Genomic DNA, 72,089 nt, shown 5'->3' with positions numbered 1-72,089 from the left:
ATAAATGAATATGAGAACATGGCTTGGTGGCTAAAGGGAGACTGATTATGGTAGCCATACATAACCAAGTAAGATTAGGCTATGACCTGACAAGTTTCAGCCCACCCCTCCTCGCCAGCCTGTATGTAGAACTTACAGTAGTACAGCTGCTCATGCATCGATATGTGGCATTTTTCATAGATGTTGTGTACCCAGGAAGTGTTAGACTAGGCCAAGATGTAAATATAGGCATGTCTTTATTTAGCTCAATCACATGTAAACTGAATGGGTTTCTGAAATCCACATGACTGGTCAGATGTCATTAACATTCAAATTAATTATTTTTGTCTTTTTCTAAGTAAGCAGTAGATCACATTACTGTCCCATTGTGAAATAAGCCAATGTTGATGAAATATCTTCCTACTCTCCAGTGAACCAATGCTCCTAGTCACCAGATTAGTAACAGTCACAATCCTATGTAAGGGTGTGAATAAAAGAAAACAGTCCTTTATTAGAAAAACACTGGACAAAAAGCCCATCAATTTGTACTGTGCACTTACTCCTAAGCTGTCATAAATTATGGGAAGGAGGTGCCTTGCTCCAAACCTACAGCTGGAGGGAGTGGATCACACCATTTATTTCAAAATTAGGCAAACACTCCAAGATATATATAGATATATACATATATATTATTGATCTTTATCAATAAAAATAAACTTTTATTGAGATTAAAAAGCAAGTTATTCGACTTAAATACTAATACTAAATACACCTATAAAATAGGGGTAAGCAATACCAATTTTAAACAGCATACGCACTTACACCATGCAGAACAATACTCACATTTTGCGCCTATGCACTCGCATTTTGTGAAGGGAATGTAGAAATGAGGCTTGGAACACATTGCTCTTATACACATCATTGGCTAAAGCAATCAGGGTACTGCTATCTCTAGTTAACCCATTCATTCTACAACTATAAGTGATTTAGGGAGCATCTATCAACACATATGTTTGTTCAAAATTGGCCACAAAAATCCTTGGAGAACATTTATCAACACTCAGGGGTAAGCAACTGAATCTGCAAACACAAACGCAAGTATTCTTCTGTACGGAGTAAAGCTGACCATAGACGTGGTCCGTGCCAATCTTCCGACCTGCAACTAACCATAAAATTAAAATAAAGTAGCTTATGTCCGACAAATAGTAGTGACAATCTCCCGTTGATATGTTAGGCAACACATGCAGAAATAATATCAGTAGCCGATATTAATATTTTAACCTGTCCAATCGACTGAACGACAGATTACCATGGTACGAAAAATGCATAAAAAAACGTTTTGAACGATGTTATCTTTGCGTCTATGGCCAGCTTAATTGCTTATGCTTTTAAAAATCGGGATTGCTTACTCCTGTTAGAGACCCTGGCCAGGAATATTGTTTTAATACAACTATTGCTGTTTTTAAATATTTGGAGATACATTATGTGGGGCTGTTTTTGGTAATGCTGTCCTGAAGAAATTTTAAAAGCCACAATGCATAGTTATTCCCTTAACTATCTGTATATCATTGTCCCATAAACTCTGTATGTTTTAGTACCTCGGTTGACCCGCTCCATTATTGTGTATTATACCTATGTAGTATTATGTGTGAAATATGAGTATTTTAGTATTTAAGTGGAATAAACATCTTTTTAATCTAAATAAAGTGTATTTTTATTGAGATCTGTTAGGACTTTTATAACAGATCGGTATTATCTAATATATTTATAGTTTGTATTGATACTCTTTTTCTAAGCCATTTTGTTTGCATAATTGGCAGGTAAGTAAGTAATCAATTCTTCACCTTCTATTCTATCTGTTCAGTAAGAATCTCATCACCTGCTATTTTATTTGCTTGTACATATTTATTTTTCAACCTTTGAGCTCATATTGGTGTGTGGTAAAGCACCCCAAGATCCTAACAATTATGGGTTAAAGAAAAATAAAAAGTTTATCTTTAGTAAGGTTAACATGTCCATAAAAAAGCCTTACACGCTCTTTGCTGCAAGGCACTTAATCATAGGCTGCCAGGGTCAGACTGGGTTGGCAGGACATCAGGAAAAAACCCAGTGGGCGCTGGCCCTTGTGGCCCTGCTTGCCCAAACCTGCTCACCACGGCTGCCTGACTCCTACTGACACAATGCGCTACTCACTGGGCGGAAGGGGGTTAAGCAGGGGCACAGGGTGGTGTGTGGGCCCTGATATGGTAACCCCAATGGGGGTTAACTGATCCAATACCTGTATACCACTACTAATCTTCTAACGTCACTGAGGCCTATTGTATGGAAATAAGAAGAATAAAAATAAGAAGGAATACAAAAACCGGGCTGTTTATTTAAATAGATCAGTATTCAGATACTAAAAACTTCACCAAGTATTCTTAAATATACATACCTCCCGTTTTTCACAGGACAGTCCCAGATTTTGACAGCTCAACCCACAGTCCTGGATTGTTAGTGAAATGTCCCAAATGACAGCCAAAAAAAAGATACAATGTTTCTGAAATGTCATTTAATAAAAGACGGAGTCCAGAATACTCAGCAGCTGCACTTAGATACATTTGTAACAATTTAAGATAAGCAATGATACAATTGTAAATATTTAAGATAAGCAGATCTCTTACTCAAACTGTAATGTGCAGCTTAAAAAACAATTTGCCTTCATGAGCAAAACTGTAACAACGCCTAAAACCTAATCCTAAAACCCCCAGAAATGTGTTCATACTTTCCATAACCTGACAAACTTTGTAAAATGGATGTGGTATTTAAGGGTGTGGCTATAAAATGGGTGTGCGGCAGATCATTTTGTTCCTCTGCCAGGTAATCAGTCTCCACAAGGGATGAAACACAATGTATATAACAGACTCTTAAAGAAGAACTAAACCCTAAAAATGAATATGGTTAAAAATGCCATATGTGACATACTGAACTTATTGTACCAACCTAAAATGTCAGGATCTCAAATGCAGGCATGATGCAGGACTTCAAACTTGTCACAGGGGTTCGCCTTCTTGGAAAGTGTCTGCGACACTCACGTGCTCAGTGGGCTCTGAGCAGCTGTTGAGAAGCTAAGCATAGGGGTTGTCGCAAATTATCAAGCAGAAAATTAGGTTGACCTGTAATAGAAGCTGATGCTACAAGGCTGATTATTAAATTATGATGCACTGGTCTCTGTGCTGATATTTAGTAATTATCTGTATTAAGTACTAATCAGCCTTATATTATGACATTTATATTCTATGTGTACAGTATATTTTGAGTGGGTCCCTAAACTCAGTAAGTGACAGCAGCACAGAGCATGTGCAGTGAATCGGCAGAAAAGAAGATGGGGAGATACTGGGGCATCTTTGGAGACACAGATCTTTACTTCTAAGGGCTGTGGTTGCCTAGGGTTGGTACAGAAGCCCAAATAATAATGTACAACATTTCTACCCTACTTCTTCAGTTACGCCCTTAAAGGAGAACAAAAAACCCCATGGTGATAAGTCCCCACTGCCCCCCTCTTCCGCTAGCCCCCCTCCCTGTCTTTCCCCCTGCACAGTCTTACACCAGAGTTCTGTCCTCTCTTGAAATAGTGACCACACATGCAGAGTGAGCGCAGTGGAGCTCACGAGCACCATCTTCTTCGGTTATCTTCATGTCTTCTTCCTCCCCTTCATCAATTTCTCTTTCATGTGCAGTTGTCGTGAACCAGAAGATTGCTCCAACTACATATGTGCCAATACGCCACTCACTTCATGAAGATTACTGAAGAGAAGAAGATGGCACCAGAGTGCTCTGCTAGGCTCACTCTGCATGTTCAGTTACTATTTCTAAAGGGGACAGAATTCAGGGAAAAGACTGTGCAGGGGAGAGGCAGGGAGGGGGCCAGTGGGGACTTATCACCATGGGGGGGTTTAGTTCTCCTTTAAAGGATAAGGACTTAAAACCCAATTTATTTGAATGCAGAGAAAAAAAGAACATTTGGGGTTTGCCTGTTACCTTACTCTGCCTAAGCTATACCCTGAACATTTCCCAACCATATAGATAATCTGAATTTAAATACAAGCCAGCATCTATGAATCTTTCTATTCAGATCATAAAAAAGCTCCACAATTGATAATATCTGGACATTTATAATTTAGGCCTTTAACTAATTCTGGGGAAATATTGTATTACTTCCATAGTGGGCTCTAAGAACTACTGTGATATTTTAAATCACTGTGGGCACGTGTTTGATTTCCTAATTTTCATACCTCATAACTAGTACATTTTTAAAAAACCTTTGAGAATGGATGTTTTGCAATTTTTTTCAAACCTTTCAAAAAAAAAAGAAATCTGCTAGTGAACACTTCAAAAACTAGGTTATCAAAATTGGTCATGGGGTTTTCACTACACTACCTTAATTTTCCTGAATCTTTAGAAACAGGGTTTGACTGGGTAAAATGTTAGTGATGCCCCTCTCTGCCCATAATCCACCAGTTTTAAGGAAAAAGACAATATCCTTTTTCCACCATCGTCATCCCTCTCCATGGAAACCCAAGGAGCCTTCCAAGTTGCCTGGATACCTGAAGCGAGTCTTTAAATTGCCTTTTAGAAAGATGGGAGCCATGAATCAGCTCAACAAGCTCCTTTGTCTGCTTCTCGTCTGTGCACAACCTATAAATTTTTATGTATTTCTTTTATGGTCAGCTAGCTAGCACTGTGCCAGCCAGAGTGAAGGCAGGGAGGAAAAAAGACTGCAAAGGAAAGCATCCTATGACCACAACAAACATTACTGACTGAAAAATTCACACAACATGACAAATTTCAAAGCAATTTTATGCCTCTACAATATATTAAAATGAACACAGGTAGAAAATATAGCAGTCTTATATTCATCATATTGAATGTACTGTAGAATAGGCTAATAATTATAGGACCTGTTTGTATTTATTTTATATCATTCTTATTTCCTACAGTTCTAAAATACATTGTAGTCAAAAAATGATGTTTAGAGACCCAATTTAATGTCATGAGACTCTTTCTAATAAGACCGAAGTATGTTGAAAACGTTCATTCTGCGGTTAGCAAAATTTAGGAAAAAACTCCCATTGAGTATGTAGCGTTAACATTGGTTTCAGTGGGAAACTAGAAGATGAATAGGAGGCACCTGAATAGAAAGATAAGTAATAAAAATTAACAATAACATTGTAGCCTCACAAGAGCAATATTGTTTTTTCGGTCAATAACCCCATTTGAGAGCTGGAAATAGGCAGAATGAAAAGGCAAATAAAAAAAAACTCTAAAAACAATAAAGACCAATTAAAAAATAGCTAAGAAAATGACATTCTATAACATACTAAAAGTTAAAACTTTAAATCTTCTTATTAAATCCGAATATTCCTTTTCAAGGAAACCCTTGAAAGTTGGAGCATATGTCAGTAGGGAAGAATCTAGTGAACATCTGTCAGCACAGTAGAGGTGATAAGCAACAGGGACCACTAGCAATGGCATAACTACTTCAACTTTTGTGCTGTAGAAGAAATAGAAAGCAAATACAGGGAAAATACAGTCTACCGTATACATTAATACTTTCTTGATCAGAATCAATCTAACCAAGCAGTCACTTATCTTTGAATGTTTCTTCAGCTATGCTTTTTATGCAGTTTCCTTACTTACTCATTCATGGAACTGTTAATGGGATGCAATATAGCCAGCTCAAAACCATGCCTAAACATTCCATTACAATTCATAATGCTCCTTGTTTATCTAGGAGCCATAATGGCATTGCAGCAGGGAACACTGGCTTCAAATTTTGGAGACAGGCTAGAGTCATATTTCAGATGGCTTGCCTCAAGCTATGAGATCCCCCAGGTTCCAGTATCTAGTGCTGCTTCACATGGAATCCATGTGGTTTTGTCAATGTAGCACTTTAAGTAATAGATCTTCTCGTCATTACATTAGGAGTGGGATTCCTCCATAGTCTTCCATTAGTCCCCCAGTGCAACTTATATTGATGGCAGGCAAATATGTCAAGTGGTTGGCCTGTGTTCATACTGGCCTTCATCATAACATTGACATCCTCCTATCAGTGACGCCTTCAACAGAAGTTAAACACTAGCAGTAGTCAATAAGCCAGCATGTAACATAACAGAAAATGAATGTGCACAGTTCAAACCTGTTTATATAATTTCAATACACTAATTTCGCTTCCTGACGAATATAAATAGCTTGCTATAAGTGATGTATTTATATTCATAAATATTTCTTAAAAGCACTCCATTAATATAAATATGTGTCACAAAGTGTATCAACACATATAATTTATAAATAATGGCCGTGCGTACGTGCAGAATATTTGTAGTTTTCTATTTCCAAATACCTTTGAGTGCTTGAAGACTTGGCACCTGAGCAAATGTACAGTTTCCTATTCCAGAAGCCTCTACCAACTCAGCAAGGAAATTACATAACATTGTACACACAAACCCCTCTTTCATAGAAAGGTGTGCACTCAGATCCAAAGCCGGAGATTAGTGGTCCCCTAGTAATGCAAAATTCTGGCACCCCAAAATGTCACAATGTATAATTTGTGGCTTCAAGCTCCCACCAACCCACATGACAGCTTTTGTCTGCTGGTGGGATGCTAGGGACTGCAGATCATTCCAAATATACTTGCACAATATAGTATGCCTTTTATAATTTTATCTATATTCTCTCATGGACAGTTACACTTTCTGCTCTACCCTTAAACCAACCCTGTCATTAGAGAGCTTTCTGTTCCTTGCATTAATGTGCAGCTAAAGAAACAAAAAGTAAAGAGAGAAACATAAAATTCAAATAATATGGAATAGAATATGATATGGTATAACACCTTGTTAAATTGTAATTTACAATGTTTTCATTGTATTTAAAAGCAGTGATAGCCTTAGAGCAGTGTTGGTGAGAAGGCCAATCTCAAGGTCAAAGTTTGTGCAAACAGTTAACTCTCTGTTCTGCATTCAGTTCAATCTCAGTTCCACTAACGCTTCCCTCTCAACTATGTTTGGTCAGATTTAACTAAATCTTGGTCTGGGCCTCAATACTTTTAGGCATTTTATTTATGCCTGGGACTGAAATTTTCAAACTGGCAGACCACTACTTTGCATGTTGGAATTCTGCTCAAGCATTTTAAAGTACATTGTGATGAAATAGAATGAAGGTGGGCATGAACCGAATCAACAGCTTATTGGCATGTGTATGGTGCCAGCCAACAGCCCTGCCCAACTGATATCAGGCTGAAAATGAGTAAGGTGTGAAAGATCCATTGGTTATGGCAGCCTTTTCAAAGGAGTGGCTATTCACACATATATAGCCATCTTAACTTTATCCCAAAAGAAAAAATGGGTTAGCTAACACTTTCCTCCCCTTTTCAGGTGTATGGGGCCACTCTTTAGAAGTAATTGGATTGCTTGGATAAGTGAAATGTAGCCATTGTGTGGCTGCCCAACTGGCTTCAGGCTGAAAAGTGATACAGCACAATATCTAAGTGGTCCACCTGCACAGTGTCGGGTTGACACCTGGCCGGTATTTTACCGGTAAAAACAATGGTTGATCCCAATGTTATTAATAGGGGAAAAAGATAAATATATAGGTATATAGGTATTTTTTTCCAGAAAAGGTGGCAACCCTAGCTGCCACATTGGGCCCTCCATCCCCTTCCCTCCTCACCTGCAAGTGCATACCTTCTCTTCTCAGTCAGGGTAGGGGGAGGTCAGAGAGTGCACATTCTAAGGCAACCTTGGGGATCAGGTCTGGCCCGTTGGGGTTCACTGACTTTTTTCCTGGTGTGCCAACCTTGCACCTGCAAGTCGATTGATCATGTATATATTTATTATGAATATACATATGTAAGCTTTGTTCTGTTTCTCTGATAAATCTCAGATAAATCTGTAAAACTGAGATAATCTCTAACTTTAAGATTGCCAGTACCTGTTTGTACAATTTATATGGAAACTTATCTCTGCCTATGAGACAGGCACAAGCCGGGACCCCGCAGAGATCCTTACCTCAGTATATCCTGGTATTATTCAACATCAAAGTACATCAAATATTTTTGTATCAGGCCACGTAACAAGTGTTGGGATAGAAAAATCAGGAAAACGCTGTTCTTTCTTTTATTTATAACCGCCCATCCTGTATTTATTTATTTATACGTGAACTTATTCCTGTCCTAAACACAAGTGATAAGGACTGAGAATGAGTTATGGTGCACAGACTGCTAGTGTTAACTGAAAATATCCCTGCAGGGTTGTTCAGCGTGAGGCATTTGATTGTTGAAGAACTATAAGTAACAGTATCCCCTTGAGATAGTTTGGCTGCCAAAAGGGAAATTTTTAATAGCCAGAAAGATCAAAAAAAGTTAGAAATATACAATGCACATACTTGTCCTGGAGAGTCTCTAAATGGAATCCAGAAGAGTACACTGAGTTTAATCATCATAGAAATGATTTAAAAACAAGTTAGGGAATATTTTTAATCTTTATTGCCTCCCCAAATGAGCCAAGCTACATCAACAAAGGGATACCTGGAGCATTGGACTTTATGGGATTTAATCTGCAGTGCAACCTATCATTACTTATTTGTGTAAGGTGGTGTCCCATAACTTGGTGGATTCACCTTATAACACGACAACCAATTCTTTATTTGTAGTGGAATATTGCTTGCACTCTCCCAGACATTTTCTAAGCAGCCAAACCAGAGTGACAGGGTGGTGTTATATATATAAGCCCCAAAATCTAATTATTAAATGTGAGAATAAACTATGTGGTGGAGACATAGGAATGTAAAGAGTTATACTAAAATAAAAGGGTTAAATGCCTCTAAAATGGAATAGAAGACACTATTGGACCAACTGTCTAAAAAGGGAGAGCAATACAATGTGATATACTACTGGAATGGGCCAAAATATTTATTTAATAATTTAAGCAGAATCAACTGACTAGCACCGTCTTTATAGATGCAGTTTACTATACAATTACTAGTTCATTTTTTGCATTCCAATGAGTCCAGCAATCCCCCGACTTAAGAAAGTGACACATAAAGCATAGTTAGATTAGTCCTGCCGATAATACTTCCATGCCCAGCAAGAGATTTATATCACTTCTATTCAGGAAAAGGGTGGCAGCATGAGTCACAAAACTCCATGGATGGACTTTTCCTGTGATGTGTCATCCAACAACTTTCCAAAAGCTTTGCACACAGAAAGACCACAACGACAAAAGCATCTACCCAGAGCCTGGTCACATGCATCATCCATTTAAATACAATTGTGGACATAGTGTTCCAGCAACATGATATAAATTTCCCTTGATAATGTAATGCAAAGGGATGAGCCATCATTAAAAGAGAGATAAGCACGGGAAGGAAAGTGAGAGAACAGCTTGTGGGAGATAAAGGAATTAGAGGGCAAATGAGTATTTCTTTAATGACATCACAGTGGTGAATGACTCAGTATAACTTCTATAAAGAAACACACATTTCTTAACTCTAGATAGTAAAGAGATGCTTTATATTAAGCCCATTTGGTTTAAATAAAAACCCATTGCCTCAATAGTGATAAAGCTTACCAACTTTATTCCAACTACATGGTTTTAATCATTAAACACTAACTAGGAACTAACAATAAATACAGCAAGAAAATACATCTTCAGCCATTGCCAACCTACAGTTCATCCCTGTACTAGAGACATAGAGAACTAAAGCTTTATCTTGAACTCGAATACAATGTAAGGTATAGGGTTGCGGTTGCAGGACCTCATATACTGTACAGGGCCATATTTCTATACAGGTACAGAAGGTCTGCGCCTAGGCCTGCAGCTTTAGGAAGATGGCCCCATGGGTGCCTGTACTGAAATTTAAAAGCTTCTTTAGAAAAATTAATGGATCTTGTATTATATATATATATTACATCGACCACTGTACCACATGCAGATGAATTGCATGCCCAAGCATGTGCACAACACAATATTCTATCCTCTAATCTATTCCTATATTGTTACTGTCACTTTTAATGTGAGTAAACTTAAATTCATTCTGGAGTGTTTCAGCTGATATTTTATGGCTATTAGTTAAATAGTGGAGTACCTGTAATATGCATCTTGCAATAACCACATAACTGTAATGTATGTCATTATGGCCTTTGTGAGTCCTTCGCCCATGCATATGACAAATCCAAAATGCAAAGAGGGCAGCCACTGCTTGTATGAAAGTGCTCTGTACATGGACACCATGAGCAGACCCAGACTGGCAACCTGTGGGTTCTGGCAAATGCCAGAGGGGTTGATGTAAGCTGCCATAGACACTCACTCTATAGCGGGCTAGTCGGGGGCAGTTTGGGCCTCTGTGTACTTGAATTCCAGTCCAGGCATGACTATGGGGTATAACTGGGTTCCCCACAGTGCTCTTTAATCTGCATCTGGGGCAATAGTACATAAGCCCTAATATCCTTCACATTTACCTTGGCTGTCCTGATGATACAGCTAAACGGCACAATGTTGTTATCATGTACATCAAACTTCAACAGGACTCTCCAGATATAACTGCATGTAAAGGTGATCAAAACCCCCAAAAGTAAATGTAAAAGTACTTTACTTTTGCGATTTACATTACTTTTCTGCTGTTATCAAATGTTAGCTATTAGTATTATAACATTTACAAATTTCAAATCTAGATGTGAGAGAGAGAGAATTATACTGATTGGCATTAGGAGATGTTGCCTCTTAAACTTTCTTGCTACTCACAGATGCTGTGGCAAAATCATAATATTTGCAGTGTAAAACTGCTAATATCTAAAATAAACACACACACAAAATAGAATATTCATGGTGCTCAGAAGAGCACTGAACAAAATTACATTATTTGGGGGTTTAAACATCTTTTTATTTTAAAGCTGTTTCTTCTTTAGCACTTCATATTTATTTTAGATTTTTTAAATAGGCCGTCATTAAAAGCATGAAGGGTATGAGCAGCGACCTGGAAATTTGGAATGAGACAGCACCCTCTTGGGTGCTTAATTAGACAGCCTAAACTCTCCACATCAAAACCAAAGGTAAGAATAGAGTTAGTTTACTCAGACACAGCTGAACAGCCACTCAAGGGTATAGAAGCTTCCTAGACCTTAGCTGTGCTGTCATAAACTATAATGAGAAACATCTTTTATCCAAGCAGAAACTGAGTTTCCTTAACCCTTTTCTCAAGAACCCAAATTAACTCAAGGAATCAGCTTTGTGACCCACAAATTGGTTTAGACTCAGCTATGCACTTTGTTTTACTTGCTGTTTTCTGTTGCAGTAGAATCACTGTATTCAGTAGGATCGTGTTGACCAGACTTGGTACCCAGTTTGGGCTCCTGACCATGGGAAAATTGGAAGTTATGAAGTGCAATACCTGGGCATGGGATACAAAGTAACAGGCAATGCCTGCCCTGTCCTTCAACAGGGTTATTAAACCAGAGAACCTGAAATTAGTGGCCAACTCACCAGTCATCTTCATGCATGAAACATAGTGTCAAACTGGGTCACAGTGTTTTAAGTCCCGGTGGGCCCAGATGGCAGAGGACAATCCTGCTTCTAATCATTTTATGGTCATTCCCTATTTTTTTATGGGTACAAAGAGGCTAAATAGATGGAAGAATTCAATATATTATATAATGAAAAAAGACACAGAGAATAAAGAGGTTGAGTGAGGATGTAGTACTGCATTTTGGATTGTACAGAGTGAGCTTACATGAATACAATGGGTTAACAGATATATTGCTTTACTGTTACATGGCAACTGTGATGGTGTGGACAATAGAGGTCCTGCCATAAAACTATACAACAATCCTTGCAGCTATAGTACAGTACCAAACAAAGAGATACATCTGGATCAACAATGGGATACTGAAAGATTGGACTTCATGGGATTTGATCTACCGTGCAACCTACCTTGATTTTTTGACCTTACTAGGCAAAAGCCTATGTATCCATTTAAGTTTAAGCTCAGTGTTATTGGTCAAGACAACTTCCTGCCACACTGCAATATAGTGTGTGTAAGGGGTGGCCTCTTCCTCTTTGGCTGCTGGATGCTGATCCAGCTGGGTGTGCCCAGCCTGGGTACAGCAAGGCCCAGAGAAGCAAGTGTTTTTGAGAGAAGTCGGGGACCAGGAAACCCTGTGAATGAGGTTTAGCTATAGTAGAGAAAGGTAGATAGGGTAAGGAGACTGTGTGTCATGTGCTAACACCTCATCTGTGTACATGAGTAAACCTGGGGATATTGTCTTCGGACTAATAAACAGTTTCTTTGTTTGCATCAAAAGAACCTCCTGGCGCCCAATCATTTTGTATATTTTGTATGCACAGTAGCCTGAGTGTAGTAGTTGCACGACACCTTAAAGGGATAGCTTCCACTTAGCGAAGACTCAGATCCTGAAGAGTCCAAATGTAACCAAGCTCTGCTCACTAGCTGGAAAGTGATAGCCCAGATTAGCATTACAAATGGTTTTCCTCATGTATAGAAAGAGCATTGTAAATACATTGAGAGCTAGGCACTTTCATCTACCTTCCATTGCACCCGAAAATCATTGCACTTATCCCTGTAAGGGCAGAGAGCCTGTGTCTGTGTGCTGTAAGCTGTTACCTAGCAACCAGCTATTCAGTGCAGTAGGAAGTGACACAGCAGCTAAGGAGTGGCAGGCAGGAAAAGGAAGTCACAGAGACTGGCAAAAGAAGAAAGCCAGTGGCGTAACTACCGGGGGGAGCAGGGGGTACGATTGGGCCAGGGCCTGCACCCCCTCAGGGCCCCCTGGCATCTCGCGCGCCACTCTGTTCTGCGGCCGTTTCCGGCCTTACGGAGGGGGGCGGGGCCCCGCTGCATGTCCCGCGCCAGGGCCCGCCCACCTCTAGTTACGTTGCTGAAGAAAGCCTGGCATAGAGAGCCACATGGTGGACAGATAAGGAAGCAAGAGAACTGCTGGTGGGCTCAGAGAGCTGAAAGGCTGCACCAAAAGGTTTCCTTTGGATCGGGCTGGCACAGGGAAGCCACATACTGTGCCTGGAAAAACAGAGAGTGTGAAAGGAATCCAGGCTGAAGGAACAAATAGCAGGAGATTCCTATCTGAGCATCCAAAGGGGCTGGTAATCGCACTGTATGCCTGAATGTGCTGGATTCACCTAGAGAGAGCTCTAAAGTATCCAAAGAGGATTTGTGAGTATCCTGTTTAAAGGGACAGTACCCTAAAGAGCGCTGAAGATAAACAGACTGTGTATTAAACGACATTAAAGGACTTTACCTTTTTTCTTAGTTAGCTAGACAGATTGCGCTAGCAAGTTAGTTAGTGAGGCCCTATTGCCACCGGTTAGGAGTGCTGCATGTATTAGGTGCCCATTTATTTTATATAAACCGTTATTTAGTTTAACCAATAGTGTGTGTGTGTTATTACTGTATTCCTAGTGGGGCCAGCCGTAGGTGCATTCCCGGATCCCACTAGGTGGAGGCACTGTGCTAGTAAGTACCAGGTACCCAGTCTCTCCCAATACCACTGCGGAGTGGCTCAGGTTTGTCCCGTGTTATCAGGTAAGCGCCACACGTGGAGTGTAACACAGACAAAGGGGTGTCGAAAGGGTTACATAAATATACCACATATTTAAAGATCAGGCTGCCTCAGTCAATAGCTAAGCACCCCAAAATGGAGCAAATTCTACAGAGGAGAAGAGAAAAAAATAGTTTGGAGAGTGGTTCTGTGGTCCAAGGTTTTTTCTGAGCCCCTGACATCCCTTTCCACACTGCAGGCACCTGTAAAACATATGGTACTAGTAAAACATATCATTTTGAATGTACACACACAAAACCAGTATTGTCATGTACCCATGGGTCTGTACACTGGTTTTTTTTTTAATCATCTACAAAAATACCCATCCTATAAACATTGCTTCGGTTTTTTTAAGTCATGTGGAAACTTCAGACGTCTTTGGAAAACCAAAGTGACGCTTATGCCATCCCACCGGCGATTCACATTCTTACTGGTGGGAAGGCATTTCGGAGACATTAGTCACCTGCAGTATTGAAGATTTATTGCAGACGACTTTATCTCCCCTTGTGACACCACCCTAAATAAGGGCAACATTTGCTTAGAGACAATATAAATAGCATTCAAAGATAATGTTATGGTAGATATAAAATAAGTTTATTTTCTGGTGTCAGTCTCTTTAAGAAACTATATGGTGCCCATTTACTGTACTTTGTTCACATTATTCCCAAACCCATGTTCTGACTGGCCTTCTGGAATACCTGAAAAAATCATGGTTGAGCCTAACCTTGGAGGGTCCTTCAACCTTTCTGGAGCACAGACCATTAACTCTTTATTAACTTTTCTAGGTTCTATTTAAGTTTTCATTTATTGCCAGAAGTATTCAACCCAAAGGAACCATTTACTCTGGGCTGTAGGCAGCACAGAGATAGAGCTTATACTAGCTAATGGAGACCTGTGTAACAAACAGAACACACAGGATACCACAGCTGCCCACTTAGAATTAGTCCTTTAACCGTCTTTGGAAGCAGTGTCGTTGTTTATTGTGTTATCTCTATTATAAAATATTTCCAACAGATTTCAATCAATTGCCACCCACCCTCTAGTTGAAAGGGCAAATTGTTTTGAAAAGCAGTGCCCTTGCCTGTAACACTGAAAACCTTTACTGCAAGTGAATGCTAGAAGCAAATTCTACAAAGCATTTATCAAAAACGGGTATTATTAAATATGCATTGTGTGTTATGAGGGAATGTACAATAGAAGAATGGCAGCAGGGTGATGTATGCCATATTTGCACAAAAATAGGAAATAAACTCACAGATCATTTGCAATTTATTCCAAGGAGCAGAATTTTACATTGCCCTTTATATATCTGGGGTCTCGCTTGGCTTTTTGTAGAAGTGGTGTAAGTTCCGCCTTTCAGGCCATTGTTATGGGCTTTCCTCTTCAAATTTATGTTTTCTTTAAGTCACTTTACCATGACCTCTAAATTTGCCTGATTGCACATTTTGTTCAGTAGGAAGCTGACAGACTTTATTTTGAGCTGTCTGATATCATTGGTCGTTACATTATTTAAAGGGGACCCGTCCCCGAAAAAATAATTCCAAATTCTATTTTATCATGTTAGTCAAGCATAATGAAATTTAATTATACTGTAAAAAAATGGTATCTTGTTTCCTTTAATAGCAAGCAGGCAGGAGCCATTTTGTGGACACTGTTATTAAAACAAGCCTGGCATCATCTCAGAATCTTATTTGTGCACCAGAATGGGGGACCCGATGTCCATCCCCATGTACTGGCTACACAATTAAATGGTGAAGAGAGAGGGGGAATGTGGGGAGAGCAGTGACATCTAGGAATTGCTTGCCCCGCCTCTATGTCTAAAGCAAAGAGGAGGGGCAGGCAATATTTGATTGACAGCTGAGATTTTAAATGCGTTTACAACAGCTATGAATGCTTAAATAAAGAAAACAATTTGGTTTCATGTAAAATTTGAAAAGCACATTTATTATACAGATTTTTATGTCTGGGTGACAGGTCCACTTCAACAGCTGTTTGCAATGATTAAGTGCTTACAGTGGGGTTTACAGCACTTTTGGCCATGTGACTATTATTTTAACAATCAGCGGCCAACCACATCTTGGCTAATGGCAAGACAATGACATGGGAAGGGGCTGGGATAACTTGCAAAAGTTGTGCAAGTTACTTCTAACTGGAGAAGTGAAAATGAAAATATGGCTGCTGCTGTCACATGGCTCTCAAGGCTGGGAAAGTTGGTTGCCTGTGGAGATTATACAATATAATAAATCTAATTCTGCTCAGGTGTACCCAGGATAGCCATATTTTGCTCTCAGAGTAAGTTTAGGATTATAGATATATTGTTAGTATTGGAGACCCTGGGGCTGCTAGTATAACATTGGAATATTATGTATAGTATATGGCAAACCAACAGGATAAGCTAATGGTTTATATGGACACATTTCATATATAGGCCCCAGACTTCTGCTTTAAAATTTTGGGAACCCTAAGTTTATGCATTTAACTGCATGTATCACAGGTAAGGGATCTGTTATCCAGAAACCCATTATCCAGAAAGCTGTCATCAGCTTATATCTGTCCATGTATGGGGGCCTTAAGGATAATGGCACATGTGTTGTTTTCTTTGCTGGCTAAAAAAACTCCTCCAAAGAAAAACCAATCACCTTGGCTGTGTCTTGCACCCGCTGGCACAGATTAACTTGGGTGTCTTAATGCCCACCCTTCATGAATACAGTATTGTATTTGTTGGGGAGGTGCAGAACGTTTCTCTTCATTCTGGAGCTCAAAGACCAGGGCATATGGGCAATGAGCAAACAGCAAGTTCATGGTGGGTTTGTGCAAAAAACATGGTGGGTTTGTTTTGTTAGACACCCTACCATGGTGTTGTAAATGAACACTCTTAACTACCAAGTAGTAAAAATGAGACTCAAGGCACACCACCTATAACATAATTGAGAAATGAAATAAGATGTAGTAAGAAAACAGTTATCCATATCTGTAATCTGAATAAAACATATAATAAACAACTGCATGTATAAAGCAGGAATGAAACCGGTACAAACAGAAAAAAAATACACAATATTTGATGTGAATCTAGTCTGCTTGGGGCCCTGGACAAATTCACTCTCTGCCCTGCTCTAAAACTGGCTCGAGTCTGTGCAAGTGAAAAGGTTCTACATATACATGTACATCATGCTTGTGATTTATTCATGCACAGGAGGGGAGGGGTGTCTGCTAGAGCTGCGGGAGGAAGGAGTGGGAGAAAGTTCCTTCTCTTCAATGCAGTCAGGTGTTTTTCCTTTACTGTGCTGGGCCATGTGATTTCACTGATTTTACTGATTTACTGATTACCTCGTATTTTATGGTATGTCTAGGCCAGTGGTTTTGTAATATTTTTGGTTGAAGTCCCCTTTAAGTTCTAATGATGAATTATTAATACTTTAATGATCAATTAATTCTCGCTTTTTTTATCATTTCTCTTCAGTTCAAAAATAAACGCCTGTGAGTTCTTCCTGGCAGCGATGGATGTAACTTATAGTGTGAGTTATGGGTAACACAAGTGAGCATTCTCCTTTTCAGGAAATCCAGAATTCCCAGCAGCCACAGTTCTTATGGGAAATGTCAAAAGGGAGGACATAGAAGATAAAGAAAGGGGAATGGCAGGGAAATTCCATTATAGTATGATAATTCCACAGAAGTCTGCAGCACCTCAGATAACGTACAAACCTAACCTGGGGGTCAAACAGTCCTACAGATTTTAAGGAGTAGTTCACCTTTAGGTTAACTTTTAGTATGTTATACTTTAGTATGGCCAATTCTAATCAACTTTTCAATTGGTCTTTTTTTAAAGTTTTTAAATTATTTCTTTTAAATAGAAGTCACTGACCCCACCTAAAAAACAAATGCTTTGTAAGGCTACATATTTATGTTATTGCTATTTTTTATTACTACTTGTTACTATTCAGGCCCTCCCCTATACACATTCCAGTCTCTTATTCAAATCAGTGCATTGTTACTAGGATAATTTGGACCCTAGCAACCAGATTGCTTAAATTGCAAACTGCTGCTGAACAAAAAGCTAAATAACTCAAACCCCACAAATAATAGAAAATGAAAACCAATTGTAAACTGTCTTAAATTAGCACACATTCCATCATACTAAAAGGTGAACAACCCCTTTAAGGTACTGTTGAAAGAGCAACTGCTTATAAGTAGTGATGACACCCATTGACTTCAATGCATTTGGCAAATTTTCCTCTGTTTTACGAATTTTGTCACAGTTAAATGGATCAGATTCTCCAATCACTACTTGTAAGGTGATTTTTTTGAGGGATGCTGTAGAAAATTATTCTGCCACTCAGATAAACTTAGACTTTAGGTATTAGGCTCTCTGTGGAAGTTATTTGTGTAATAAAATATGTTTTATTTGTATAACCAACTCACATATTCTACAATATTTCACTCTCCTTAACTAAAAGTTAGCGGGTCATACTACCCAAACACAACATCATCAAATGACATTTAATGGAAAATAAAAATGGCACACCTCTTCAGCTCTAAAAGTTTAAAATAATTTATTACCCAAGAAGGATTTGTAGGGACCCATAGGGTAAATGTGCCCCTATGGCTTTAAATCCCTACACTTCCTGATCTCCCTAGTTGCTGGGCAGATGTCATGTAGCTAGTTGTAATTTACATATCCCAGTTATTGGCAGGGACTGAGGCTAGTGAGTGAATGAGGCTAGTGAGTGGCAGGAATATAATTGTTATAGACTTTCTAGGAGAGTAAGACAATGATGGAAGAGAGAAAGAGCAGCTTTGTGCTCCAACAAGGAGGTGTAGCTGGTAGTAGCTTCCCAGGCTGTAAGATTTGCCTAGAGTGAAGGGACCACAGTGAATAGGGTGTCAGGTTTAGGTTCTCCTCCCTGACCACTCCACTGGGTGGGATCCAGAACATTTATGAGGTGTTACTGCCTGGAGGTGTTGTACTGTCTTGACTACATCCTCAGGGAATGCACCTGCCTCTGATACACTGTCTGAACTGTGTGCCTATATATTCTGCAAATGCCTCTGTACTGATTTAAGTAACCTGTGGATCATTTGTCTCTGACAAATAAAGTTATTATGTTCTGTTTGATTTGCAAGAACCTCCTGGTGCCAATTTCTTTATTGGTTAAAGCACAGTAGTCTGTGGGAGTTGCAGTTGTACTAGACCACACCTTCATTTCTTCCACTTTGCGAAGGCCCTGCCTTAAATGTTAAGAGTCCAGTGTAACCCATGCTCTAGTATACTAGCTGGTGATTAACCCTATTGGCCTGTATAGTCCAAAAACGTGTTACAGACTCATCTGATTCGTACAGGGTTTATTCTCAGGTATATAACTAAGGACATGAGGGTGAGGCGAGCTGCCCCTTCTTCCTTTTTGGCTGCCATTTTTGGAGATGAATGCTATGAAGAAGAAAGAGAGCATGAAATCAACTCAAAGGGGTGTTGGGGAGCTGGACCCAAGAAGCTCTGAAGGAGGAACCGTGGAGGGTTTTTGGGTACCGCTTAACATAAACAACCAGAATAAGAGAGTTGTAGTAAAGCAGGTCTACCTGCATCTGTTAGATCTATGATGAAATATGTTCAGCTTCCGAATGTTATGGCTGCAGTAGTTACAATTACAAGTGCCATAGTCTGGCTAAATTTCCAGTGCGTAATCCCCATTGCTCCAGTCCAGATGATGAAAGGACGAGTGGGCCTAGGGGCAACGAACGGCTTACGGCAGTGGGCCTACAGGCGCCCACTATGTAAATCCAGCCCTGAGTCCTACCTCTATAGAAGCCATGTTCCAATATCTTGCACTGATGAGATGTGAGGAGATAGAAACAAGCTATCTGAGGGGGCTGTATATTTGTGTTGCTGTTGCACATTAGAAATTCTGACAGGTTAAGGGACATTCAGGTGGGCAAAAAAAGGTGAAATTCATTGCTATTGCTTATTGATGCCATGGTTCTAATATGTCATTATGTTAAAGCCAGGTTGAAAGTGGTTATTAATTTAAGTAAAATCTGGGGGCACCTATAAAAGTCTGGCATTCAAAGTGCAGTGCTCACATTTTTGACCACTCCACAAGCGCACACACTGAAAGCCACAAAAAGCCACAGAGTCTGCTCTGTGATTAAGGGAAACAATTTTTTTTACAAAAACCTGCTTTACCTTCCAGAGCAATGCCACTCACAGCAGGAGGAAGCTTCTGGTGTGGGAAGCCATGTCAGACATTTGAGGCACAAATCCGCTGAATCCAGTTGAAAGCAAGTATTATGTTTTCCTGCACCTCTATTACTGTCTGGTTCAGGAGGAGTTTGAAACCCATTTGGGTTTGAAAGGAGAGTCAGAGCTTATCTGAACGATAAGGTGACCACGTTTAATAATAGATGAACGAAAGCACTGGGATCTGGCAAGTACAGAGAGCCCCAAACAGCCCCCCACCAGCCCAATTAATAGTGACTGTCTATGGCATCTTCCATCTGGCATTTGCCAGATGTAAGAGGCCTGAAGGAATGCAACTCCGTATGAATTAACAGTTGTGCTGATGCATGAAATATTGATTTAGGTTTGTTATTGGTTTATATTGGTAGATGTGATATTTAGCAATCCTTTTCTGGAAATGTACATTCATCCAGACACCACATTACTGACCTTGCATCACAAATGTAAACAGCACTGTCTGTAGCTGTCAGGGTGAATTTCTTCTGGATTAATGTCTGCCACTTACCCCTGGGTACACTGTAAGACTTTTAGCCAAATGAAAAGAATTCCAAACAGTGATTGCTGCACCAGCTCCACACAGATCAGTAGCACAAAGTCAGGTAAGATCATGCCACCCCTTGGGGCAGATTCACTAAAGGGCAAGTGTCTAACGCTAGTGAAGATTGATTAGCGTGACATCATTTAGTTACTTTGCCGATTTACTAACGGGTGCAGATGTAACTTTGCTAGCGAAGGAGATAGACTGTAGCGGTAATTCGCTCCCTTACGCCTGGCGAAGTTGTGCTTGGGGAAGGGACGTAACTACGCAAATTCACTAAGATGCGGATTTTACTGAATGTTACCTCTTGCGCCAGACTTGCCTTCGACCACCTCAGACGAGGCGAAGCACAATAGAGTAGATAGGACTTCCTCAAAAAATAGTTGAAAATTTTTCTAAGTCCCAAAAAGGCTCGTGACTTCATTTTTCAGGGTGCAAAAGATCCTAAATTTTTTTACCCAGCTTCCCCCTACATTTCCTAACATATGGCACATAAACTATACACTGGGCTCATGTGTAGGGCAATATAACAACTCTATTTTATTTTATTAAGGTTTCCTTGTGTAGTGTAATGTATTTGCTGCTACATATATACGCCCATTCAACTTTAACTTCCCGCCGTATGCAAATTAGCCAACGCTAGCGATTCTCTTGCCGCAGTAATGCTAGCTCTACTTCACCAGCGTTCGGCGCCCTGGACACAACTTCGGATTTTAGTGAATAAGCATTGTCCTGGCGAATCTACGACTAAGTGTTGCGATGTGAGTGAAGTGGACGATATCGCAAATTCGGCGCTTAGTGAATCTTCCCCCTTGTGTCCGACACAACTGCTTTGCCTTGGCCTGAATCACCTACAGAAACCACATGCCTAAAATCATTCTATGTCTAGTTATGTGACATTTCACATGACGTTTAATGTGACATTTAATTTGAATGTGTCATATTGTTTGAGTAAAAAAGGAAGTCTTGCCTAGATATAAGGAAGATATGAGGAAAAAGGGCCACCTAAGTTGTCTACTGGCGCCCCAATGTAGTCAGTTTATATAAGCTACAGTGTGTAGAGTAAGCTGAGTGGTTGTTTGAAGTGTGAAAAAGGTCAGCTAAATTTCATAACGGTGGATATTCCAACATCATCAATGTCCATTGCTCAAGACTGATCACAGGCTAGATATACTGTAAGCACATCCATAAATGTTAATGAATAAATATGTCAGCTGGCATGATCTTGTTTGCAAATATGTTCTATAGAATATATCAAAATGAAGCTCCAGCAGAGAAGTGGACTCACCATATAGTACAGGAGGTCCTGGTGCACACGGCCCAGACCATCAGTTTGATGGTGATTAGAATATGTTTTTTCACTAAGACTTGTAGGATGGCACAAACCAGACCATCACAGCTTCCAATATGCAGTTAAAAGTAGTATACTGATCCTAATATGTAAACCAGGCTTGTTTATATTAAAGGGAACCCGTCACCCAAAAAAAAAATATTCCAAATCCTATTTTACAATGTTAGTCAAGCAAAATGAACATTAATTACTGTAAAAATTATTTGAATCTTGTTTCCTTCTGTCTGGGAATTCATAATTACAGCAGACAGGAGCCATTTTGTGGACACTGTTATTAAGACAAGCCTTGTATCATCTCAAAATCTTGTTTGTGCACCAGAATAGGGGACCTGATGTCCATCCCCGGGGTATACACAATTAAACGGTTAAGAGAACAGGGGGAAATTGGGGAGTGTATCTAGAAAGTGCTGAATGGAAAGTGAAAGTAATTCCCTGCCCTGCCTCTATGTCTATGAATGATTAAATAAATAAAAAAAATTGGATTTCTTGCTTAATTTGAAAAGGACTTTTGTTATACAGATTTGTGTGTCCAGGTGACAGGTCCACTTTAATAAGATGGACTACAGAAATCATGGCCTTTATTATTAATCTTGGGGGCCCCATAATAAGTAAATTGGGCCCCAACGTTTAAAGAAATTGCCCAGATCTGCCTTGACCATGTCCCATGATGTCAAATCCCCACCCATTATCCATCTAAGCCCTGCCCCCTCATCATCCCCCCCACCCACAGGGCCTCTGGCTGAAGTAGCCCCTGATAGAATCCACAGAAGAGTTCATTAAACATATAGTATTCAAATAATAGGTTGCAAGACCATTTCTACGTGGAGCTCCTCTGTACATTTGCCTTTATAGTATTTTATAGTAATTTTAATAACCCTACTTTGGAATATGGGTAACCATCCTGCTATTAAATCTCCCTCCGTTTACCCATAAATTCTTAGCACTGGCATTACATTACTAAAATGTATGTGTGCCATGGCTCGAGTCTCTCAGTACTGCCATAGGACAAGCCTATGATCAGAGCAGCAGTGGAAAAAAGAGGTGAAGTCCATTGCTGTGGCTTTTCTCTGTCGTCTCTGGGGGACACAGGGACCTTAGGGGTTAAGCTCCATCCTCCAGGAGGCAGGACACTTATGAAAATTATTCAGGGGCGTGTCTGGACAGCCATCTTAACCCCACACACTTACATATTCCAATCAGTTTTTTAAGTGTCCTGCTACCTGGAGGATGGACTTATACTGATGGGGAAAAACTTTTCTTCATCAGGAACTACAGCAGCAGGTATTCTCAGGAGCAGGATTAACTCTTGCTCACTAGAGACTATGCCTCCTTCGAGGGATTCCACCGTGGGGTCAGCATCACAGCCCGAAAAAGGCTGAGCAGACCCCCCAGACATAACCTGTTCCCCCTCTACGGATCAGAAGGTCTGACCGGTGGAGAAGGCTGAGGAGTAAAAGGGACGTTGGGGTATGTATAATCTCCCTATCACCACAGGGAACCGCCACTGTCAAGGGGCAGACCTTCCCCTACACTTCCCTCAGCCCATATGCATAGCCGGCTCTCTCTCTCTCCCTTCACAGGGACCCGGTATAGAAAGCTGCGCCTCCCCTGCCCTCCTTCTACCCACCCGGTTACCTCAAGCCGGCATTGGCGCTCGGCTCAGAACTCCGCAACCCTGCGGCTGGCGCGGCGGCTCTCTCTCTCCCTCTGCCTACAGACGAAACCAGTGCAGATTCTGAGAGAGAGCAGCAGAGCCGCGCGGCCACAGGGAGACGCGCCGCCATTTTGTTAAAAGGGTTTGGCGGCATCAGAGAGGCTGTCGGCGCCATTTTGGTGAAGGGAATAGCGCATCCACTACCTGATGCGCGCGAAACGGCGCCATCTTAGTTTTCACTCGGCGCGATCAGGCATAACAGCTCCCTGTTGCTCCGTGCCTGATTAGCACACGCGGCTCCCAGTCCCAGCACCACTACACAGAGAAGGAGATTAACTCCTACATTACCACAGGGGTGGCAGTGGTGGACAGCGGCCTTATCCTACACGCCTACCTATTGCAATATCTTTACTGACAGGATGGCAGAAGGTAAGGCAGGGGGATTATTCCCTAGGGCGGGGGGGAAAACCCCAGCAGCGGCGCAGGTCTCTCATTTTGCCTGCACAAATTGTCAGACTAAATTCCTTGGGGGCCAGAGCGAACCGCTATGCAGAACTTGCTCAGGAGTGCAGAGGTCAACCTCCACTCAAGTGCTTACTTCACAACAGAGCCAATTGAACCTAGATATCCAGGGCACTTCTCAAGATACTGGTGAACCAGTCACCCAAGAGACTACTGCACCGCTCTGGGCAGTACAACTTTCACAATCTCTTGCCTCGCTGCAAGGTCTGCCTGCGATTGCTGATAATTTGGGAAAAGTATTATCTAAACTTAGCCACAAACACACCGCAAAGCGCAAGAGAGCGAATAGCCCTAAAAACCTCGCAATTTCACATAACATATCCGATGCTTCTTCAGCAGATCAGGACTCTTCCCAGTCGGAAGGGGAACTCCCTCCATCTGACGCATCCTCAGAAGATGAGGAGACACAAGGGGAAAGTAGAGAAAGAGATACTCAGCATGACATTGAGGGCATTATTAAGGGAGTAATCGAGATACTTAATATCACGCCAGCACAGGAGGAGAAAGGTTCGAACACGGGTCTATTCAAACGTAAACAGAAGTCAGTATCCTGCTTTCCTGCACACGATCAGCTAACCAACCTGATACAAGAAGAATGGAATTTTCCTGAACGAAAATTCCAAGCCTCTAAGAAATTTTCAAAGGCCTATCCATTTCCCAAAGAATTGGTTGATAAATGGTTTAATCCTCCAACTGTTGACGCACCAGTCTCACGGCTGTCAAAGTCCACGACTCTCCCGGTTACCGATGCGGCAGCATTTAAGGATCCTGCCGATCGACGAATGGAGGGTACCCTAAGAGCCATCTACTCGGCATCGGGGGCTGCACTTCAGCCCTTATTGGCTTCAGCATGGGTTTCCAGAGCCATACAAGCCTGGGCCGAGGCTCTTCTCAAAGATGTACAGGATGGAGTGCCTCGTTCAGAAATCGCAACATCCATTCTTCCTATTGTTGATGCATCTGCCTACCTCTGCGACGCCACTCTAGACGCTGCGCAGTCCACAGCCAGAACTTCCGCGCTCTCCATAGCCGCAAGACGGATTTTGTGGCTTAAAAATTGGTCGGCAGATGTCAGCTCCAAAAAGTCCCTCACATCACTACCGTTCAAAGGACAACGGTTGTTCGGGGAAGAATTGGAAAAGATAATTTCCCAGGCGACAGGGGGAAAGAGTACCTTCCTCCCGCAATCCAAAAGCAGAGCAACTACTACCCCCAGACGAGGTAGATTTTTTTCTGGGCCAAAGTGGTCGTTTTCACAGACGAAACCAGTCACCGCCTAGATCTCACTTTCGTTCAAAACCCAACGACAGGGGAAGACCAACCTGGAAGTCCAACAAAACCCACAACAAGCCAGCAAATGATAAATCAACAACTGCGTGACTGGCCATCCCCTCCGGAATCGAGGGAACTAATAGGGGGCAAGTTACTACGATTCCGGGAGGCTTGGATACTTCACTCTTCAGACGCCTGGGTCACAGAGATAGTGTCAGAAGGGTACCACATCGACTTCCTTGCCCCCCCGCCCAACAAATTCTTCATGTCCAGAGTCCCGTCCAACAATACCAAGGCACAAGCCTTTCTCAAATGCATAATAGATATGGAACGGGCGGGAGTCATAGTGCCAGTACCCTCTCAAGAACGATTCTTGGGGTTCTACTCCAATCTATTCATAGTTCCCAAGAAAGATGGAACATTCAGACCTGTCCTGGATCTCAAAATCCTCAACAAGTTCATCAGATCGACCCGCTTCAAAATGGAAACCTTGCGCTCAGTGATCAGGGGCATGGAGGAGGGTCAACTGATGATGTCCTTAGACATAAAGGACGCATATCTTCACGTGCCGATATGGCCACCACACCACCGCTTTCTACGCTTCGCCTTTGCCAACAACCATTATCAGTTTGTAGCCCTGCCTTTCGGGTTATCGACAGCCCCCCGAGTATTCACCAAGCTGATGACAGTATCGGCAGCAGCACTGCGTCTACAAGGGATCTCCATCACTCCCTACCTGGACGATCTACTTATAAAGGCCAGGACGACAACGAAAGCAAAGCAGGATCTCTCCCTAGCAGTAGCCATGCTTCAGAAATTCGGATGGACAGTGAACTGGTCGAAATCGAACTTACACCCCAGTCACCAAATGACATTCTTGGGACTGGAGTTCAACACGATCACCCAACTGGTCTGTCTTCCGCACGACAAACAGAAAAGACTCAGAGATCGCATAAAACTTCTGCTCCTACCTCAAAAGATCACAATACAAGCTGCAATGAGGGTGCTAGGGGTGATGGTCTCAGTCATAGAGGCAGTGCCGTTTGCACAGATACATCTTCGTCCCCTACAGTCGAACATTCTTGCCGTCTGGAAAGGGGGATCCCTCTCCCGAACATTTTCCCTCTCCCATCAGACCAGGCAGTCCCTTCTCTGGTGGTTAAAACCCGCCAATCTAAACACGGTTCAGTCATGGGCGACTCCGGAATGGACAGTCATATCCACGGATGCCAGTCTGCAGGGCTGGGGAGCGACCTGGAACAACCTATCAGCACAGGGGCTGTGGTCCACAGAAGACTCAAAACTTCCGATAAACATACTCGAACTACGAGCTGTAAGACTGGCACTCGAGGTATGGACACACCCTCTTCGAGCAAAACCGGTACGAGTACAAAGCGACAATGCCACAACAGTGGCATATATAAACTGCCAAGGAGGAACTCGCAGCAAAGCAGCTCTAGCAGAGGCGGAGAAAATATTACGCTGGGCGGAAACCAACAAAGTGAGGTTATCCGCCATCCACATTCCGGGGGTATCCAACACAAAGGCGGATTACCTCAGCCGGAATCAAATACAACCCGGAGAGTGGGAACTACACCCAGAAGCATTTGCCGACCTAGCACATCACTGGGGATATCCGCAAATAGACCTCATGGCCTCCAAAGCCAATCACAAAGTACCCAGGTACTTTGCTCGCTGTCGGGACCCGTCAGCAGCAGGGACAGATGCCATGACTCAAACCTGGCAATTCGATCTGGCGTACATATTTCCACCCCTGCCGATGCTACCCCGAGTACTGAAGAAGATCAGACAGTCACAACTCACCGTGATCGTCGTAGCCCCATACTGGCCACGACGGACATGGTTCTCAGACCTGCAGGACATGTCGGTCGACGAACCGATCCGGCTGAACCCCAGACCAGATCTGCTCCTGCAAGGGCCCATACCTCGTCACAACCCGGGTCTGTTCCTTTTGACGGGGTGGCTATTGAATCCGACATCTGGAGAAAACAAGGTCTGTCGGAAGACGTCATTGCTACCATGTTGAAGGCTCGCAAAGCAACCTCATCTAAATCTTACCACAGAATATGGCACTCCTATCACAGCTGGTGTACCGAAGAGGGCTTCCCATTCCTAGAACTTCACATCCCTAGGATCCTGTCCTTTCTTCAAAGGGGTCTCCAACTGAATCTCAAACTCAGCTCCCTTAAGGTACAGGTATCTGCTCTATCTGTACTCCTTCAGACAAGACTGGCACTAGACGATTCTATACGGACATTCTTGCAGGGGGTACAATGCCTAAAGCCTCCGTTCCGTTCGCCAGTCCCTGGTTGGAATTTAAACCTAGTTCTCGAAGCACTACTTGATCCACCGTTCGAGCCCATGGGATCTATTTCCGATTCTCTACTGACAAAGAAGGTGCTCTTCCTGATGGCAATATCCTCAACCAGACGAGTGTCCGAACTCAGCGCTCTGTCATCTGAAGAACCATATATAATTTTCCACAAGGACAAAGCCGTCCTTAGAACACTACCTTCCTTTCTGCCAAAAGTGGTATCTCATTTCCACATCAACCAGGAAATAGTAGTGCCAACCTTATGTCCTGATCCCAAGAACGATAAAGAGCGCAGACTACACAAACTAGATGTCGTCCGCGCGCTTCGTTGGTATATAGAGCGGTCAAAGCACTTTCGACGTTCTCAATCCTTGTTCATATTACCATTGGGGCCTAAAAAGGGCCAGGCAGCCTCTAAAGCAACACTGGCAAGATGGATAAAAGAGACGATAAGACAAGCCTACTCAGCCAAAGGGAAGATTCCTCCCCTGAATCTACGAGCTCACTCAACAAGAGCAGTCGGAGCATCCTGGGCATGGCGCAACTCTGCCTCAGTGGAGCAGCTCTGCAGAGCGGCCACCTGGTCCTCTGTTCACACATTCTCAAAATTTTACAATCTTGACACATACTCCTCAGCGGAGGCGGCGTTTGGACGAAAGGTACTGCACTCCGTAGTGCAGTAAAAAGTGTCAATCTATTGCCGCAGTTATTCCTCAATTCCCACCCGTTGTCGGGGGCTGCTTTGTTAAATCCCCTAAGGTCCCTGTGTCCCCCAGAGACGACAGAGAAAACAGGATTTTTGATACTCACCGTTAAATCCTTTTCTCTGTAGTCGATAGGGGGACACAGGGCTTCCCGCCCTATTGAGGAACGTTGACCATGTTGGTCTATTGGGAATATTCTTACTGTTTTTTCCTGTTCTGCCATTCGGCGATGAGTAATTACGTTTTTATAAGCAGTATCTTTGGTACAAACTGATTGGAATATGTAAGTGTGTGGGGTTAAGCTGGCTGTCCAGACACACCCCCTGAATAATTTTCATAAGTGTCCTGCCTCCTGGAGGATGGAGCTTAACCCCTAAGGTCCCTGTGTCCCCCTATCGACTACAGAGAAAAGGATTTAACGGTGAGTATCAAAAATCCTGTTTTATTGATGCTCTACAAATAGACTCCACTCCGAGTAGAGGAGCCAATTGCCAGTGTAGTACTTTCATGACTGTGAAAACAAGGCAGAGGAACACTGAAGGTTTAGAATCTTTATATGGTGCAATAAAGTTAAAGGGATACTGTCATGGGAAAACATGTTTTTCTCAAAACACATCAGTTAATAGTGCTGCTCCAGCAGAATTCTGCATTGAAATCGAATTCTCAAAAGAGTAAACAGATTTTTTTTACATTCAATTTTGAAATCTGACATGGGGCTAGACATATTGTTGAGTGTTGTTCTTAGATCTACCAGGGAGCTGTTATCTTGTTAGGGATCTGCTGTTTGGTTACCTTTCCATTATTTTGTTAGGCTGCTGGGGGGGGGGGGGAGGGGGTATCACTCCAACTTTCAGTACAGCAGTAAAGAGTGATTGAAGTTTATCAGAGCACAAGTTACATGACTGGGGGCAGCTGGGAACTGACAATATGTCTAGCCCCATGTCAAATTTCAAAATGGAATATAATAAAATCCGTTTGCTCTTTTTAAAAATGGATTTCTGTGCAGAATTCTGCTGTAGCAGCACTATTAACTGATGTGTTTTGAAAAAAAAAAAAAACATTTTCCCATGACAGTATCCCTTTAAACATTTTACCCTCTGATGTCAGATATAGATGTATGTTATGTCAGTTGAATTTATATATATTTTATCGAATCAGCAGTCTTTCTGTTCAGAGTTAATGGTAGTTTTCCGAATACAGGCATTACCCAGAATGCTGGAGATTTCATTGGGGGGGGGATTTCCAGATAAGGCATCTTTCCATAACTTGGAACCCCATTCCTTAAGTCTACTAATTTAAATATTAAACTCATCAGGATTGTTTTGCCTCCTATAATAATTCATTATATCTTAGTTGGGGTCAAGAACAAGGCATTGTTACAAAAAAAAAAAAAAAAGAAATGGGTTTTGAAATTTCAAATTTTTCGATTTAGAGTCTATGGAAGATGGCCTTCCCAGCATGGGTTCCCAGATAATGGATCCCATGGCTGTACCTGCTTGCAATAGAAATGTTGTATCATTGCCCTTGTATCTTTGTACAGGTATGGGACCTATTATCCAGAATGCTTGGAACCTGGGGCTTTCCGCATAACGGATCTTTCCGTAATTTGGATTTTCATATTGTAAGACTAGAAAATCATGTAAACTTTAAATAAACCCAATGGGCTGGTATTGCCTCCAATAATGATTAATTAATTATATCTTAGTTGGGATCAAGTACAAGGTACTGTTTTATTATTACAAAGAAAATTAGGAAATTATATTTAAAAATTATTTGGATAAACTGGAGTCAATGGGAGATGGCCTTTCTGTAATTTGGATCTTTCTGGATAATGGGTTTCAGGATAACGGATCCCATACCTGTAATGCATTAGTCACATGATTTTGGTAATACTTTTTATTGCACCAACGGTTCTAGGCTGATGCTGGGGAAGCTAAACAGACTTGCTCAAAAGCAGGCCAATCCTCATTGTTTTAGAAGAGTTTAAATGGCCTTAAGGCACACAGGCTGCCCTTTGCCAAGTACATCGGCTGGAATCCATTCACGCAGTTTAATTCGTTTGTTTTGATTAAGAACTCGAGCGTTATATTAGAAAAGAGGTGATGGTCACTGCTAAAATCACAGATATGACATTCCTTGGTTAGGATACTCAGTGCAGCTAGGAATTAAACATACTGGTTTTTTCAAAAGCTCGTTTCCTCCCTTAGCATTTAGTACTCTATTTATGTGGATGACATTCAAATGTACTTCCTTTGCCTTGAACATTTTTCCATCTATTACGTCTCAAGTGCCCATTTTCCTGTCTGCTATATCCTCCCAGCTGGTAGGTAGTGGGCTGCAATGAGAGTTGCACATAGGTAGATAATTCTGCAGTTCTAGGTGGGTCTATACAAGATGGACATTTTATGGCCAAAACGGGCAGATTCAGGGAGATTAGTCGCCAGACAACAAATCTTCTTCCCGGTTTCCTCGTGAGGCAATTATGGGTGACTTCGGAAAACTAACTGCTCCGTGTGCCTGCCCCCAGACGATTTACATTTTAGCTGGCAGAAGGCAGATCAGTCGTCGCAAAGAAGAGGAGATTTGTCGTCTGGCGACTAATCTCCCCAAATCTGCCCATGTGGTCAGACCCTTAGTTTTCTAAAATATGTTCTTGTGAAATCCTTTAATGTGTTGGCTGATGCAAGCAGACACACATGTTGTGATTACAGGTAGAGGTTGGGTGCAGATCCATGAAATCAGAACCATGCAATTCCCTGCCATAAAACGGACTTTCCTTGTCTTGCATGCTTTTAACAACATTAAATTGCTTTTATGTGTTCCAACCCCTGGATTATGTGCATCACGTGGGATGCTGATTTGGGGGGGGGGGGGATTTATTTGAATATGTACACAGTTACTAGTGTCTACTACGACTGTTGGACAGTAAGCCACCGCATATGAAATGTCAGGGGTACAGATGTTTCATACCCTGTGCACATTGGCTGCTGCCAAACACCCTCCTCCAGTATCAGGAGTGAGGCAGTTAAAGATTTTACTAAAACAATCTTTGTACCTTTAAAACAAAAGTGCCCCCAAAGGACCACGGGTTTGTGGTTACACTAGACACCAGTTTTATAAAGGCATATAGAGAAGGCCAACACATTCTCTGACCTACAGTGATTTGTTATTTAAACACTTTAAAATGTGCACTGTCAACATTCAATGATTTCGGTAAATCTCTCAAAAATTCGACATTTAATTCAACAGAAATGTAATTTTTATTTACAGTTTTAGACACAGGCACCATACAAACATGTAATTACACTGGGCTTCATTTCTATAGCTAAATAATTTAATCAGTACATATATATTTTTTTTTTAAAAAGACACTGTAAAACAGGAGGCTAAAATTCACATATACAAAAGGCGGCAGCACGTGTTGACAAGAAGCAGACAAAAAAAAAAAGGGCCATGGATTACTGAAATGAGAGGGAAAAAAAAGAAGTCAATAGAAAACAATATAGCTTTAAACTAAAGCCCTGCGGGAACAGCATATTGCTTTAGATTTACTCAGTCGCTAAGTTACGGGTTTTTTTGCAAAAGGGTTTTAAGGGGAAGACGACACTATACTTTTGTTACCTATAACCATGAATGAGTTGTGGACCAAAGTTTAAACCAACTTTACCCAAGTGCTTGCAGGCCATATTTTATCATTATGTGTAAGCAAGATCTGAAATCACACTGGCTGAATTAGATTAAACTTGTCCTTAAAGGAGAAGGAAACCCCCAGGGCGCTAAACCCCTCCCCCCCTCCCCTGTGCTGCCCCCCCTCCCTCCTCCCCCCTGGCCTACCTGTCCCCCTGGGCAAATGCCCCTAACTTTTTACTCACCCCTCTGCGCAGGTCCTGTCCACGGAGTACGCAGTCCCCATCTTCTCCCACGCGCGTCTTCTTCCTGCTCTGATCGGCGTTTTCTGGCGCATGCGCAGTAGGAACAGGTACCGGTACGGCTCTACTGCGCATGCGCCGAATGTCACGAAGTTTTCCGATTTCACTTCGTGACATTCGGCGCATGCGCAGTAGAGCCGTACCGGTACCTGTTCCTACTGCGCATGCGCCAGAAAACGCAGATCAGAGCAGGAAGAAGACGCGCGTGGGAGAAGATGGCGACTGCGTACTCCGTGGACAGGACCTGCGCAGAGGGGTGAGTAAAAAGTTAGGGGCATTTGCCCAGGGGGACAGGTAGGCCAGGGGGGAGGAGGGAGGGGGGGCAGCACAGGGGAGGGGGGAGGGGTTTAGCGCCCTGGGGGTTTCCTTCTCCTTTAAAGAGGCAGTATATGCCTTGTTCAAAACGAGTGCAATGAATAGTGTTAAACAATGCACAGATAATACACAATGGACTTCTGCTCATCTGTGGTCTGGGAATCTATTATCTACTTTGCAGGGACCAAACACAGAATTTAATCTATGTCCCTGTTTAGCTGAACAAACAAGAGAAATCAAAGATTTCTTCTTTTTTTTGTGTGTGACTATAGGCAAAAAGTATTCATTGCACTCATAATGAACAATGGCTGATATTCCTGTGAGCTAGTGTTATTAGTTTCTGGGGTTAATAGAACCGTGTACATGTAGAAACCATTAATGAAGGACTGTTCGTTCCAGATCCATAGACGAGGCAGGTCTGGGTTGAAAGATAATGTTACTGCTGCTTAAAGGAACAGTAACTCGAAAAAAATTAAGTGTTTTAAAGTAATAATATAATACACGGTCGCCCTGGTAAAATGGGTGTGTGCTTCAGAAACTATTGTTTTTATAATTAAGCGGTCTAGCCATGGGGGCAGCCATTCAAGCACAGGATACACAGTAGATAGATAAATTATGAATAATACTATTGCATACTACAGAGCTTATCTGCTGTGTATTCTGTGCCTTTTCTCCTTTTTCAGCTTTGAATGGCTGCCCCCATGGCTAAACAGCAGCTTTTTTATATAAACTATAGTAGAGTTTCTGAAGCAAACACACCAGCTGTACCAGTGCAGGGCAACAGTACATTATATTGTCATTTTTTATTTTATTTTTTAGTTACTGTTCCTTTAAGCTCCAGTAATGTTATCTTTCAACGCAGACCTGCCTCACCTATGGATCTGGAACAAACTATTCTTCATTAATGGTTTCTACTTGTACACAGTACAACACTTGCTCACAGGAATAGGAATATTAGCCCTAATACAACCTAATTAAATACCTAATTTCCTGGGATAAACTTCATTAACCTTTTTTTTTTTCAATTGGACCCATAACAACAAACTAAAAGACTTTTACCTTATCAATGCAAAATGCATACTGCATATAAGGACCAATAAAACAGCAGCTTTCTTTTTACATACCTCATGACAATAGAGAAATAAGAGCATCCAGGAACTTGCTGCGGTCCTCTGTCCTTAACTCAATTACTAAAAGACAAACATAAATGAGTTTACGACAACATTGCATATAACGTATAAACATTGCTTGAAGCACACACACAATATTGAATCACAATACAGGTAGGATGTATGCAGGCTTAATTAGGAGATTAGAGGGCTGAAGTGAGTGAATGTTTCCAGGCACAATACAGGACGCCAACCTTTTTCCCCCCTCCCTACCCAAGTACCTACAAATATGGAGTAATTGTCTTGGTTGGCAACATTCCAAACACTCAAATATTTTGAAAAGGGACAGAGGTCAGAATTCCTTTGGCCTGACCTCATTAGAACTCTTTTGTGGTAGCCAGCTACTGTGCATGACTACAGTTTTAGTTCAAAAGGAAACAACCACCAAAAATTTGTTTTACTTTGCAGGAAGTCTTGATGACCAACACCACCAAAAATTTTGTATGCATTTATATAATAGGATGTATTGTTGCCCTGCACAGCTAGACACACATGGGGCAGTTTTTCAACCTGCATAAAAGCAGATAAAAACTAAAGGAGACAGCAGATAAAAACTAAGTAGAATACATTGGTTTAGTTCTTATACAGGAAGATAAAATGGGAGCAAATGCAATTTATAACTCTTTACAGAATAATAAACTGAAGATCTTTCAACATTTTTTGCCAAGAAATACTTTATTTATAGGTGCTGGATCAGCAGATGAAATTTAAATTGTAAATTAAATCCAAACGCCTTAATGTTACTGGTTATGTTTTCAAATCGGATACGGCAGAGAGTGAGACACTTACTGGACATGTCGAAATGGTTGTGAAGTGTCCGAGAACTTGTGCTCTCTGCTGCTTTCTCAAATGCTCGGCCAAAGAAACTGCGGCATGACAGTAAAAGGAACATTAATCAACCAATCCAGGATTAAAAACATTGACTAGTTCTAGAATTCGAAAGCGCATGTATTTAAATAACTTCAGAAAATTCACGGTTTAACTACGAAGACTAAAACAAGGCCCCAGTAGTATCTACAAAATTAGCATTTTTGTAAATATGTTAAATATGATAGCACAGGCATGGTCAAAATGCATCTCTGTAGATAACTCCTAGCACAACTCCAAAGGGTTTCACTTGTGGTATCTTGGAAGAGCACAGGCTGCACATCCTTATGGCACCACACCGTAACTACTGATCATATGTTAACCACTCTATTGACAATTCTTTATTAATCCCACCCCCAACTAGAAGAGGCAATGTACCTATAACAATGCCACCAAGCACTTCACCAGCATCTTGTCACTTGCCCCTGGGATCCCTTGCTGCTGCCCTAAGCATCTTGTAAATGGCTCTGATCTTGCTCTACTGCTCATGCACTCAGCTCAGGACAGCTGCAAGGGATCTCTGGGACAAATATAATTGTGTGGCAATTAATAGAATAGAACTTGAAAGGGACTAATGTTAGCAATGTTTGCTAGGGGTGCCTAATAAATTTGCAACCCCCGGTGATTAATGAAAACGTACAAATATACACAAACAAATCATGCAAGTTTGAAGAAAGGTAACCACATTAAAACGACTTACTTCTTCTTGTCAGAGCTCTCTGCTTCAGGGGGAATTCCCACCATGATCACGGTCCCCTTCTCTGCATCCAGAGGAGCTGCCAACACCAGCGGTAGCAACTTACACCGTTTGTTTTTGGTCTTTAATACAAAAACGTACAATTAGGGCCATGTCAAAAGACATTTCTGCTTCCTTCTGCCCCATTGGTATGTACTGACAGGCACAGGATTCCGCAAGGAAAAGCAAAAGTATGCATTTTCACACAGAGAACCAACCATTAGTGCACAGTGACATCATGGCAGAAAGAAATATCTGTGTCTTCTCCCCTGGTGAAGGAAACACCTTGTGGGGCATGGCCCTCAAGCTTTTCTTTTGGCAACAAGGTTGGTAGAGATAATTTAAAAGCTTTAAATTAATGAAAGCTAAACCAAAGAAAACTTGGGGGGGAAGACACTAAATACCCACAACTTTTAACGTCTTCCACAATTTCTCAAATTTTTTATAAATATGAAGGCATTTGTAAAATAAATAATGGACATATATAATAGCTTCTACAACCCATGGGCAGGCTCTGATTAGAATGGCCCGACAAGGCAAGCATTGTGCCCTAGACAACCACAGGAATCAGAGGTGGCTATGTCCAAACATGCTCCTGATATATCAATCTCCATGGTCTGTTACGTTGTCCCAAAAACAACGTATTTGGTTGACCGCAACACAGATGACCTGCCAAAGAAGTAAAACATTTTGTTTGTGTTGGGTAATTGGCTGTTCTGTAAATGTGAGGACCATTGGATGTCATATGGTGCATGGTCAGCAACTGTAAAGAGATACAGTCAAAATAGTGTATGGGTATTTAAACAAGTACACAAAGAATTACTATTACCCCCTACCCCCTTTTATACAACAAGATTAAAATAAATGATTACTTACAGAACACACAAAGGACTTCAGCAAGTATTTACAGAGCAGGCAGAGAGAAATTGGATTGGAAAACATCTTAACATCTGGTGTCCCCTGTTTGTAAAGAAAATCAGTGTGTGTAACAGCAGCCCCTACTGGTAGTTCAACAAACTGCAGTTAAACTTTTTACAGAACAAGTTTAAATATATTTACCAAAAATAACGCCTTATTTTGTTCTGCAATGCTCTGATAATACAATGCGAAAAAAGATACCTATTGATTTCTTAAGATGACCATACACATGTCCATTTGCCATGGTTGCCACCTTTGTGCTGGGCAAAATGGGGCCTATGCACAATATGTAGTGACTGTCTGAAGGGGCCGAATAGCGCTATTTTAAAGTCGAAGTATCACTTCTAAATGGATACCCGCTATTTGTCTCTGTTGGAAAATGCACATTAGAGCATACAACCCTTAAACCTAAAGAAACACACACAACAAATTTAAAACATCATACATTATATGGAACAATATAAACGATACACAGGGATTTTTAACACAATAAAAACATTTATAAAATTAAACTCATTACAATTAACTATAAAAATAGAGCCTGTACTGTAGAGTGCATAGCAGGCTGTCAACAAATCAGAATTGCCTATGCATTACACACATGCAGAAAACTGACCTCCATCAGGTAACAGTAAAGGAAGGGGCCCTGGGACAATATGAGATTTGTGCAGATGCAGCTGGCCACTGTCTGTTGAATAGCACATAAAAGCTTTTTGCCCATTTCCAGGCCAGTGTGCAGTTTATCCAGGTTACTCCTGAGGAAAGAAAAAGATTTCATACGTACATCACTAAAGTGTGTGTGTTACCTACAACCTTAAATTTGCTTTAGACAGCAATATAAGAAAGTGTTGAAAAAGAAACATGAGATACTGATTAGCTTTGCAGATAATTCCTACTATGCTGTCAGAAGAATGAAGTTAAACTATGGGAAGGTAGGCATATGTACGGTTACATACCCATTCAGCCACTAAAGGGAACAGAAAGTATATGACCACTTTAAAGTTAATTGTTTTTTTCTGCTGGGGTATATACACTAGCAGAGGAAAATGAACCATCTGATTTCTGCCTGTCAGCGCACAGTTGACTTTGGTGTGAAAATGCATACTTTAGAATTCTTGTGTCAAAATCTGCAGGAAAGAGCAGGTAGAGAATAAGCCCCTATGCTGGCATCGGCTTCCTTCTTTGCCTGCACCCAAACCACTGTGTCAGCCCACAACACACATGCATGCACCTGACCCGACACAATGGTTCCGGGTGCAGGCAAAGGAGGAAGCAGAGGTCTGTCCCAATGTGGCATTAGCCTTAAAAATAATGAAGGGATAGCAGAATGTAACAAATTTAAGTACTTACCTGGAGAGGCTATCCAAGGCCTTGATAAAATTATCTGTACCCTTCTCATCTCGTTCAGTGTTTTCCAGGAGAGAAAGCACAGCAAAGACTATGTCACTGGCCAGAAACTTGTTCTTAAACCCAAACTGTACACTAAAGGTCTGCACCCTCACATCTTTCATTCTGTCAAAACACAATTAGTGGTTCTTAAATAAGGAATCATTTAAAGCATATTTAGAAAACATGTCTTAAGCTGGCCAAAAATGTGCAGATCTTCTAGATCAGGCATGTCCAAAGTCTGGCCCGCGGGCCAATTGCAGCCCATTTTCAAATTTACACCGGCCTTCAGCCTCCATCATGAAATTAATAATAATGAGGCCCCCAGCACAGTGCAATCAGGAATCCCATAGTAGTAATATTTGGGCACATTAGTGAAATGATCTGCCACTTGGTCTATACTGCTGCCTGTGTGCTGAAGGTGTTAGTAATAGACACGTACCGACACGTAGTGATGCGCTGCTCGCGCATACTTTTTTTGTTTTTTTAGGGCTGAAGGTGCAATAGACGTACTGACGTGCCAGTACAGTGAACTAAAGAAGTATGCGAGAGAGGTGCATCACTGTGTGTCAGAATGTGTCTATTGCCAACACCTTCAACACACAGCAGCAATATAGACCAAGTGGCAGATAATTTGACTGATGTGCCCAAATATTACTGCTTCGGCTACGCGATTTCTTGTTTAAATGAGGCACGGAGAATAAGTCCAAACAGACTTTGCTTCTCCACTTCCTAAACGCCGTGTACGGGCCCAACTCCAGGAATGAATGATCCTGATCAAAAGTTATCTACATCGGAACGGATGTCAGGTTGAATGGTTGGCCCTCAATAAATTTGGCCCTCGTTGCTAAAAGTTTGGACACCCCTGTTCTAGATCCTCAAGCACCAAAAGAGGATTTCAACTGCTACTGCTGGTTGATAAGTTTATCTATCTGGGGGAACAGATTGATTACTCTTCCACCAAGTAAACACGTAACTGTAGGCTACCCTCGCTCTAGGCCCAATGGGTCGGATCCAAGTCACAAAAATAATCATTACCCCCAAAGTCCAATAAGCAGTGTGGCATTTTTTTTTAATATTTTTTTTTTTAAACACTCGATAGGGTGTTTTATATGGGGAAAGAGCCATAGTAGACTCTCACTGGAAACACTACCAATTAGCCCAGGGGGCCTAGCTTTCCTTGATATGATGGTTCTCTCTGCTCAACTTACTCACTGTAGACAGATGGTGTTGGAATAGGCCAAACCAAACATCTTCCACCTTTGGACGGCAATAACATCCCCCTTTAGTTCCTCATTTAAAGGGCTGCTGGCCAAAGGGAAGCTGAACAAAATCCCCTATTTGGGCTGCAGAGGAAAGCTTGGGCCACAGCACACCGTTTAAACAAACATCAGGCCCTGCACCCTGAAACCAATACTCAACAACACTGAATTTGAAAAGTAGGATGTTGCACCAATCATGGGTTGGCATTGACTTATGTATAACAGGTAGCCTTTGGGATGGCAACCGCACAATGTCCTTTGCCACACTACATATCACCAATTACCAATGGTTGGCATACATTAGCATCAGCACAGCACTGTGCAACAGGTTAGAAAAATTGTGGTTGATGCTTCACAAATATCCCTGATTGTGACAACGGACAAGAAAAGGATAGATGTCAAGGGTGTACAAGCTTATAATAGCACAACAAACAGGGTATGGATGCAACCAAACCCCGCTCTAAAAGGGAAGCAGACCTTCCACAGATGACAGACAGTCAAAGGAGACAAGTCTTTAGGGTCCCTTCCCATTTCTCTTTAAACTACAAGTATAGAATGATACAATAGTATATAATTCACAGGGCCTACTACAACAAAACAAGGCTACATAAAGTGGACCCAAACATCTCCCCCCATCTGCAACCGCTCTAATCTTGTCCCCGGGACTTTGATACATACACTACGGTCGTGTAAGAACCTGGAGAGCTACTGGTTCAAAATCCTGACAACCCTTTCTGCACAATAAGGTTGCCCCATACCTAAAGAACCTATGCTTTGCCACCTCCCTAACCTTATCAAAGGCAGACATGCAATAAATATGGAGTAAATGGAATAACTCCCTGCGTAACCCCCCTTGATCAGAAAGTCATTGATGGTGTTTACTGTGTTTGTCATAGCAGCAAGTTGAATACCATTGTAGTAGGATTATAACTGGCTGTTCTTGACTAATCTTGTTCACCCTGTGTGCAAAGTGGTACTTTAATTGCATATAAGATGTAAATAAATCAGATGTATTGGCCAAGAACTGACAGCAAACAAAAAGTGGTTTCAGACAAATAGTAGTGACAGTCACCCATCTATATCATCGAATAAGCAATACATGCAGAGATATCATTAGCCGACAGAAATCTTAAACTGTCCGGATTAACTAAACCGGAAAATCTTGGGACGATCCACACAGGATCATACTAATCTTTGTATCTATAGCTGCCCATACTCTATAAGATCTTTCCCCGATATGCCTACCAACGGCAGGACTATATTCCAAGCCATAGGGCTGAATGATCAGATTACACAAACGAGGAGCAATGGGCTCAGACGGGTCGATCGCCTGAAAGATTAAACTTTACAAATCGATATCGTGGCCAGATATCGATCGGGAAGACCCCATACACGTGCAGATAAGCTGCCAAATTGGTCTAAAGAACAAATATCGGCAAAATCTGCCCTTGTATGGCCACCTTAAGGCCAGCTTTATATGTATTGTAGTTGGCAAATTGTTAATATATAAAATTCAAACGAATTCCATTAATTCTGCAAGATACTGATTTAGTGGTAATCACAGTTGGATGACCAATTCAATAAACTCTATAAATTAATTCAAAGGAAGGCAATCAAATAATCCAAGTTGAAATGAATAGGATGAAAACATTTGTTTATAACAAGTATAAACCACCACCTCAAACTCTTAAATTGTTCCAACTTTAAATATAAATATTTAGTCTTCATGCACACAGGGCTAATAACAAACTTTTCTCAGCCTGCATTTTGTACACGCAGAGAAAAGCAGATCTGCACTGACAGCAGGCCCGGACTGGCCATCTGTGGGTTATGGCGAATGCCAGAGGGGCTGCTGTAAAATGCCATAGAAAGTGACTATGAAGTGGGCTGGTGGGGGCTGTTTGGGCCTCTGTGTACTAGGAATGCTAGGGCCCAGTCGCAATGAAATTCTCAGATTTGCATCAGTTAAACATTTAATCATTTTTAAGAACATTTGGGTGGCTCCGCATTTGAGCTAAATGCATAGTTTATTACAAATCAGTGGTGTGCACAGTAGCATGCAGAACCCTATATACACCAGGTATGTAATTCTCCCTTTGGAAAGTGCATGTGTATTATTTATATATAGCCACACAAAATGGACGAACAAACTAATACAACTTATGTATAGCAATTTAAAATGTACCCAAATTTATTCGCCGACTCCTCAAGCATTTCCCGAAGATTTTCCTTTAAGGATATGTCCATAGAATTGAACTTTTGTTTTACTTGCTTCAGAGGCATCCTAAAAACATGTAAGAATAAAATACTTGAATTGTACATTTAAATAATATTCCATACATTTGGCAATGGTGTTCGGCAGATTTGGCAGAAAGTGCTTGCACATAACATACATCAGAGATAATCAACTGTTAACTAGCAGATATGCAAGACAATCAGAAAAAAACATGTTTATATGTACAAAGTAAACAAAACTTACCCCATGTCTGCAAGAAATTCTTGAAGTTTTTTCTGCCCTTGCAGAGACCATAGCTTGAGAGTGGCAGATGTATAACAGGAGTTACAGATGCTTTCATACAAGGACCAATGCTGATACAGAGAAAGACGCAGACTGGTAACAGTATGTTAAGGAAGTTTATGTTTATTCAGTAACCTGCCTTTAAGTTTCCATAGAACAAAAAGACTGTCAATGTGTTTAGCTTGCTTTGGAGGATGCCGAGTTCTTTCATGTTTTCCAGAGTAAACCAGCCTTAAACAAGCCTCTGTATGCTCTGTATGATGGCCTGTCTGACCAATTCAGAATGTATGTGCTGTCATGTGATATTAAGTAGGATAAAACACATACCGTTACTGAATAATTAGGAGGTTAAAATACACATATGTCCTTGCAGTTGTGATGAATGGAAAAACATGTTAGTAATCCTCTTAAAAAGAATTTTGCAGTTTACAACTGCCAAACTATGATTTGTATTACCGACTTATGCTCAGAAATAAAGAACACATTTTTTAAATTCCACAGAAAATCTGGTCAAACACAACAGTAAAATTGCACCGGTCCAGAGATCTTACACACCATGCATCTCTATTTTTGTAGTATTTCTGATAGCTTCCATGAAACCATAAGAAAACCGTTAATTGTTACTAAATGGTACACATTCATGCCCAAAATACAGGGAAAAAAAAATGTTCTTTAAACTTTATAAATTGATTTAAACAAAAAAAAGTTTAAGAGTTAAAGAAAGGGACGGGTGCCTAATTGTGTATTTTCATATATGCGGGTAGACAGCTGGGTAATATTCTATACCAGAAACATCCAGGAGATACCCTGAAAAAAAGGCAGAGGTGATAGACAAAATGGGTTTTATTAAAGATATTTGCTTGAAACTCAATTTCTTTATGCAGAACCCTATTTTATAAGGATACTCGTATTCAAATGCTATCCTCATGCAGTCAATAGAGAGCGAATTTTCTTCATCCTCATTACGGTGGTTGTGCCTGGAAACATGGCGCTGGAGGGTTCCCACATCTGTCACATATTTCATTCTTGGGAGCAAAGCAAGTGCAATCGGTTAGTTGTCAGACTAATTATAGCAAAGCTGAAAGTGCATTTACTAGTTTAGCATTTTAAAATGCATTTTTGGAGTTTTCTATTTTTTTTTTATTATCTAATGGCACATACTACTAGAAAAGTTATATATTTATAAGAATGGTTTATTTAGATGCAGCTATGTTTTACATATGGAACATTTAATGCAATACATTTTAGAGAGACCTGCTATGTTTAGGGGTATATTTATCAAGCATTGAATTGAGTACTTCGATAGTCGAAGTATTTTTTTAAGGGATGCACCGAATCCACTATTTTGGATTCGGCCTAACCCCCGAATCCTCGGCCGAGTACCGAACCTTAATTTGCATATGCAAATTACGGGTGGGAAGGGGAAACCGTTTTTTACTTCCTTATTTTCTGACAAAAAGTCACGCGATTTCTGAAAACGGCAATATTCGCTCTAAGTAAAATCATACGATACAATACGATACAATCGAACAATTTAATCCTGGTGCTGGAGCAGCACTACTCTGTTAAACTACAGAATAGCTACTACAGGGGAAAAAAGGTTGAAAGGCAGAAAGCTTGCAGTCAACACAACTTCACATGTTCTATAATGTTCTCTACATGTACAGATTCTTTATGGAACCCCTAAAGAACCACCATGGAGAAGTGAGGATATGAGGCAAAAACTTAAATTAATTAAAAGGTTGCAGTTTAGATTAAGTCTAAAAATTTGCCCTTGAATAATAGCACAAAGCACACTGGCTATTCACGAGAGTGGGTTCTACATGCATTTCCATAATGCAACCCCTAGTAAAATGCTAGTCTTAATCACAGTAATTAGCTTACATAAAAGCATAAATGTTTACAATGGTAATATAAAACCGGTATAGCATACTTACTGAGTTATTCGGTCCTGAACCCATTGATCTGTCAGACCAACAATTGCCCACCTGAAGAAAATAAGATCACAGAAAAATTGCAAAATACAAAATCCAGACATAATGTTACAAAGAAATGCATAATCGACAATAATGTAGTCACAATATACTAACCACAGTACACCTACCATAACATATCATTTGAATCCTTAGACATAATCCAAGCCAACTCAAACATCATCATTGCAGACTAAACAAATAAGAGAAATAATGAATTATCATCAACATAAAAAACCAAAACATGAGCAACTCTGTCAGATGCTAAACCTATTTTTTGCGATGGTTGCTGGGAATTAAAAAAAGAAAGTGAATTAAGCACTGGCTTTGCTACTTACTGATGTTCCATGGTATTCATATTGCTCATAGTCAAAAATAATCTCTCTCCTGCAAAGAAACAAGATACTTTTTAAATACCTAGCAGTCAACAGGAATCTAGCAAGGATAAGTATACAAAAATATTGATTTCAGAATACAATGTTACTAAAGGTTCATGTTAAAAGCTTAATAAAATCAATATACTCTGTGATGTTGCCATTAACTTATACAGGGGTTGGCTGTTGTGAGATTAGTCCCAGTAAGCCAAATATTTAGTTGATCTAGAATTAGCTATATAGATAAGTGTGTGATTCTGAATAAAGGTAATTAAAGAAAGTTACTTCTGAAAAGGCTTATGCTTCACTCATCGTAGGTTTTAAAGGGGAAGGCAACATTAAATCTACCAAACTTTTGCCACAAAATATGAGGAACAGAGCTTTTGAGAACAGAACAAAATTGGCAGGAATTCAGTTGCACACTGTACCATTAAAGTCTGCTTTCATTAGAACCCGGAGCCCACTAACACTAACAAATGCAAAAACAGTCCCAGTCCATTATTCTTTCTCCATCAAAATTAACAAACACTTGGCGTTATGCATTCATGCAGGTAGCACAAAGCTGAGACAGTCTGATAATGAAGTGTTATTTGCCACTCCAAGGAATGCAGTCTAGCACAGGGGCGCCCCAAGATCAGTAAGAAAAGCATGGCGGCCAAAATAGAAATGTGTAATGTTCTCAGCTTGATAACCTCCCAGCAGCACACTTCCTTTTCTCCTTCTCACTCTAGCCTCTCTTTTCTTTTCTGTCCTTTTAACCAAGGGGGCTTCCGACCCTTGTATTGTTGTTAAAAAATGTAAATGCTAAATAAAAACTTACAAAAAAAAAAACCCCACCAGAGTCCAATGGAAGAGACCTTTACACCACTACTGTCGACACCTAACACTGCACATCGGTGTACAGAGTTTTTTTGCAGCACAAACCAATCATTACCATCAGCAATGCCAAGCATCAACTGAAATCAGCCCCCATTGAACTCTGGGGTAATGGAAAAACATCCTCTGATAGATGTCAGGAAAATGGTAAAGCTTTATGGAGGCAAAATAATGGTCTGGGGGTAGAGCCCCTGGTTCCAAGGGCAAAATCCTAAGGCTACAGCGTAAAATTACATTATTGACAATTATGTGCCATCTACTTAGTGGCAAGAGTTGGCAAGGCCCTTTCAGTTTCAGCATAATAATACCCAAATTTGCATAGGGAGTGCAGAATTTGTCTACGGAGAGGGAGTAGAAGAACCTGACTGGTCTGCACAGAGCCCAGACCCAAACAAACACCTGTGTGATGAACTGGAATGCCATCTGAAAGCCAGCTCTGACCCCAAATACCAGTGCCCAGCCTCACAAATGCTTTTGTTGCTGAATTGTGTGTGGTCTTTTAATGGTAGCAGTTATGCCCCTAGCATTAGTAAAGTCTTCAAATCTAGTCTATATATGCAAGATATACATATAAAAAGATTTTCACTATTTATTAGCCTTTTAAACAAAGACCTGCCATTATTTTGATTCAGCCTATACAACCGGATACAGCATATGGAAAAAAAAATACAGAACAAGCTGAAACAGTGAACAACTTTTTGGTACTACCTTCGAGCTTCCCACTCCCTTCTCTGCCGTCTCCTCTCAATCCTTCTTTCCACTGCTGCCTACAAAAGTAGAGACATGGGACAAGTAGAGACACATGGGACAGGTAGAACAGTATGTTATCATAGCTTGGCAAGCAGAACTTGAAATCAAGGCAGAGAAGGCCATATCAAAACACGACTTAACAGAGAATTCAGGTATAGCTTTTGTTACCCATTTTCACTATTGATCCAGTTACATATTCCTGTTTTTACATTTACCAAGATTTCTTGACTGCTGAGATTGTGATGTGTGAACACAGTGACATGTACCTCATCAAATCGCCTTCTCTTTCCAGAGGGTTCTGCTCCATCACTTTCATTTCCAGAATCCTCCCCATCCTCTTCATCATCATTGAAAATATCATCATAAGCAGGTATTTCCAAGTCGTCATCTTGTCGGATCAGCAACTTGACCTTTTAAATTTTTTAAATTATTGCTGTATTAAAATGATCTGTTTTGTTTTCTCTGCAATATTTTCAGTATCACTATTTAGATTATATACCTGACTATCGTTGTATATATTGACCACATCTATTGGCCTGTGAGTGTCACAGATGTAAAAGATAGCCTCTTCTTGGGGCTGTAGAGTCTCTAGCAGGTCTATGTTTGCACCGCAGTTTATGAGCACAAAGTAACGGAACTACAAATAAAAAGTGGGGGGAAAATGTTAGCTATACAGGCAGAAAGAGCACTGACAAGCAGAAACACAATACAAGGCTAGGAAGGCAATCTGCAATTTGTCATACTGCCATTTTTTTTTGCAGTTAGCGCATTGCCTCTACTTCCAAAGGTCAAATCAGTAGGCTGACAACATAATTAAAGCACACTCCCACCTCCTAAACGTCACGCAATTCAGACGATCAAGTAAGGGAGTGGTGACGGGTGCAGGTTGCAATGGAGCCCTATACTTATGACCAGTCTATGACAAGCAGAAAGGAAAGGGCTGCCCTGCACCACCCAACTATCTGCTCTACACCTCATGCTGGATTTCTCGGGCACTAGATGCAGAGCACAGCCAGACCTTGGGCAGAAGCTCTCTCTGCACAGGCAACAAGGGGTTCACATTTGTGCCCCATTGTCCCTGGATAGAAGTGCAAGAGCCCTATGTAAATAGGCCCGGTTGCAGACATTCTGAACTTCTCACTCTCCAATTAAATAAGAATGCACATACAGCAGTTTAGGGAATTATTACAAGTAAGTTATTCTCCACTCCAATACCAGTATGGATATTATACACCAATACCAGTATGTATATTAATTGCACTGAGGAAAAACAAATGTACCAATACATTTCCCCAAAAATTATTAGATGGAGAACATAATTGCTATGTACCAGCCTAACAGCTCAAAAGACGATCAGAATTTCTCCTTGCAGAATTACAAACACCTGCTACTATAGCCTGCTGCAAACATGCTTGGCACAATCTGAAACCCTTCAATCAAAATATCTAACTGATGGCATCTGCTACTGGATTGTAAATGGCTAGTGTAGTGTCCCCTGTACACTAGTGTTTTTGAGCTGACAAAGGTGACCCATGACTAGAAGCTGTAACACCATAGAGAAGAAGTGTGAGGGGAATAACAAGGAGGCAGTCTGAAAACACTTAAATATATCAAGTCAAATAAATTCACATTTTTAAACATTTATTGATCATTTTTATTGCAGCGCGTTTGCTTTCAACTAGCTCTGATGTGTTCAGCCATCAGGGCCATTGTGTTAAATGAACCTTCTCTCTTATGATACACAGAGAACATCTGTCATTCTGCACAAGGATTTTGTTGCAGTTTGCATTTTATGTTCCAAATCTACCCCATATGGCATGACAAGTACATCTTATTCATACTTGTATTTACACTGGTGGAGAAAACACACTGTGGCACAAGCATAAGATGGATGAACCCATGAACTGCCCAATCATGAAGAACAGCATTTAAGGCATTTTTATTTCAATGTGCCACTGACTATTTAAGAAGTGACAACAAACCCAAAGCACTTTAGCTGCTGAAACATTATTCCTAAGCTGCTGACAAACGCTGAACGATACTGGAAATTTTACTTCAACAACTAAACATATGCTGAGGTAAAGTAGAAATGGGGTATTCAGCTACAGTAGTTTGCCACTGCAGCTAAAAATCACCTCTTGCCTCTTTGGGAAATAAGTGTACAGATGCAGCCACTTATGCTGTAAAATAAGAATTGGAAATAAACAGCATAGTAAAATGATTACCTGTTCCTTATGTTCAAGGAACAATGTTTCAAGTTCCTGCCAACCAGAGACTGGTACCAAAGTGTACTGTACATGATCACACTGAAATAATGCCTGTGCAAAAAAACAAAAACAAATAAAAACAACTTAAGAGACCAGCGGTGCCATCAAACACATGAAAAATGATGCTATTGAAACACATACTAATACAGAGGTATCTAGAAAATGTTGTTATGCAGCATTTATAGTTGAGAGTATAAAAGTCCTAAAGCTGTAGAAAGAGGCACTCCAAACCAAATAATGAAAACATTGTATAATATCAGCTAGCTGTTGAATCTAAAGTAGCTCAAACAGAATCAGCTGATTTCAGCAAAGAAACAAGAGTCTCTGCATTTTGAGTTGAAGTCTGTTCGAATTGCTTCCGAATCAACACTTCTGAAGAGAGAGGAGGTGACTGCCCGTGGTAGGGCTGTAAATCAGCCAGTGTATCTCGGATAACTGATTTTGGCCTTAGCCTAAGAAGTTATTGTAGGTAAAAAAAAAAAGGAAGACAGGTTTAGGCTCCAGGGCCAAGCTACAAGATCAGCCCAATAAGGCAGATAGGTGGACGGATCTTTACACGTATGGCCACCTTTACTTGTAGGGTTTCTGATGTCAGGCCTGTGTGTGTGATGATCTCATTGTAACAAACTGTGGATTCTGGCAAATTCCAGAGAGGCTGCTCTAAGATGCTACAAACAGTCAGTATTCAGCGGCCTATTTGGGCCTCCGTGTACTTGAAATGCCAGGGCCTATTTGAATTTCCAGCCTTGGCCTGTGAAGGGCACAACTATAACTATATATAATATTATATATTAGGGATGCACTGAATCCACTATTTTGGATTTAGCCAAACCCCTGAATCCTTTACGAAAGATTCGGCCGAATACCGAACCCTAATTTACATATGCAAATTAGGGGTGGGTAGGGGGAAACAACAGGCAGACGGCACTTCTGGAAAGGGTTTTATTGGGGTTACTGCAGTAACCCCAATAAAACCCTTTCCAGAAGTGCCGTCTGCCTGTTTCGAGTTCATTTGATGTTCGCAGTGGGGACACTGCTCAACAGAGCACCTGGTCAGGAATAGCGGTGAGCTGTAGTGGTCCGTTTTCTTTGTTCTCTATCTTGTTTTGTGACAGTCACACAATTTCCCTCCTGCCCCAAATTTGCATATCCAAATTAGGATTCGGATTAGCCAGGCAGAAGGTTTCGGCCAAATCCGAATCCGTCTGAAAAAGGCCGAATCCCGAACCGAATCCTGGATTCGGTGCATCCCTATTATATATTATAACTATAATATTTGTATAGACATAGAAGTTATCCAGGAAGCAATCTCCCATAGAGTCCATTTAAGTAAATGATCATTGTTATTGCATTTTTATCAGTAACAATCAGTATTGTATTTTTATCAGTACTTTAGGGAACGAAGCTGCATTATTGGTGACAAACCTATTGGCTTAATTTTATGGTTACATTTATTTTTTTAGTAAGTATGCGGATCCAAGATGCGAAAAAAACCTCTGTATTGCGGATGTTCTCTTTACCTGAAGGATCTTACAGGCGCATAGTGCGTCAACATCAGGAGCAACCAGGAGAAGAACGCGCTGCAAGACAGAGAGGAGACTCGGTGAGAAGTGGTCTATGATTTATTAGTTAATCTCATTTATCCCGGTTACCCTTCTCACCTCGGTAACGATCACGTCGAAAAACTCTTTACGGAGATCACTCACAAACATCTCGACCGGCTGATGACGGCTGCTGCCCTCGAAAGTGGCGCCAAAATCCCTTAGAGCAGCGCTGACCAATCAAACAAACCGTTTCTCAGTGACATCACAAACCCCGCCCAATTAATGGAGGCTCAACGCAAGCCCAAACAACGCCGCTGCTTTCTACGGTCTAGCAGCCAATTGGTCGCTTCCCGATGTCTGACAGCAGTCAATTAACTTCCGCTTTCGCCGTGCTGTTTGTCGGGACTCGTAGTTCCTGACATGCCGTTTTTATTTACTTCCGGGAAGGACAGTGACTACAGTAGTATCAGATTCGCCGGCATAATAAGAGAAAACCGGTGATACAATGGTAAGAGTTCTCTTTTACACATGTGTTATCATGCAGTGCTATATCTCTGTATCTTCATAATGCACTTTATCTGCCAGCGATCATGAAGGTTGAGCAGTGACTGTGTGGGGTTAGTTTTGGGATGTTTTCTTTTCAGATACTGTTTTTACTGCTGTATATACATGGGATGGATGGGAATGAATGAGGAGAGTTGTAGTATATACGATTTATTTCCACATGTAAAATAAAACTTGTCATTTAGTATACTTCTGATTTCTGATCTCCACCACATAATGGGTTTATTCTGAATATCTGCTTCTCCTTAGAAATAACATGAATAATAATAAAAGGTTGAAAACATAGTAAAAAGTAACATTGCAGTGTATCTTCATGTTGTGCATTGAGATACAACAGCTCCCACATCTCCGTTTTTCCATTCTCTTTTAGTTTTCCTTCAACATGTTTGACCACCCGATTCCCCGGGTCTTCCAAAACCGCTTCTCTACTCAGTACCGTTGTTACTCAGTTTCCATGTTGGCAGGGCCCAATGACCGATCTGATGTGGAGAAAGGAGGGAAGAGTAAGTAACATAAGTAATATTTCACTAAGAAACCCATGCTGTATTTTTATTTTGTTAGATAATATCATTTATAATCAGACAGGGACAGTTTTTTTTGATGGGCCACAAATGTTAAGGCCTCTTGTCTTGCTCAAGTAGCATCATTCTGACTGTACGGAAAGTGGACATGATTTTAATTCTGGGTTATACACAAGATCCCATCAGGCCTGGACTGGTAATCTCTGGGTTCTGGCAAATGGCAGAGGGGCTGCTGTAAAATGCCATAGAGAGTGACTATTAAGTGGGCTGGTGGGGGCAGTTAGGGTCTCTCTGTATTAGGAATGCCAGGGCCTATTTTGAATCCCAGTCCAGTCTTGGATCCCATATTAAAAATCCAAAAATATATTCCAAATCATTCTCTCAAAGTTAAAAAATCACTCTTTATTCAGCATAAATATTAAAAAGTAGGCATACAGACCTAGGCGGAGCATCAATTGGTCTGTATGCCTACTTTTTAATATTTATGCTGAATAAAGAGTGATTTTTTAACTTTGAGAGAATAATTTGGAATATATCTTTGGATTTTTGACTTGGGTGCCCTTTGGAGTTGGGGGCTATATTCCAGTATCTTTTGGCCCCTATTTTGACAGGCCTTTATAGATTGCAGCAGCTGAGTAATAATTTTTGGATCACATATTGCCTTGTGCCACCCACCCACCTGATTTTTCGTAAGAGCTTTACAAATTGGTGGGTTTCCCCCCTAAAGGTGCTTAGAAGTAAACATTTCAAACTAGAAAAGTTATACAGGTATGGGCTGCCTTATCCAGAAAGCTTCAAATTACGGGGAAGGTTATCTCTCACAGAGTCCATTTTAAGTAAAAAGTTTTCTACTAGTTTTAATTATTTCCTTTTTCTCTGTAATAAAAAAAACAGTATGTTAAACTTGATCTTAACTAAACTATATCAATTTTTATTGTAACATAGTAACTATTGATGTGCGGGTCGGGTTTTTCCCGACCATAACCCGCCCTCCCTCCACCCGAGCCCGACTTCCTTTTATAGACCCATGCCCACCCGATGAAGTCACAAAATTAGCGGGGTGAGCAGGCACACACCTATAAAGCTGGAAGCCGACAGTTGAAGGTGGCTTGACCTGCCCACCACCTGCACATGGAGGTGCGAGGTTGGCCCGAACCCGACCGACCCGCGGGTCCCACAGATATCAGGCCGGCCCGCACATCACTTATAGTAAAATAGCAGGTTAAATTGATAAAAAGACACACGTCCATCAAGTTCAATCTTTTAAGTCTATATAAAACCTGTGTAACTGCTAGTTGATCCAGAGGAAGTAAAAAAAAAAAAAAAACATTTGGGCCACTCCATTTTGCCTCAGAGGAGGAAAAAATCCTTCATGATTCCAGGATGGCAATCAGACCAGTCCTTGGATCAACTTGTACTATGAGCTGTCTGCTAAACCCTGCCCCTTACCTATATATTGGTGCCAAAATAGGCAAAACAAGCCTATTTGTTTGTTTAATGTCTAAATGTTTTTAAGACTTGAGGTATGGTGATTCCTAACTATGGAAAAAAAACCTTATCCGGAAACTGTATTTTATTATTAACATTGCTATCTGTTGAATCAGCACTATAAATTAACTGTTTCTTGGCAACAAATATCCTATATTATATGAGCGGTTTTCAATCTATTGTTCTATACACAGCCATGAATGGCATTTGACCCATTTATTATTCTGTGTAAATTGTATTCTTTGGTGTAGATGTGTTCCTTTTTGCCCTATTCGATTGGCTGTGCCCATGGCTGCACAGAAATGTTTTATATAAACTGAGTAGTGTTTCTGAAGCAAACACACACTTTTTACCAGAAAAGGTTAACAGTACTTTATATTGAACTACATATACTCCCCTTTCTTTTTTTGGTGTTACTTGTGCTTTTAAGAGTAAAAAGAGAAACCAAATACTGCATTACAGTAAATCAAAATACTTTGGTCATGTATTTCCAGATACAGGAATTTATTTTCATAAAGGAGCTGGTCCCTGGAAATAATGTGTATATCTATTGTAACTGTTCTTCTTGTTTTTTTTAGTAATCATGCCTCCATCTGCTCTAGATCAGCTCAGTAAGTATACTTTGTTTTGTTTACTAGATTAAACTAGAATTCGCACATTAGAGCGTCCAAAAATTTCTGTAACAAAACAAAAGGAAAATATAGTGACTCGGTATATAGCAATGTCTGATTTTTTTGACATGTCAAGAGAGAAGAGCCTGCATATACCACACTGTGATTGGTTTCTTTAGTAAAGGAAACAGATTTTTCTTTATAGGGGTTGTTTATCTTTGAGTTAACTTCTAGTATGATGAAGAGAGTAATATTCTGACACCATTTGCAATTGGTTTTTATTTTTTATCATTTGTATATTATTGTGTTATTTAGCTTTTTATGCAGCAGCTCTCCAGTTTGCAGTTCTGGATGCTAGGAAATAATTAAAAAACTATAAAAAAATAAATAATGAAAACCAATTGAAAATTTGCTTAAAATTGGCCATTCTATAAAATACTAAAAGTTAACTTAAAGGTAAACCACCAAACCATTTAAGTTGATAAATGCTACAAAGCCTTTGTATTGTGGCAAAGTGGTGACTTGCTTACTGTGTGTGTTTAAAAACCAGAGGACAGTTTTATCATGTTGATGAAACATCAGCTTAAACATTTCTTTTCTGCAGGTCGTTTGAACATTACTTACCCCATGCTCTTCAAGCTGACAAATAAAAATTCTGACAGGATGACACATTGCGGTGTTCTTGAATTTGTCGCAGATGAAGGAGTATGTTATTTGCCTCATTGGGTAAGGAATTTAAAAACCTTGTTTCCTGTGCTCTCTTTTCATTCACAAATTCCACAGAATATCCCCTATAATCCCCTTTAAAGGTATGTACACTTGAGAGTTTGCAAATTATTAGTACAGGTGTCCAGAAACCCAGTATTCAGAAAAATCCTAATTTATTGGAAGGTCATCTCCCATAGACTCTATTTTAATCAAATAATTCAAAATTTAAAAGATGATTTGCTTTTTCTCTTTTATTATAAAACAGTGCCTTGTACTTAATTGCAACGAAGATATAAAATGTATCCTTAACCGATGTGAAACAATCCTATTGGATTTATTTTATGTTAATATTTAATTAATTTTTTTTTTTAAGTAGACTAAAATGGAGACCAAATTTATGGAAAGATTCCTTATCCGGAAAACCCCAGGTCCTGATCATTCTGGATAACGGGTCGCATACCTGTACTTTTAAAGGGCACCTGTTATGATAAAAGTATTTTCCCCCACCAAAGGTGCCAGCTCATAAAGCCCGCATTCCAGTGGAAAAATATTTTAGGCCAAATTGATGTGTTCTCAAACACAGTGAATAGATACTCGTTTGGTTAAGTCTGATATATACTTGTGTTTAAATATGTTTATGCATCCAATGAAAACAGCAGCAATCCGTTATTGCTGAAAAAGTGAAGAACTTTGGCTTGACAAAGGGCCTGTGTAGCCCGAAACATTGCCTAAGGCATTTTAAGTAAAGTTCTTCACTTTTTCAACAATACCGGAGTGCTGCTGTTTTCATTGGATTCATGTAAGTTTGCCCTGGCAGCGGGTACAGCTTGCACCCAGGGCTGCAAAGAGCTTTTTCCACTTTTGAAAGCACACATGAACTAAATTCATTAAGTAAATTAAATATGTTTATGCAATTTATAACAAGTGTTGTAGAGAGGGGTCGTGTTTGTGTACATGTTTAGTGCAAAGTATCTTCTTTATCTTATTTGGGATCATATAGACATTATTTTTCATTTTAATAATTTCATTCATGAATGAGCCTCAGCTAAAGCAAGTCCAAGAGTTTTATAGTTATATGCGGTACTCACAATCGTATGAATTGTGTGTTTATTTTGCTTTTAATATTAATATTTATTATCTTTATTTATATATCACAAGGATTAGGCCTTAGTCTTTGTCCTTATGATCAATGCCTTCCATTTTTACAAATAATTCTTTCTCAGTGAGAAGAGTAATAATCCTTTTGTGTTTGCATGGTATTAAATTGTATGGAATTAACACTGAGCAGGCACAAGTTTACTTAAAGGAATGGAGTTAGGTAACTGCAGAATGGTTGTGCTACCTTACAGTATGTGTGACAGAATATATATATATATATATATATATATATATATATATATATATATATATATATATATATATATATATACACACAACATATTCCACAGCATGCTAATTCGCTTCTTCAGTTTCAAAATCAGTTTGGGGGCCTTTTTTATCAAAGGTTGGATTTAAGTGGTTTTTGAGGTTTTTGAAACCATGACTAAACTCACAAAGTCTAAAACTACAATGTCATGACATTTATTAAGAAATCAGAATAAAACAAAGTACAAATGGAAAACGCTGAACGATGCAATCAAAATTACCAATACTTTTCAGACAATTCCTAGCCAAAAAAACCCTTAAAACCACTAAGTCCGAATTGATTTAAAGCAGTCAAAAAGGATCTCTGCAGCTCCCATTGACTTCTATAGGACATCGACAACTTTAACCTGGCAATGTTTTATATTAGTGGTTTTTACACTTAATGAAAAAAATAGAAAACCATGAATTATTAAAGATTTGTGGAAAAAAATCGAAATTCGTTTGTTAATAAATGGGCACCTTGATGTTGGCTAGCTATATTATTTACTATTGCTTTTGTGCCTTGATTCCTAGATGATGCAGAATTTGCTGCTAGAAGAAGAAGGATTGTTACAGGTGGAAAGTGTCAATCTTCAAGTCGCCACATATTCAAAATTCCAGCCACAGAGCCCAGATTTCTTGGATATTACTAACCCCAAAGCTGTGTATCCTTTCACTGAATTTTATATGTGCCCCAGTATAAGTGATTCAGTTTCTGTTCTCTACTCACTTGCACTGCTGCTGTAGTGAGGACAGTTTAAAAGTTGCAGCTTCTATCTGCAACATATTATGATCAATTGGTGTGTCAGTACAGCCAGTTGGGTCCCAGTGACGTTTGAGGGGTCACTGGGACCCTTGTAACATTTGCATATATTGGCAAGCAATAGTTTTTGAATATTTCTTTGTAAACCCCTTCAGATAAAAACATACAGTATTAATAAGCAATTTAAATGATAGATGTGTGTATGCATGTCCTTGTCATATTTATTTAAAGAATACATGTAGTATTCAGCTTACTTGACTTTTTCAGAGCCATGTGAGTGTTGTAGACACTTTCCATTTTTAGGGTTTATTTCTCCCTTAGAAACCTGTTTTATTAGCTACTACATGATGTTTTATGTGTGAAACTGGTAAATAATTCCCAACTCCTGTAAGAGGATTTACATGTCATTACTTAAGAAATAAGGTGTCATTTATGGATTTAGCAACCAATGTGTAAAAGAAACGGATCCGCACACACACACCGATTAGTGCAGTCGGGGATTATCCCCTTTTATTCAGCCACCAAACATGATGTTTGGTGGCTGAATAAAAGGGGATAATCTCCGACTGCACTAATCGGTGTGTGTGCGGATCCGTTTCTTTTACACATTGGTTGCTAAGGGACCCGGCCGGGTCAACGGAAGGAACGCACCACCAGCTTGCAGGATTGGTGAACTACAGGTGTGCGGTAGGATAATTACATTGTAATCAATTTATGGATTTAGGGCAGGGTGCCAGAAAAAAAAAAACATCCACAAACCACAGTGGAGATTTGTTTAGCTGTTTTACACCTTGCATTTTTTTATCCTAGGTACAGGCCTTTGCTCTCCATTCTGGAACTGTGTTTTCTCCATGAATACAGTGCTGCCTGTGTTGGGCAGCTCTGTATTCATGAGAGGTGGGCGTAGGCTGCATTGCTTCCAAGGCATACATAATTGAGGCCCCTGGAATAACAGAGCAAGTGGGTTATTTTCAAATCACCATCTAGACACCTTGCACATCCAATATTGCTGCCCAACACAGGCAGCAATATTCTCCCCCAATATTTACTCTCTCCAACCCATTGCTTATGACTTCTGATTGATCTATCTTAACACTGATCCCAGACTGGAGAACGCTCTGAGGAATTTTGCTTGTCTTACCACTGGAGATGTTATCGCCATTAACTACAATGAAAAGGTCTGTTGTAACTACTGTGGCAAGAAAATTGTAATTTAAAGGTGATTTGGGGTGGATAATTATAACCATTTTTTTTATAAATGAAAGGTGGCTTCTGAAAGGGGCAGTTCACTTTCAGGTTAACTTTTAGCATTCTATAGAATGGCCTATTCTTAGCAACTTTTAATAGGTCATTTTTTTTAAATTGGTTTTGAATTATTTAAATTCCTCTTCTGACTCTTTCTTACAAATGGGGGTCACTGACCCCAGCAGCCGAACAACAAAATTGAACAACAAAATTGAATTATTATTGTTACTTTTTATTACATATCTTTCTATTAAGGCCCTCCTCATTTCATATTCATGTACTCTTTGAAGCCACTGCCTGGTTGCTTGGTTAAATTGGATGCTAGCAACCAGACTGCTGCTGGAATTCCAAAGTGGAAAACTGCTGTACAAAAAGCTAAATAATAAAAAAGCACAAATATATAAAAAAATATAATATATATAAAAAAAATAAAGAACAATTGCAAATTATTTCAGAATAGCATTTTCTTAATCATACCAAAATTTAATTTTAAATGTGAACAGCCCCTTTAAATGTTGAACTGCAGAGATCGGATTTGAACCTGTAAACCATTTGATTGCATAGATAAATACATAATTAATTAGCTGCCTTTTTCAGACTCTGAATACCACTCTGTTTTATGTTGTTAAAATAAACAACTTTAATGTTTAGTTTTGTCATTTGAAGTTGTATAGCAATCTAGTTTTGTTTAATTTGCCATCAAAAACATTTTTTCTTTCAGATCTATGAGCTTCGAGTTATGGAGACAAAACCTGACAAAGCTGTGTCCATCATAGAATGTGATATGAATGTAAGTTCCATTGGGTTGTACGTTTTGAATCTGATTATAATCTAAAACCTTCATATTGCCAATCATCCTTTTCTTAAAGGCTAAATTGTTCCTACAATAAAACATCTAGCTGTAGTGGATGTTTAATAAATCTGTTTGGACATATGGGGGGTAGATTTATCAAAATTAGAATTTTCATGTTTTGTTTTCGAAAACTGAAAAAAATAGATCTTGCCTATGCACTTATTTATGGAGAAACTTGAAAACTCAAAAACGTAATAAAAAAATAACTTGAACGCATTCAATTAATATTCTACCCTATATCTTTGAGTCACATTTTAAATTAATCTCAGAAAACTTGCAGTGTTTGTTGCACATAACTTGAATCAATGTAAAATGTAGTTGAATAGCACCAATAGAAGTCATATAATTTTAAATATACCAGGGCAGTCCAACTGGAGGCAGATGCCCAGATATAGGTCTATTTTTTTGCCCCGGCTTGCCAAATGGCTCTGTTTTGTATAACATTGTTTTGATATAATTTGCCCAACAAACATGATGGGACAGATTTATCAAGGGTCGAAATTCGACCATCGAATTGCATACTTTGATATTCGAAGTCGAATTCGAAGGATTTTTAACATCCTACAATCGTATTCCGATCGTACTCCGAATCTAAGGATTTAATTGTACGATCGTACAATTATACTTCGACTTCTAAAAACTTAGCGAAATGTTGGCTATATGTTCTAGGAGGTCCCCATAGGCTATCATAGCAATTTGGTTTAAGGTGACGAAGTGTCGAAGTTTTTTTAAAGAAACAGTACTTAGATTATCGAATGGTCGAAGCATTTCACTTCAAATCTAATTTAGGCCTATTCGATGGTCGAAGTACCCAAAAAATAGTTCGAAATTCGAAGTTTTTAACTTCGAAAAATCACTTCAACCTGCCCCGATATGTTGGATAAACCGCACTATATGTAAATATTAAGAGAAGTGTTAACTGCATGCAGGTAAGACCAGTTTGTAATATGGATAAAGCAATGGAAGTGTATGTCATGAACTGACTTATGAGTAATATATATTTTGTTGAATTAACTGTGACATTGTATGACATACTCTTGTTAAAATGTGTACTGTCATGTCTCCGCTGAACATAAGGATACACTGTGTTGTAGCTGGCTGTTCTGAAGTGTTACAGTTCATAAGAGGCAATCTCCCAATATCTTTTAGTGAAAATTCCCAAATAAAACAATTCCAGCTGAGATGCAAATTTCACACTGCAATGCTGCCTCATGGTTCACTAAACAGAATCAGCTATTGGACTGTGCTTTTGTATCAGAAGCAGTCGTGATCTGTTACAGTCAAGCATTTTTGCTGTTGCCATATTTGTGAGCGCTACACTGATTTTTCTGCCAGTTAATTTTATTAATGCTTAATAAGCAACTTTTGTTTTTTAGGTTGATTTTGATGCCCCTCTGGGATACAAGGAACCAGACAGACATACACAGCAGGAAGAACAAACCGTAAGAACACAGCCCCTGGTCCCTAAATTGGGGGAATGGGGTATCCTATTACTTAAACATGGATAAATGAGCAGTTTCAGATTTTATGTATTGTTTCTATGATGTATGTTGGAAAAGTTTAGCTGATATACACCCCAACTACAAGTGCAAACTACAGGTACTAGCAAAAATACCCCAAAATCCCTATTTTTTTTTACTCACAGTTCTAGAGTGGCATCTGTTGCTCCAGAATAGAACTAACACCTTGGCACAAAAAAAAAAAAAAAAAAGCACATACCGTCTCAAATGCATTTGTGAATAACATTTTGATGCCTCTGATTTCATACTTGCATGTGTCCTCAAAAGTGCTTTTGTGGCTAAGCAGTCATGGAATCATGTAAACAAAAATCTTCTGATGAGCGTTTTTTTGTGTTGTTCCACAGGAAATCGAACCAGACCACAGTGAGTATGCAGCAGACCTTGGGTTCAGGGTGAGTCATAACAGTTATCATAATTTTTATTCAAATAGATGGGGTGGATGGGAAACTTGTATCAACTCACTCCTATTTACATTGAGAAATGTGATATATTAAAATTAACAGTAACCTCAAAAAATAAAATAGTTTTAAAGTAATAAAAATATAATGCAGTGTTGCCCTGCACTGGTAAAACTGCCGTGTTTGCTTCAGAAACACTACTATTGTTTATATAAATAAGCTGCTGTGTAGCAATGGGGGCAGCCATTCAAAGGAGAAAAGGCTCAGGTTATACAGCAGATAAACTCTGTAGAACATAATGGTGTTCCCTGTTATCCACTATTTAACCTGTGCCATATAGCCTTTTTTCAATTTCCTCCATTGCTACACAGCAGATTGTTTATATGAACTTTATTAGTGTTTCTGAAGCAAACAGATCAGTTTTACCAGTGCAGATCAACACTGCATGATATTTTCTTTATTTTAAAACACTTTCATTTTTTGGTGTTCCTTTAAGGCCTCCTTGTAATTTTGAGAGGCTCTGCTGGGGGTTTAGTTGTACAAAGATAGTAGAAACAATCTTGTATAAATAGAAAACACATATCGATCTTTTAAAAAGATGACACACTTATTCTATAATTATGAATGTGTAGACAGCAATTAGTTTTGATCTACCGTATATACTCGAGTATAAGCCGACCCGAGTATAAGCCGAGGTACCTAATTTTACCTACGAAAACTGGGAAAACTTATTGACTCTAGTATAAGCCTAGACACAACTACAGCCCTGTCTCCCAGCAGCGCACCTTCCGCCAAAGAGACCCCCTCAGCGATCAACCGGACTTCTTTGCAAAGCTGATGGTGACAGAGAATTACCAAACGGATTACTGTGTGCATTGTCCCACTACCATGTGCAGAGGGTGCTGCTTGATATTGCCATCACTGTTAATCTTTCGTATAACCAACAGAGGGCGCTGTGTGATATTGCAGTCACTGTTATTCTTTCATATAACCAACAGAGGGCGCTGTGTGATATTGCAGTCACTGTTAATCTTTCATATAACCAACAGAGGGCACTGTGTGATATTGCAGTCACTGTTATTCTTCCATATAACCAACAGATGGCGCTGTGTGATATTGCAGTCCGTTATTCTTTCATACAACCAACAGATGGCGCTGTGTGATATTGCAGTCACTTTTAATCTTTCATATAACCAACAGAGGGCGCACTGTTATTCTTTCATATAACCAACAGAGGGCATTGTGGGATATTGCAGTCTCTCCCCAAGTGAACTGTTGGTATAGGAATGATTAAAAGTGACTGCAATCTCAGCTACTCGGGTCGGGTACCGCTCTTTTTCGGCACATTTCGGATGCTGAAAAACTCGGCTTATACTCGGGTATATACGGTATCTACTGAAAGTCAGAAAATGTAAAGCAAAGCTCTGACTGATTGCTAAAGGTAGCTATACTGGTGTAATTTAGCACCTCTGCTTCAATGTAAAAAAAATAACAACACTTTTTTCTTTTTTGGATCAGGCATTTTCTGGCTCTGGGAACCGGTTGGATGGAAAAAAGAAGGGAATTGACCCCAGTCCTTCACCATTAAAGCCAGAAGACATACGAAGGTTGGTTGTTTCTTACTGTTTTAGTAAGGAATACTGTACTGTCTGGATACTGCATGTTAACGTCTAAGTTAATAGTGATGTTCCAGCAGAATTCTGCACTGAAATCTGTGTTTAAAAGAACAAAAAGTTTTTTATATTTAATTTTGAAATTTGGCATGGGGTTTGATATTATATCCATTTCCCAGGTGCCCAGAGTCATGTGAATTGTGCTCTGATAAAATTCAGTCACTCTTTACTGCTACACTGCAAGTTGGAGTGATATCACCCACCCCCAGCAGCCTATCAACAGAACAATGGGCAGCTAACCAGATAGCAGCTACCTGACACCTCTGTTGAAGGATTCAGCTTTCTGAAATAACAGAAACTGCCTATACTGCCCCCAGTAATTTAGGGTGGCTTCAGGCATTTCTCTGCCAGAAAAACACTGTCCCATGTACCATAAGCCTCAATTAGCTTGTATAGTAATATAAATATATATATTATATATATACACTGTTAAATAATGTTAAACTGTTTTAGTCCCATATACAATAAATACAGTGAGAGGCATTGATTTACGAAACCCCCTTACCCCATAACCTTTACAAAAAACAGGTTTCCTGAAGGCTGGAGATTTGAGCATTGTAGAGCTTAAAATTAAGTCCGATATTGTTTGCATTGCTAAAACCCTTTTTCCAGGTTGGGTGCTATTCTCATATTTAACACTAGGTGGGGGTTGTATTGATGTACAATGAGGGTGGAGAAACAATAGCTGTCCCAAAAGCAGTTCCATCCTGAAGTGCTGGCTCCTTCTCAAAGCTCAATCAGACACAGTGCACTGAGCTGGCTGCCTCCACACCAATATTATAGCTAACAAAAAAATGGTGTAAAAATTTGTATAAAATTAACATTTTAGAGTGAATTCTTTGCAATTTAAAAACTAATTTAGAAATAAAAAGTAAACCATAAAAATCATTACAAAATCCCTTTAGTGGTGGGAAACATTTAGCATGGAGGGATAATAAAAGCAGGGATACAAATAGTTGAGTTCTGCGGAGTAGATTATCCAGCAGAATATCAGTTTAAATGCAATTTACCAAAATGGTATTTGGATTAAGGGTCAAGTACTTTATGGTTTAAGATATACCTAACCTTAAATGCTAATCCAAAAAGAAGATCTAAACCATAAGTAAAAGATTTTTTTTTTTTTTTTCATTTTAAGAGAATAAACTCGAGAAGTGGCTCCCAAACTGTGGGGCTGCCCCCTGTGAGGTGGGGGCATGGGATATTGGTGCCTCATTTTAATTTTTAAATACACCTGAAGCTTAGCATTAATGTCAAGTAAAGTCAGATTTGGGGGTAAACTATGGCTGAATGGCAGATGCAGTAGTGTTTTCATATATCTGTAACTTTTGTATAAGCTAAGGGAGGCCCTAAAGAAAACTTTGACCTCCAAGGGAGGTTTAACCAAAAGAGTTATTACTCTAATACTCATGAGGAAAAACCCCTAATCTTTTGCCTCATTTTGTTAAAATATTAATGTCATAGAAAAGTTGTAATAAGACAACACATATTGCAATGCTTAATACAAATGGCAAGTTAAGCAAATACATGCTTCCCAATGTTTTGGGAACTCTAAAATGATTTTGCTGTGGAGTCTAGTAATTACGCCTCTGACTGGATTTACCTAAATGCTTGGAGTTTACATAACAACAGCCTGACACAGAAGAATTTATAGAAGATAGAAGATGCCATACTAGATACTAAAAATGCTATCTAATCTAATCATTATTCCTGCAACAGTAAATGGTTTACTGTTCAATATTAATGGTTTACTTTACTGTTCAATATTAATTGCTGTTTCCTTTTACAGAGGAATTCCAAATTACGACTTCAAGATTGGAACAATCACGTTCATCAGAAATTCAAGACCACAGACAAAGAAGGTGGAAGAAGTAAGTGTCCCACAGTATTAAGCTGTTTAATTATCTCCAAATAAAAAGACACCTTAATCCTTCTAGAAATTGCATTTACCTACCTACATGCAGCTTGTGCTGGATCTAAAATTGACATTTTAGATATATCTTAAAGTGAAAGACTTTTTAGAGATTATTACAGATATACAAAGATGCTTAAAAACAGTATAATTTCATTAGTAGTCACATAGTCATTCTTGTACACAAAACAGCCTGTAAAACATTTCCATTGAATTATGTAAACTGCATAGAAAGAGCATTTATGTTCACAATAAATATTGACTGTGGAATTTGTCCCTTTGTGTTTATAGGATGATACCGCTAACCAGTTTATTGCATTTTCTGGAGAAGGACAGTCTTTGAGGAAGAAAGGCAGAAAACCATAACTGTCTATGGGAAGCAGAAATAAAATGAGGTTGCAGTGTATTATTTATATGTCTTAATCTGAGAAATTTTAGCAAGTTCTGCAGGAAGTATGTGTAGAGGGCCGTCTCAAAGGTTTCTGTTTAATTCATGAAGATCTCAGGCTAATGTGGAGCAGGGACCCCTTCCTGGTTTATGGAACTGTTCTGCTGTCTAACAATGTTGACAACACCACACTTGACAATCATTAAGACAGGGATAACACTTTTTATTTAGCTTCAATTTATTTTCACTTTGACACAGGTTAGTCATAAAACTAAGCAGTATGGCTGCTGATACTTATTGTATAGCTCAACTGCGGTCCCCCAAACCCACAGGGAGATAATCTGCATACGCTATAGCATATTCAGAGCTGTGTCGGTACGGGATCAAGCAGCGGCCTAACAAGTGCTTGACCAGCCCCCCCTGCCGAAAATCTTTGAAGGGGACCAGCGCGCGTAGAACCGTTCCCCCCCCCCCCCCGTAGCTTGAGTGTGCACGCAAATATTTCTATAAGGCGGCGTCGGAGGGAGCTTTTTGATGCTGCAGATTAGAAAAATCCGATTGTTTTGCTAGTGTGGATTCATGCAGCTCAGTTCCCATCAAGTAAAAAAAAATAATAATTTGCTTAGAAGGCATTCCCAATTTTGGAACTTTCTGGATAATAGGATTTTCCAGTTCTGTCACATTCCTCTGGTAAGATTCCTGCAGATTGGTCTTTTTTTGTAACCTAAGAGAAAAACATTATAATACTTAGCAGGGCCAGTCTAGGTTTTGAGAAAACCAGGAGTATATGATACCATGATTTTTACAATAAATCTCTCAGTATTCATGTAGCATTTTCATTTGCATGCATTATCTTTACTTATTACTATGTATTATTGCTAACTACATGGTAATGTTTCTTAAGGGGGGCTTCACCTTTCAAATTAGCTAGTACTATGTAGACAGGGATACAGTTGTTAAAATGATTTAGTTTTGTTTCAGCAGCAGGTTGCTAGGGTGCAATTTACTCTACCAACCAGACAGTTTGAATAAGATAGTTGAAATGCACTGATCATGAATGGGGGGGTGCCTGTCTGCTCCAGAGATCAGTCTCCATATTTGTTTGCAAGTGTCCATTAGCCTAAATCTACTACCCTAGACAGTTGCCCTCTGGTGCCTCTATAGAAAATACAGCCTAACATGGCGCATGAGCAATTGAAACCAGTTCCAGCTTTAACAGAGGATAATTAACCCTGTAGTAACAGCACTGAGATATCCGCAGTATAAATATTCTATGGTTAAAAGTGCTTAAAATGGAAAATTAAAGAGGTGGTTCACCTATAAGTTAATTAGTAGTATGTTATAGAACGGCTGCTTCTAAGAAACTTGGCCTTGATTTTTTTTTTCTTTTTTAATTTTTTTTTTCAGTTATTTACCTACTCCTTATTTGCCTGATTTTCCAGATTTCAAATGAGGGTCACTGACCCCTCTTTAAGGGCACTTACTCATGGGCGTTTGAAGCTGCACTCCCCTGCGTTACGGTTTTGTGTGTTCAGGAGCACAGGAGTAGACGCAATGAACAGACGCATGTAATCGCCGACAAATTACTTTTTTTTTTAACATTTTGTGCACTCATATTTTAGGGGCATTTCCTGCAGGGCAAAGTTTTAGTTTACATCCTAAATTTGAATGCCAGGGGTCCACTTAACAGTTTGATGCCCTTTGTGTGTAGGATTACCAAAGTATCTGGCATTTAGAGACTGCAAAATGAAGTTAGCACATACAAATCAAGACATTTACTTCATTTTTTGTGGGGTACATTTGGCAATTTTGGTTACTTTTCCAAAAATCACCTTAAAGTTTCCATTTTGCAGCATCTTTTCTCCTACATAGCATTAGATACCAAGATAAAAGACCCTAAACATGAATGTCTGGGGTTCATTGAACAGTTTTATGTCCAATATGTATAAGTTTAAGTATGTGGCATATAAGAGCCCCAAAATGGACACCCCATTCAACCTTATCAGTTCTGTAATTCCAGATACTGCAAAATGAACACATTTTTGAGGGAATCACCCCAGAAAACCATACATTTTTGAAAAGTACACATTCCCCCGAATCAAAATTGGGTATGCATGTCTTTCTACTCCAAAGTACCAAGCCGCAAACCTTTGTGAAAATCACTTCAAAGCTTCCACTTTGCAGAATCTTTTCTTCCACAAATCATTAGGTACCAAGATAAAACACCCTAAATATGAACACCTGGGGTCAGCTGAACAGTTTGAAACCCAATGTATGAAGGTTTATCAAAGTACACAGCATGTAAAGACACCAACATCAATCTTGTGCATACTTATTTGATAGCTTACATTTACCCTCATTTATAAACACTACCAGTTTTATGCGGGGTAATAGCTAAGAAAAATTATGGCGACCCCTGAAAAACATATTTTTGGAAGGTAACAGCAAGTTAGGATTAAACAAGACACATGTCCATCAAGTTCAACTCGGAAGGTAACAGCAAATTAGGTTTAAACAAGACACATGTCCATCAAGTTCAACTTTTAAGTGAATATATAACCTGCCCAACTACTAGTTGATCAAGAGGAAGGCAATAAAAACCCATTTGAACACTCTCCAACTTGCCTCAGAAGGGGGAAAAAAAAAAAAATCCTTTGTGACGCCAAGATGCAATCAGACCAGTCCCTGGATCAACTTGTACTATTTTTTCTAGCCCTGTATTCCTTCACTTGCAAAAAAGCCATCCAACCCCTTCTTAAAGCTATCTAATGTATCAGCCTGTACAACTCCACATCATCACAGCTCTCACTATAAAAAAACCCATTCGTAATATTTAGGGTAAGGCCAGACGAGGAGATTCGGGGAGGTTTTGTCGTCTGGCGACTTATCGCCACGTCTTTTGCGCGACTATCTCCCCGAACTGCCTCAGCGTTTTTGCCCCATAGGCTACAGCGCAAACTCGCCTGCGCTGATACACACACGGCGATGCGTTTTCAATAGTCGCCAAAAGTTGTGAGGCACCAAAGTATGTGGCATGTACGGACCCCAAATGAAAATAGTGCATATACATTTTTCGGCTGCCAGTTTGCCTTCTGTAAACAAAGCCCCCTGACTGCATATTATGTGCCGCAAGCCCCCCCTAACAGCACAAAGACCCCCCCAAAACCATGTTTTTGTAAAGTACACATTCTGAAAAATCCAAAATGGGTAAGTATGTCTTTCTACTCCAAACTACAAAAGTAAGGAACAACAATGCAAGCATAAAAAAAAAAAATCAAATGCAATTAGGCAAATAAATGAAATAACTGATCTGACAGTGGTCAGAATACTTGATCCAATAGCACCACTGTGAAATCAACAGTTTTTAGGGGAAAAACAAAAGGCACGTTGATAATATAAAGATCTAAATAAAAAAATTTTTTAAAAAAAAAGTGTTTTGTGTATGCGTGTAGTGTGTACAGCTCTAGAAAGTGGGTAAATGTGTGTATACGAGTCATCTAAATACTTATGCACCCATAAGGGTAAAAAAAAAAAAAGAACATTAGCAAAAGAGCACCAAGAAAAATGTTTTCTTTTTAGAAAAAAAATATTTCTATGCACACAAAAACCTACCCCAAAATGATCGAAACACACCAAAAACTCTTTTTCCATTGGTCGAAATTTTGCAGCAGGTCAACACAACTTCACCTGAAAATTTCAGGGTACACAAAAAGTTCGACAACCCGCCTTCCAAAAAACAAACATCTTAAAACACATCAGCACCCTTATAGCGAAAATTAAAAACACGCCACATATAATCAGGCTCCAATAAGCCCCTAGTATTAAAGGAGAAGGAAACCCCCAGGGCGCTAAACCCCTCCCCCCCTCCCCTGTGCTGCCCCCCCTCCCTCCTCCCCCCTGGCCTACCTGTCCCCCTGGGCAAATGCCCCTAACTTTTTACTCACCCCTCTGCGCAGGTCCTGTCCACGGAGTACGCAGTCGCCATCTTCTCCCACGCGCGTCTTCTTCCTGCTCTGATCGGCGTTTTCTGGCGCATGCGCAGTAGGAACAGGTACCGGTACGGCTCTACTGCGCATGCGCCGAATGTCACGAAGTGAAATCGGAAAACTTCGTGACATTCGGCGCATGCGCAGTAGAGCCGTACCGGTACCTGTTCCTACTGCGCATGCGCCAGAAAACGCCGATCAGAGCAGGAAGAAGACGCGCGTGGGAGAAGATGGCGACTGCGTACTCCGTGGACAGGACCTGCGCAGAGGGGTGAGTAAAAAGTTAGGGGCATTTGCCCAGGGGGACAGGTAGGCCAGGGGGGAGGAGGGAGGGGGGGCAGCACAGGGGAGGGGGGAGGGGTTTAGCGCCCTGGGGGTTTCCTTCTCCTTTAAGGGCACACACCTTACAGAGACCAGCACGTAATAGATTCGCAGCCTTCCACTAGCGCCCCCGTATTTTACTATAGGAAGAACTAAATAAAATCCTGCCCCAAGAAAAAAACTGTTTGCTACCCAGCGCAACACAATATTCTCTCTCAGTGGAGCACTATGGCAGCGTTCTGCTCCAGGCAATCCCCGAGTAATCACCTTTTGAAGAAGGGTTGCGACTAGTTCCCATCCTCTGAAAGGACCGTCCCTCTAGTGGATAGGAAATAGTCGATTCACTTGGCAGTGAGCTAATTCCTATCCCTAGAAAGGACCTAATCCCTCTAGTGGTGAGGTACCAGAACAGGATAGGAATTAGACCATTCTATATAGAAGCGACTAGTTCCTATCCTCAGAAAGGACCGTCCCTCTAGTGGATTGGAAAAAGACGATTCATATGGCAGTGAGCTAGTTCCTATCCCTAGAAAGGACTTAAATGCCTCTAGTGGTGAGGTACCAGGAAAGGATAGGAACTAGCCCTTTCATTTATGAACAAGCTAATTCCTATCCTGTCTAAGGACCTTTTCCAACAGTACAGGGACCATCTGTATTAGACAAAAACCTGAAAGGTCCAGTAAAGGGATAGAAAATAGCCCATTCATATATGAACAAGCTAATTCCTATCCTGACTAAGGACCTTCTCTAATAGTACATTAACCATCTGTATTAGGCAAAAACCTGAAAGGTCCAGTGAAGGGATAAGAACTAGTCAGCTCATATATGAACAAGCTAATTCCTATCCTGTCTAAGGACCTTCTCTAATAGTACATTAACCATCTGTATTAGGCAAAAACCTGAAAGGTCCAGTAAAGGGATAGGAAATAGCCCATTCATATATGAACAAGCTAATTCCTATCCTGACTAAGGACCTTCTCTAACATTAGAGGGACCATCTGTATTAGGCAAAAACCTGAAAGGTCCAGTAAAGGGATAGGAACTAGTCAGCTCATATATGAACAAGCTAATTCCTATCCTGTCTAAGGACCTTCTCTAATAGTACATTAACCATCTGTATTAGGCAAAAACCTGAAAGGTCCAGTAAAGGGATAGGAACTAGTCAGCTCATATATGAACAAGCTAATTCCTATCCTGTCTAAGGACCTTCTCTAATAGTACATTAACCATCTGTATTAGGCAAATACCTGAAAGGTCCAGTAAAGGGATAGGAACTAGTCAGCTCATATATGAACAAGCTAATTCCTATCCTGTCTAAGGACCTTCTCTAACTTTGGAGGGACCATCTGTATTAGGCAAAAACCTGAAAGGTCCAGTAAAGGGATAGGAAATAGCCCATTCATATATGAACAAGCTAATTCCTATCCTGTCTAAGGACCTTCTCTAACATTAGAGGGACCATCTGTATTAGGCAAAAACCTGAAAGGTCCAGTAAAGGGATAGGAAATAGCCCATTCATATATGAACAAGCTAATTCCTATCCTGTCTAAGGACCTTCTCTAACATTAGAGGAACCATCTGTATTAGGCAAAAACCTTAAAGGTCCAGTAAAGGGATAGGAAATAGCCCATTCATATATGAACAAGCTAATTCCTATCCTGCCTAAGGACCTTCTCTAACATTAGAGGGACCATCTGTATTAGGCAAAAACCTGAAAGGTCCAGTAAAGGGATAGGAACTAGTCAGCTCATATATGAACAAGCTAATTCCTATCCTGTCTAAGGACCTTCTCTAACTTTGGTGGGACCATCTGTATTAGGCAAAAACCTGAAAGGTCCAGTAAAGGGATAGGAACTAGTCAGCTCATATATGAACAAGCTAATTCCTATCCTGTCTAAGGGCCTTCTCTAACATTAGAGGAACCATCTGTATTAGGCAAAAACCTGAAAGGTCCAGTAAAGGGATAGGAAATAGCCCATTCATATATGAACAAGCTAATTCCTATCCTGTCTAAGGACCTTCTCTAACTTTGGTGGGACCATCTGTATTAGGCAAAAACCTGAAAGGTCCAGTAAAGGGATAGGAACTAGTCAGCTCATATATGAACAAGCTAATTCCTATCCTGTCTAAGGGCCTTCTCTAACATTAGAGGAACCATCTGTATTAGGCAAAAACCTGAAAGGTCCAGTAAAGGGATAGGAAATAGCCCATTCATATATGAACAAGCTAATTCCTATCCTGTCTAAGGACCTTCTCTAATAGTACATTAACCATCTGTATTAGGCAAATACTTGAAAGGTCCAGTAAAGGGATAGGAACTAGTCAGCTCATATATGAACAAGCTAATTCCTATCCTGCCTAAGGACCTTCTCTAACATTAGAGGGACCATCTGTATTAGGCAAAAACCTGAAAGGTCCAGTAAAGGGATAGGAACTAGTCAGCTCATATATGAACAAGCTAATTCCTATCCTGTCTAAGGACCTTCTCTAATAGTACATTAACCATCTGTATTAGGCAAAAACCTGAAAGGTCCAGTAAAGGGATAGGAACTAGTCAGCTCATATATGAACAAGCTAATTCCTATCCTGTCTAAGGACCTTCTCTAACATTAGAGGAACCATCTGTATTAGGCAAAAACCTGAAAGGTCCAGTAAAGGGATAGGAAATAGCCCATTCATATATGAACAAGCTAATTCCTATCCTGCCTAAGGACCTTCTCTAACATTAGAGGGACCATCTGTATTAGGCAAAAACCTGAAAGGTCCAGTAAAGGGATAGGAACTAGTCAGCTCATATATGAACAAGCTAATTCCTATCCTGTCTAAGGACCTTCTCTAATAGTACATTAACCATCTGTATTAGGCAAATACCTGAAAGGTCCAGTAAAGGGATAGGAACTAGTCAGCTCATATATGAACAAGCTAATTCCTATCCTGTCTAAGGACCTTCTCTAACTTTGGAGGGACCATCTGTATTAGGCAAAAACCTGAAAGGTCCAGTAAAGGGATAGGAAATAGCCCATTCATATATGAACAAGCTAATTCCTATCCTGTCTAAGGACCTTCTCTAACATTAGAGGGACCATCTGTATTAGGCAAAAACCTGAAAGGTCCAGTAAAGGGATAGGAAATAGCCCATTCATATATGAACAAGCTAATTCCTATCCTGCCTAAGGACCTTCTCTAACATTAGAGGGACCATCTGTATTAGGCAAAAACCTGAAAGGTCCAGTAAAGGGATAGGAACTAGTCAGCTCATATATGAACAAGCTAATTCCTATCCTGTCTAAGGACCTTCTCTAATAGTACATTAACCATCTGTATTAGGCAAAAACCTGAAAGGTCCAGTAAAGGGATAGGAACTAGTCAGCTCATATATGAACAAGCTAATTCCTATCCTGTCTAAGGACCTTCTCTAATAGTACATTAACCATCTGTATTAGGCAAAAACCTGAAAGGTCCAGTAAAGGGATAGGAACTAGTCAGCTCATATATGAACAAGCTAATTCCTATCCTGTCTAAGGACCTTCTCTAATAGTACATTAACCATCTGTATTAGGCAAATACCTGAAAGGTCCAGTAAAGGGATAGGAAATAGCCCATTCATATATGAACAAGCTAATTCCTATCCTGTCTAAGGACCTTCTCTAACATTAGAGGGACCATCTGTATTAGGCAAAAACCTGAAAGGTCCAGTAAAGGGATAGGAAATAGCCCATTCATATATGAACAAGCTAATTCCTATCCTGTCTAAGGACCTTCTCTAACATTAGAGGAACCATCTGTATTAGGCAAAAACCTTAAAGGTCCAGTAAAGGGATAGGAAATAGCCCATTCATATATGAACAAGCTAATTCCTATCCTGCCTAAGGACCTTCTCTAACATTAGAGGGACCATCTGTATTAGGCAAAAACCTGAAAGGTCCAGTAAAGGGATAGGAACTAGTCAGCTCATATACTGTATGAACAAGCTAATTCCTATCATGTCTAAGGACCTTCTCTAACAGTACATTAACCGTCTGTATTAGGCAAAAACCAGAAAGGTCCAGTAAAGGGATAGGAACTAGCCCGTTCATTTATGAACAAGCTAATTCCTATCCTGTCTAAGGACCTTCTCTAATAGTATATTAACCATCTGTATTAGGCAAGTACCTGAAAGGTCCAGTAAAGGATTAGGAACTAGCCCATTTATATATGAACAAGCTAATTCCTATCCTATCTAAGTACCTTCTCTAACAGTACATTAACCAGCTGTATTTGGCAAATACATGAAAGGTCCAGTAAAGGGACAGAAAGTAGTCCATTCATTTATGAACAAGCTAATTCCTCTCCTGTCTAAGGACCATCGCTAACAGTATATGAACCATTTGTATTGACCAATTATGTGACAGGTGCAGTAAAGGGATCAAATTCCTATCCTATCTAAGGACCTTCTCTAACAATACAGGGACCATCTGTATATGGGCAAATACCTGAAAGGTCCAGTAAAGGGATAGGAACTAGTCAGTTCATAAATGAACAAGTTAAATCCTATCCTGTCTAAGGACCCTCTCTAACAGTACAGGAACCATCTATATTAGGCAAACACCTGACAGGTCCAGTATCGGCATAGAAACGATTCAGTTCATATAAGAACCAGCTAATTACGATCCTGTCTAAG

General features: G+C 40.1%; 2 protein-coding genes across 2 annotated transcripts; one reads left to right on the top strand and one right to left on the bottom strand.

Annotated features, from left to right (window-relative positions):
• Positions 1-31,434: 31,434 nt before the first annotated feature.
• cdc45.L (cell division cycle 45 L homeolog) lies at positions 31,435-49,343 on the bottom strand. Its single transcript, NM_001088373.1, is given in 19 exon segments — positions 31,435-31,654; positions 33,562-33,627; positions 34,396-34,472; positions 35,174-35,292; positions 36,086-36,169; positions 36,744-36,882; positions 37,478-37,639; positions 40,961-41,059; positions 41,255-41,386; positions 42,199-42,318; positions 43,231-43,281; positions 43,398-43,459; positions 43,605-43,653; positions 45,225-45,283; positions 45,533-45,676; positions 45,766-45,903; positions 47,492-47,584; positions 49,054-49,113; positions 49,195-49,343. Coding segments are annotated over 18 exon segments (1,704 nt in total). The 5' UTR covers positions 49,246-49,343; the 3' UTR covers positions 31,435-31,654; position 33,562.
• Positions 49,344-49,445: 102 nt separating this feature from the next.
• On the top strand, positions 49,446-63,948 carry ufd1.L (ubiquitin recognition factor in ER associated degradation 1 L homeolog). The gene is made up of 12 exons (XM_018262069.2): positions 49,446-49,585; positions 50,012-50,144; positions 52,229-52,261; positions 52,866-52,987; positions 54,908-55,038; positions 56,242-56,314; positions 57,103-57,171; positions 58,611-58,676; positions 59,099-59,146; positions 60,671-60,759; positions 62,612-62,693; positions 63,026-63,948. The coding sequence occupies exons 1-12, from the start codon at positions 49,583-49,585 to the stop codon at positions 63,098-63,100; spliced, it is 924 nt and encodes a 307-aa protein (XP_018117558.1). The 5' UTR covers positions 49,446-49,582; the 3' UTR covers positions 63,101-63,948.
• The last annotated feature ends 8,141 nt before the right edge of the window (positions 63,949-72,089 follow it).

This window comes from Xenopus laevis, chromosome 1L, assembly GCF_017654675.1.
Source record: "Xenopus laevis strain J_2021 chromosome 1L, Xenopus_laevis_v10.1, whole genome shotgun sequence".
Classification (NCBI taxonomy): Eukaryota; Metazoa; Chordata; class Amphibia; order Anura; family Pipidae; genus Xenopus; species Xenopus laevis.
This window is presented reverse-complemented; position numbering and strand designations above follow the sequence as displayed.

Coding starts and splice junctions, on each gene's coding strand:
- ufd1.L (XM_018262069.2), top strand. Junction 57,172..58,610: donor TCATAGAATGTGATATGAAT/GTAAGTTCCATT, acceptor TTTGTTTTTTAG/GTTGATTTTGATGCCCCTCT. Junction 60,760..62,611: donor AAGCCAGAAGACATACGAAG/GTTGGTTGTTTC, acceptor TTCCTTTTACAG/AGGAATTCCAAATTACGACT.